General features: G+C 29.8%; 2 protein-coding genes across 3 annotated transcripts; one reads left to right on the top strand and one right to left on the bottom strand.

Annotated features, from left to right (window-relative positions):
- Positions 1-37,713: 37,713 nt before the first annotated feature.
- LOC129290563 (putative ABC transporter C family member 15) lies at positions 37,714-47,584 on the top strand. Of its 2 annotated transcripts, none has more exons than XM_054927356.1 (11): positions 37,714-38,018; positions 40,417-42,731; positions 42,804-42,890; positions 42,988-43,638; positions 43,866-44,030; positions 44,239-44,533; positions 44,730-44,944; positions 45,056-45,361; positions 46,066-46,129; positions 46,224-46,463; positions 46,971-47,584. In XM_054927356.1, exons 1-11 carry the CDS (start codon positions 37,976-37,978, stop codon positions 47,099-47,101), a joined length of 4,512 nt encoding a protein of 1,503 aa, XP_054783331.1. In that variant the 5' UTR covers positions 37,714-37,975; the 3' UTR covers positions 47,102-47,584. The 2 variants fall into 2 exon arrangements, with proteins under 2 accessions (XP_054783331.1, XP_054783333.1); XM_054927358.1 differs by lacking the exon at positions 37,714-38,018 and adding an exon at positions 40,019-40,043.
- Positions 47,585-51,105: 3,521 nt separating this feature from the next.
- LOC129291142 (RING-H2 finger protein ATL51-like) lies at positions 51,106-52,548 on the bottom strand. The gene has a single exon (XM_054928351.1). It carries the CDS (start codon positions 52,336-52,338, stop codon positions 51,385-51,387), a length of 954 nt encoding a protein of 317 aa, XP_054784326.1. The 5' UTR covers positions 52,339-52,548; the 3' UTR covers positions 51,106-51,384.
- Positions 52,549-72,089: the final 19,541 nt, after the last annotated feature.

Here is a 72,089-nt window from a genome sequence, read left to right as displayed (position 1 = left end):
TACATTAGTTATACACAAAATCATGTAAATAGTGCATAAATATATCTAATGATCCTAGTTGGCAATTACATTAACAAATACAAATGAAAGTAACAAAAAGAGGCATTAAGAGGATTACTTCAAAATCCTGGCCTCTGTGTGTTTTTCCTTAATTTGGATCCGATGAGCTAGGTCCTGAAAATATTGAGAATTGAGGGGCGAGTACAACCACTCAGTAACCAAGTTTCACCTAACCTATACAATTGCATATCAATTGTAAATAGATGTAATTAAGCAAATACACAATTATCACATATAAACACTTGGCCACGATTCACAAAACTAACAATCATGTAACTAGGCTTACCACAACAAACTTTATCATGAAATTTCACCAAGCATGACTCGGGGTCACAAAGATAACAACCATGTCCCCACAACACATGGCAGACCATAAAACTAACAACCATGTAGCTGAACTTATATGCATGATCATATGCCAACCTTATATCCTCTTGTTACCTCCGACACGAAACCGGTGACTATTATGTGGCTATGTCCTTCACGAACTAACCCAGCCTTTCATTATAAGGAGCAGCGGGCCAAAGTGAACTCACTCACTTATGTAATTCAGTTTCTTCCAATACTAATAACCATAGGGTTTCGTACCCCTACCTAGCCTCCTCATGAACCGGTGGAGACTATTAGGTTCAAGTCCCTTGTAGAACAAGTAGGACAATCCCAAATCAACCATGGGACAAGGGCTACCTCCTGATTCTAATGGTCAGTGTCCAGGCTAGTTCCCGATTCTAACAGTCATTACCAAGATCACGTGGATTTCAACTAGTCTACTCCTCTCCCTAGGCGAACTCCAACCAATAATCATGTTATGCACATTTCTCACATAATATGCATTTTAAACAATAAATTTATGGCAAACAATCTCACCTACTCATATTCAATCACTCCACATATTCAACATATCACATATAATTACTTTTTGCAACAACATGCCATAAGTAAATTTATAGATCGCAAGTAGGTGGCTAATGTTCCTTTCTAAAACCATTTCATAATCAAACTACTTGCCTATATACATCATTGATTTAAATCATCAAACACATTTCATAAACACAACTAACATTTAACTATAAAAGTTAGGTTTCCTTTGGTTACCTCAAACCTTTGAGAAGTCAAAGGTTTACCTCTCATTACACTAACTTTTAAAGCTTCAACAAGCTCGAATGGTGACAAAATGATCCACACTACAATCATACTACAAGAGTATCATCATTGTCTCAATCTTGAAAATTTATCAACACATAACTCCACACACTCTATTATATCAATCCATAGTCACTAGCCATTCATAACCAATGGCTTTATTAGATTTCATTAATGCATATTATCATTAATAACACCTCAAACCATTATTAATGCACATAAACCTACTACCTCATAAATATCAATTTTAGGTATTTCATGCTCCCATGGACTAACGACTTCTAAAATCATCAATGTTATGTTCCAATACCTTAAAAAAACTCCTATTATACTCATTTTAACAATGGAATTGGACGCATAATCCTATGAACTAAAAATCTATCTTCCAACTCAAACCCTACTATAAATCATCATAAATGAGGGAAAGAAAGAAGAAGAAGGCATGATAAATTACCTTAGGTGTTTGGAAGCTTTTATCTAGCTTCAATGTGATCCCATAATATGCCCTAGCAAAGCAAAAGTGGAGCTCTTTATTTTCTTCCTTTCCTCTCTTCTGTTTCCTTTCCACGGCACAAGCTACCTTCTACCACGACGCATGGCACAGAAGAGCCCATTACTTTTAAATTTGTCTTTATACACCGTGATGAACTGACTACGCACCGTGACATATGACATAGAGGACAATTCTTCAGTTTTTCTTCCCTTTTCCTTACTCGGGTGGCCTGCTATTAATTCGAAACCACTTTTAAGGCTGAAATCACCACAAATACGCCAAGTTAAGTCCCTCTAGCCACACACCTCATTAACTCACTAATTACCAGATTAAATTTTTTTGGATGTTACAAAAACATACATGAAATCCTTATGGCAACTTATATACACAATATTCACAATAAATCTTAGTTCATCACACAAACTCAAAGATTCCAAGCCATGGCACCTACTATGCCAATCTTGGCTCTTTTCCCTTGCCTTAATCACTACTCTGACCTATAAAAATGTAACTACAAGGTGAGATAATAATCTCAGTAACAGAATAACTCTACTATTGACTATCACAAGTAACTATAAGCAGATATAGTATAATATATAGGTAAAAATAGCATATAACATATGTTTTACTTTAAATCATACCAATAATATCATTTTCCTATTTTACAACTTTATTCACCATAATTCACTACTTTTCTAGCATATAACATGATCACTACCTACCAAACCTCTAAATCACCCTAACTTGAAACTATAGGTTCGCATTAGATCAATATACACTTCATTAGCCTTGAGCTCACCTTCAATGGTAGAATCACCCAGTCAAAAGTATTCTATCTCACTTTCAAACTATGGTTCCCTCCAATACATATAATAGGGTGTTGTTGACTCTAAAACCGCATCACATTGATATTAAAGAGTCTAACTCTCTAACACCGCACCTTAATAAGCACTAAAAGATGTAATTCTCCAACACGCACCTCGTCGAGTATTAAGAAGAATATTTCCATATGGTCTTTCTTTACTCCTCCCCACAGGTGAACTCCCACCCTTATGATCAAGCTTCAATTTTAGTCCCAGGTTACCATTCATAACCATACATATATATACATATGCATAGATAGCAAATTTATTTCAAATTGAGATTATTAGGTTTGCTAAACTTCAAAGCTCTATTTAATTTACCTTTTTATGTATATAATCATGCAAAAACACAAAATATGCTCAATTTAAAACAATTTTATGCACTAGATAGCACACTTACGCACAGTTACAATAAATAGTCAAATAGAGAAAGTTATTTAGTTACCTTAACACTTCTATCACTAGAAATATTACCCGTGATAATTTTTCAATTGCTACTGTCTCTACCAAGTTCTCTTTCCACTCTACACTTGAAATATGCCAATCTACACACAATTGGCACAATTAGTCAATCAGTTCAATTGAACAAAAATACTTAATTGTCAAATAAGGTTATAACTAGTCATTCATTCCTTTTCACTTAGCCATTTTAAGTTTATTACGACTCAATTACCACTTACCTACAACCCTAACACCATTTCTACCCCTATTTTCATTAAATTAAGGTCAAATTTGAGATTATAAGTTTAAAGCTAAACTAGTCATAAAGCTCTAATTTAATTCTCGAGAACCTTTTTATTACTATAGGATAAAAAACAAACCCCTTAAATCACTCCAATTCAATTCTCTATAACTCTTCCTAAGAGAAATTATATTTAAATTAGAGGTAAGGGCTTTATGAAGCTTACCTGATAAGTTACCAGTTGGAAGTCTCTCCTAATGCTCTGAAAATTGATGCCCTAGCAGCTAATGCCATAATCTCTTCTCCTTTTCATGCTTCACCTCCTTTCCCCTCTAAAATCACAAGCTTCACATGCATAAATCAGGTCATTTTCTATTACATACATTGTGGCACATGCAGCTTATGCCATGGCACGTGGCACAGTGAGGAGAATCCTTACCACGCACACACGCTACACTTTAGGATGAGTTCTTCCACATGTATCTGCTCATTCAACATCCCAAGGAGTCAAAATATCAAGTAGTCATCCAAATTTATAACATTTTTTAATTACTAATTTACCCCTAATTAATAGCTAATTGCAAGATTAGAAAATCAAGATGTTACATTCTGCATTCCTATTAAAGGACATTGGTATGGATTAACTAGCAGCTAATAATGCTATGCTAGATTGTGCCAGGAAAATATTTTATTTACCTGCGCTCGCTACGAGGGTAAATTCTTTTAAACAGTCTAAGTTTTTGTAGGTAGCTCAAGAAGAGAAATTAATTAAGCAGGATTGTCAAGCCTTTATGGTCTTCTTTTCAACCAGCAGTGTTTATGACAGAGGTATTGACAAGATTGGTATGGTAAATTAATTTCCTAAGGTTTTTTTTATGAAATGTTTAGATTAACTCTTGGAAGTTGAATTTTGTATAAATCTAGTGCCAAGGACAGAACCTATTTTAAAAGATCCAAACTGAATGTCACCATCAAAATTGGCAAAACTAAAGAAGCAGATTAAGGAGTTACTAGATAAAGGATCTATTAGACTAAGCGAATCACCTTAAGGATTGTTGCTATTATTTGTGAAGAAAGACAATAGCTTGTGACTACGTATTAATTATAGGTAGTTGTAATAACCCAAAAAAAAATGAGTTGTAATAACCCAACAAAAAAATTAATAAAATTATAGATAAGTACTTTGACTTGGTTTATTTTTACCTTAAAGAAAGTATTATAAGAAAAAAAAATGGTGGTCTAGTAGGATGAGTGCTATACATTCAATTGTCAGGCCCAAGGTCAAAACTTCTTGAGGCTTAGAGATAACTTGTGTTTTGTTTCAATTTTGTAAATAATACCATACTACCCCTCAGTTTTTTTAAAGAAACAAGAAACCACGCACGCACACATCACATATTTTTTTCTCCCCTTCCCCTATTTTTTTCGATGAATTCTCTAGAACTAAGCGTGAGGGAGAGGGTGAGCTCAATCCTTCATTGTTCATTCTCTGCCTTCTTTCTCATTCACTGCCAGCGACAATGAGAGCACCAGCTATCTTCTTCCATCGTTGTTCAAGTAGTTAAAGGGGGTATGTCGATCTACTCTGTTTTACTCTTCCTTGCTTTGTATATTCTCCTTCATTCTGGCTTCTTCCATTTTCTCGTCCTGTTATCAGTGAGTATGTGTGTGGAGGCAGAGAAGCCCAGCTTATTGATGTTGTAGACTTCTAATTTTTCCCCTATTTTGCAATGCTGCCCTGAGGTGTGTGAATGGAGAGACAATTAGGATCTAAGGAAGTTAAAAATAAAATTTCAAAAGCATGACTTTATTTATAATTTTAATATAATTGGTTGGTTGATCCTTAAGGAGGATAGAAGTGGATTTTGAATTTTATGTGAACTTAAATTGTTTCTTGATGGGAGATGGGTTTGAAAACTATTCTACATCTAAGTATTAATGTTGGTGATTATTGGGTATGAAATTGGAAACTTAAAAGGCTTTAGTGAATAGGTTGAAAAGTGATGCACTCAAGATGTTTGGCATAACACCTAGGAGGAAATCATATCCTAATGAAGTAATTAGCCATGGCTAAAAGTATACGAAGAAATATTAGAACTGGGGAAATTTAAACTATTTAGGTTGATTTTGATTATATGAACATTGGAAGGGAATTTATTTAAATTATAGATAGTTTATTAAAATTTTATTTGTGAAAAGTTGATGTTGAGATATTCTATTCTAATTTTCTAAATTTGTTTGGGATTGAAGATTTTGGCTTTATAAAGTGTATAATAGAATAAAAAAAGATATTCCTTTGGGCATCAGGGAATGAAGGCAACAATGTTACAAAAGTGGCTAATTAGGAGTAAGTTATATTTGAAAATATCTTAGGTAATTAGATAGCATCCCAACTAATTTTTTTAATTAAAATTTTCTTTACCAAAATATTACTTTTTTTTTGCAAATCATTTTAATAGCAATAATGCGATTATTGAATATTTGTTGATTAAAATTACTTTATTTGAGAAATTAGTTTTATCAAATTTGAAATATTATTTGATCAATCAAAACAAGTTTGGACTTTGATTGTGAGGTTTTTATTTTATCAAATATTGGATTGATGTAGATAATATTCATGCCAATTCAACTTTGAAAATGAAAAACTTCATTCATTACTGATAATTTTCTTGTGTATTTGCAATTAGATTTGAAAAGAGACTTATTACAGAATATTGGTTACTAGGGCAGTTCCGTTAGCCCTTGGCGTGCTATGGTTATGACTAGCTAGTTCGACTTTCGTGAGTATCGCACTCATGTTTGTTATTCGTGGGTCTCATACCTGCATTTATTTTTTGGCTTCAAGTCACGTTTGGTTAGTATTATTCTCATGGACTGTGTGTCCATGTTTGTTTCATAGCCTCAGCTGCATTTGGTTACTTACCCTCATGGACTGTGTGTCCACATTTGTCTTCATGGCGTAAGCCGCGTTTAGTTATTTACCCTCGTGGACTATGTGTCTACATTTATTAATTGTTCTGATAAGTCCTATAATTATAATCTAATTATTTGGTGATTTTATATTCCATTGATTCTTACTTAGTAACTTATTTATAAGGATTTATTTCATTTATATGCTTTCTTGAAATCAAGTGATAATAACATTTGCTATGATAGCTCAATGGTTTAAGATTTCATTTAAAATTTTATAGAGCCAATTTATTTTGAGGTTTATTAAACTTTTATGAAAATTAATATCTCTTTAACTCACATAATTATTTCAAATTTTTCTTTTGATTCATGTTCATTTATTTATTGTTAAGACATTATTCACTAGAAAATTATTTTTGGCCTCAAATACTTTAACTAATGCTGATCCTCCTATCAACCCTTGAGGACTTTTAGATGTGGAAGGTGAAAAATTTATTGAGATCCTTTCTTTTGATGTAAATACAACCACTTATGTATTTTATTTTGAAAAGTATGATTAGATGCTCCATGTAGCCTATAGCTAGATTTCTATTTTAATATATATTGTTTGCTGGCTAGAAGGAGCTGAACTCCTGATTGACACCATATTTTGTGTGAAATATTTTGTTATAGAATTTTTGAGAGATTCTATTTACAGGAAAGATTCAGCCAAAATTTCTAAAAAAAATATATATTGAAGCTTTTATTATAATGATTTTTATTAGGTATGTCATAATTTTTAGTATAAATTTAACTATGTAAAATAAAAATATTTCTTACTTTAAGGCTTAAGGAATATGTGATGTGGTTTACATCTTGTGTCGGTCACCCTCTATTTTTTAGGCGTGACAGTAGTTGAATAAAGTTACTACAAAGAATAAGTAGCATTTTCCTAAAATCAATGATTTACTGGATCAGTTAACTGGTGCCTCAGTCTTTTCTAAAAAAGATTTGAGGTCGGGTTATCATCAATTAAGAGTTTGTTTAGGAGATATAATGCCCTCATTGACATTATCATTTAACCTTCCACACAATCTATTAAACAATTTAAAACCATTTTGTTTGAAAGGTTGGGATTCTAATATAAAGCATTTGAAGACTAACTTTTTGAAAGACTCATGTTATAAAACATTACACAGTAAAAGCACCTCATTTTAACATGTGAAAGTCAACTAGGAAATGAATTTCAAATAACAAAACTTAGCCAAAACAAGGGCTATACGCCACATTTGTTGTGGCATATGGTATAAAGGCATTGGCATTCACTTTATGTCGTGCGCCATGGCGCACATACTAGATTCTACCGTCAAAATAGCAGTTTCTAATGCAAACTTTGGATGTGTGTCATTTTCTCATCTGATGTCCAATTAGGGTGATTTAAATGTCTATACGAAGCTTGTTTTAAAATCTAACTAACGACACTATTTTGTTAAAAATTGATACCCCAATCAAAAGTTAGACACCCAAGTATATTTTTAACCAATTTAAGTCAAAATTTATAGTATCACCATTTGAAACCACAAATCATTGACCACTTCTAGGGCCTTATATACCTGATTGACTAATCATATACACAATATCACCTATATACGCACATTTGGCCAATCAACTACCATCATACACAATTGGGTATATTTCACAATTTCTTACTCAAGTTCACATAGATGGCCAAAACTCTCATATGTATGTATGTATGTATGTATGTATGTATGTATGTATGTATGTATGTATATCATATATTCAATACATCCACACATACATATAACAAATCTCTAGCCCACACTATTATATTCACCTCAAACATGTACATATACATGCATTGGGCTAAGATACCAAAATCACATCCATATTTGCATTTCAAGCTCATGCACTATAATGTATCCCCTATGACAACTTATATACAATATATAACTTATATAATACAAGTTCATTACACCAAATCTTACAATGGGCTATAATGAGAAATCTCTAGTCTTTGCTAAATTCTTCCCTTTCGCACCACTAACGTCAAAACCTAAAAAATGTTAAATAACCATAGGTGAGATTAAAATCTCAGTAACCAAAATGGAACATTTAATATTCATTAACACAAATAACCACATAAAAGTAAACAAAACCAAAGTAATAGTTTCTATCTCAATAGTAAACATGGTTTTCCTCTTTCTAAACATTTGCATACAATCACAATTATTAGCACAATCATCTATCCACCAATTCTCCAAAGCTCCTTGACTTAAAATTGTAGGCTCAAATGGATCAATAACATAATGACCTGAGCATACCTTTAGTGGTAGAAACACCCAGTTAAAGGTAATCTATCTCACTTTAGACTATAGGTTTCCTTCACACACACACTCATGATAAGGGTGTTGTTGACTCCTAATTGCACCACAATCACTAGGAGTTGTCAAACTACCCGGATATCCCATGGTAATAGTCTTAATATAATGCTGCACCAAATGTCTCATGGTGCCAACCTGAATATAATGCTATACCGAATGTCCTATGGTTCTAACCCAACCATCTAGATTTATTCACTTATATCTCCATACACATACATCCACATATACCTTGGGTGAACTCCTACCCCTATGATCATGCTTTCACACATAATTCACCACTTTTTTCACATTCCACACTATAATATATATATATATATATATCTGATTTAAAAAAACTAGTTCATTATGTAAACATTCCAACAACCACTTTTCATGCCAAAATATTTCATATTGTAATACAATGCATAAAAAACTCACAAATATTGAAACAATAATTACATATTTACTTTTACACAGTTATAAAAGTTAATAGACATAACAAACTATATGGTTACCTCAACCCTTCTATTTGGAATAAAGGGTGACCTATGTTATACTCTCTTACTCAGTTCTTTTGATATTCAACTCGTTGCACACAAAAGTCTACACAATTAAGGGCATCCGAAGTCAATTATCTTATTGACTAAAAGTGCCAATTATAATTAATTAAGAACCTAAATGTTATTAATTAAGCACTAAATACATATTATTGTAGACTGAAGGTTTTATGCAAATTGTATGTGTTTAATTTGTCTAAGCATTACCCACTAACTCAAATAAGATCCTATTTATAATTTTTTATGGTTTAGGATCGTTGGAACCCATAAGGTACAAAACATAGCCATTGTGCATATGTGAAAGTGATCTATGATAGGCAAAGCACTTTTCCCATGAGGTACATTAAACGTTGTCAAAACTCTCATTAATGCATGGACAAGCATGATCCAAGATTGGATGAGTTATCTTCACTTTAGCTCACTTATCACTTCACATTAATTCAAGCATAAACTAATCAAGGTTCAAGCATGTAAGAAGAGGTTGAAGTACCAAGCTTCTCTAGCAGCCTAAAAACACATGGGTAATTTATGTACCAAGCGTAGATGAGTGTACAAAGGCACCTTGCCTGTATGATGTGAAACACATTTAGGAAACTTCTAAACTAAGCTTGAATAGATTATTTAGTACTAAGGTTCACTCTAAGTAATAATTGCTTTATCCATTCAAGCATAGGACTTAATAGAATTCAAGCATAGATTGCTTCTTAAGCACCCTTAAGTTGGCACTTAGGATCAATCAAGCATGGCTAAAAATATCATCCAAGTGTGAATTAGATTACAAAAGCTTAACCAAGATATTTTTCCATATTGAGCTAGTAATCAAGCATGGACATAAAGATGTCCAAGTGCAAATTAGCAAACAATGTTATATCTTTACTTCTAATTATCTAATTTAGCAAGGTTCAAATATAGTTTAGGCTTAAATGAGATCCTTTAAGTCCTTTATACACAAAAAGATGATCAAACACGTATAGGACAATTGCAATCTGTAACATCCTAGTCTTCAACCTAAGAATTTCAAGTGATTATAGGATAGAATGGTAATTTTAAGTGAATTTTAGATCAATGACATTTATGAGAGATTAATATAGTTTTTGGATCCTTGGATAGTTTTAAAAGAATGCTAGGTCAAAGTTCGAATGGGCTATAGCATGGAGGGAAGTTTAAATTTTTATAGGACTCTTTGTGCCATGCATCGCGATGGACGTTTCAATGCGCTACGACCCACATGCAAAATCTACATTTTATCAATCATAAATCAGACTCAAAAAAAAGTAGGATAAATTAAATCATGAAAAGGCGACGAGAGATGATCAGTGACTGTTAAGGCATGATCTCTGGACCATTTTGAATGCATTTAGGGCAAGATTTGTCCTTGGTAAGCTTTTCTTTCTTCTCTTTCTCCCTCTATACAAATTATGATACTTTTAGCTATGGTTAAGGCTGTGATTTTAGTCCTTCTGGGTATAGATCGAACCTATTGACTAATTTGAGGTCTAAGGAAGCTAAGTCAAGTGTCTAACATTAGGTTATGAGTTTTATGGTGATTTAAAATTTTTAACTAGGGTTTAAATGAACCTTATGTGAGAATTTAAAGTTTTTAGGTGATGTTATTAAATGGATTGTTGGATGATGATTTTGGTATATTTGGATGCTAAATTGGTTGTTATAGTGTTTTGAAAAGAGCTAATGTTGAACCACGATAATCCTTTTATGACAAATGGTTAAGGTAGTGGAGTAATTTACACTATTTAATTATATTGCTTAACTGTTTGTGAGTAGATATGTTAATTTATTACTTGAGATTTGATAACCTTGCATGTTACGAAATGTGATTTTGTGCATGTAAAATGATTTAAAAATGATGAGAGTAGTGAAAGTTTTATATGAATTGGTTGAGGAATTTAACATGTATATGTGTTATATATGAGAAGTGTGAGCATGATCATATTAGGAGGTAAGAGTCTACCCATAGGAAGGAGTAGTAGAAAGTCCATATGACATGTATCTCCTTAGTACCTAATGGAGCACGGTGTTGGAGATTATCTCTTTAATATCCAAGTAGGATACATCGTTAAAGAGTGACGCTCCTTAGCATCAGAGATGCGTGTTAGAGTAATAACACCCCAATTCATATGCAATAAGGGAAGACCATAGTTCGAAAGTGGGATAGGACACCTTTGACTTGGTGATCCTACCACGGAAGGTGAGCTCGGGTCATTATGAATATGCACTTGGCCCAAGAACCTATGATTTCAGAGGGTGATATGGAACTCAAATGGTAGAATGATCATGCTAAAGTAGAAATGAACATTAATTATGAAAAAAGTTATATTCTAATATAAAAGTATGTTTTGGTGTGTAATAGCTTTACTCCCATATAGTTGTGCATGTTAATTAATAGTAATAAATTATTTTGTTATTAGGATGTTTATCTCACCCTATGGTTATATTTTACAAGTGAGGGCTTTGTAGGGCAAGGGCAAGGAAGGAATTATTGAAGTGTAAAAAGCTTTATGTGTATAGCTCTTCTCTTTCCTATTTTGGGTTTATAACAAATATGTCATATTGTATGCAACTTATGAGCATTACATTATTTTGTTATCACTTGTATGAAGTCTTATAGAATGTGTGCGTATCTCAGCCTAAGCCTATAGTGATTGTGATTAAATGAGTACGATCAGCCAAGATACTAGCACAAGCAATATATTTGTGATGGTTTATATGTTGAATTGACCAAAACTATATTTATCTTGAATTTGATTCACCCTATTGCATTGTTAAGATTTGAGAGTTTAGTGATTAATTTGAGTATGGATGGCTATTTGTGTCATATGATTAGACATGCATGTTGTGTTTGTCCATTTAAGTTAGTCAAGGTGATTCCACAGCTAATGGCATTTGTTTGTGTGGATTGGACACCCTTGATTATGTTTTGAGGTTATGTTTTGAGGTAAAAACTAACCATTTTAGGTTGGGTATCCATTTTTAACAATTGAGAATTTAGGTGTGAGATCAATGTCATTAGTTAGAAGGCTCAAAGAGCTTCGTGCGGATACTTAAACTGATCAAATCAACATCGAATGGTGAAACGGCACATTCCAAAAGTTTGAAGTACTATCATGATAGCAGTTTGCTATCATGACAGTAGGTGCCTACGGCAGCACAATACTCGCTGAGGGACTTGTCCCTCTGTGCATTCCGCCATAGTAGGTGTAGCCTATGCCGTAGTGGACGGGCTAATTTCTAGATAAAATTATAGACTATTTCACATTGTTCCAAATGTTGATTGTTTCTCATGCTTTCATTATCTTATTTGATTTATTTTTAACATAATTTGAGTTCCAAAATTTTTCAAAAAGGGTTTTCTTGGGATCCTAATGTTTTAAATTAATTACTTTTAAGTCCTTGGGTTGTGATAACTTTACTTAAGATTTTAACTAATGTTGGTTATCATAACAGTGTGCTAGAGTATTGTCCTAATAATGTCAAGGTGAACATTATACAATCCAAGCATGAAAAACAATATAAATCATAAGTCCATGCAAACATGTGTCAAACGCATGTGGACGTTTATTTTGCTTGCATGGATATGACTTTTAAACCTTAAGGACTTATGAGTCTATGATTTCTATATGATATTAACCTTATCATTTTCAAACATATATTTAGATCTTAAATTAGTTTTCACAAACTTATATAAGAGAAGAATAAATGTTACCTATGTATCTTTTTCTTCTCTTGATTCTTCTTTCTTTTTCTTGAGTGCAGCAAGTTCATGTGGATTTCATTATTTATTTCTTCATGCTCACTTTCATGTCTTGATGTCTTATTACTTGATTTATGATACTTAATTTATACAAGTAACAAATACCTTTCTCTTCATTTTGTTATCATCAAAACACTTGGTTCAATAGTTTGAACCTTAAACTATATATATAGGACCTCATTTAAGTGAGTGGGCAATAAATGATCATGAATTAAGTGAATCAAAATGCTAAAATCTTATGATTATGTATTCATTCTATGTGAAAACAACTCTTAGCGAGTTATAGGCCATAAATTTATTGTTTACTCTTTTGAGAGTTATCTTTGTGAGTACTTAAATTATTCCTATCATCTCATTGAATGAGAATTTACTAGAAAATACTTTTCACTTATCTTTAAGTGAATTGAGGGTAGAGTTCCCTTATGCTGTAACAAAGAAGAGATTTTCTCTGTGAATGTGATTTTAGAAAGGAGAGATTTCCTTACTATAAAGAAAGATGTTCTCTTAAGGAAAAGATTTCTAAATGACTTAAAAGTTCAAGTAAACTTGTAGATTGTACTGTGATAGCAGGTACCTATTGAAGCTTATGGATACAATGAAAAATCTCAAGTGTGATCTTAAAGTCTTGATAGAAGTCAAGTGGTTGGGTTGAACCAGGATAATTTCTCTGTGTGGTATCTTTATCCCTATACTCTTCATATTCGTCCTATTTGTATTATGAACTATCTCTTGGTTCTTGTATTTATAGGTATTTATATTTTTCAAGACTTAGTTTTGGCTGAATTGATTTTGTTATCTATTTTAGAAAGAGCTCTTGCTAACTTGCTTTGCTTCTTACTTTCTAAATCTATTCTTATTCAAGCTTTTTAATTTGATTTTCTTTACACACTTGATTGTGAAATTTTGAATTAATTTATCTAGTGCTTTGAGAAATCTCCTGCAACAAAAATATTTAAGTTTTGCTTACTGGTTCTTTCCAATATTCTTGTTACATCTTCAAATTGTACCAGAGTTTGTGAGAAACTTTGTTTGATCAAAAATTTTCTAGACACCTAATTCACCCCACTCTTGGGTGTTATTTCCTGATCTAACATTAATTGCATATGAGTGAGTGAGTGAGTGAGTGTGTGTGTGTGTGTGTGTGTGTGTGTGTTGTGTAACCCAAGATTTTAATTCAATTCAACCTTCTACAAGTATTAGTCTTTCTTTAACAAGTATCCATTCGAGTTTTAACAACAACTCATTTGCAATTAACAACAATCCATTTAGGCAATAGAAAGTTAGAAAAAGTAATCGGATGGGCTTAATTGTGTAAATATTAGCCCTTTATCAACAAGTATCTATACAAATTTTGACAACAACTTATTAAACCCTGTATAAACAATAAGCTATTCAAGTTTTGACAATATGACACATTCATAATTAACAATAATACATTCAAATTTAACAAGAGACAAAAATAGACAACAAAGGTCTAATGGAAAAACCACTTGTAAATCATCAATGGGTTTGTTGTCAAAACTAAAATGATTTCTTATTATAAGGTGAATACTTATTCTATTAGACCTGTGCTATCAATTTTTTTAACTTATTAAAGCTCGAATGGATTATTGTTAAAATCTAAATGAATGTTTGTTAATGAAAGACTAACACTTTCATAATTAAGCCCATCCTATCAGTTTTTTCTAACTTGTTAAAGCTTATTGTTAATTTCAAATGGGTTGTTGTCAAAACCTAAATAAATACTTGTTGATGAGTAACTAACACTTGCACTATTAAGCCGATCCTCTTAGTTTTTTTAACTTGTTAAAGCTCAAATAAATAGTTGTTAATTTTAAATAAATTGTTGTTAAAATCCAAATGAATATTTATTGATGAAGGACTAACACATGTATAAGCTTGGATTAAAAAGCTTGGGTTGCTACATACATAGATACAATATAGTATGTATGTATGTATGTATGTATGTATGTATGTTTATTATGACTAAATGACCTTGGTGGACAAGCCATCAAGTTTTTTAGGTGGCCAAAAGGTCATGGGAGCAATCTCCCCTTGGCCACCTTTATCAATTATTGAAGAAAATTGTCATCGATGCTAGAGCTTTGGTAACTGCCTACCAATGACCTCACCAATAGTAAAGGCTCCAATGACCTCGCCACCGATAGGGTCTCTAGCAACAGTCTAATGGTTAGTACCAATAACAGTGGGGGTAACTTTGTTTTTTTAAAAGATAAAAAAAAAACCAAGGATATTATAATCATTTCACACTTAAACTTATTTTCATTCCCCCATTCTTACTGTGATAATTCAAATTTTTTTGTCCTTTTTTGCTATAAATTTGCTTCAATTGCCCTTGGTTAGTATTTTCTCAAAATAATTTGTTAAAAGTTTATTTAATAAAAATAAATTCAATGAAAGTCAATTGTTGTAACAGTTTGCAAGTAGCCTGCAATTTCACCCCTTCTTATGTTATGAATATAATCAATATGAAGTTGTAAAGCTAACGAGGGAAAGTTTATTCGATGCAAGATTTTAATCAAGTATTATTCTGAAATTTTGCAAATATTTACATGAAAAAAAACAAAAGATTTTTCCAACCTCACTTCTATAGCTTGTCTTCAGCTGTATTATAGTATGGATAAAATAATTCTTCTCCAACAATGCTCTTTTACCAAGCTCGCTAGCAGTAATTAGCTACAATCAGAAGTACTCCAATCTTTCATCTTTGGCTCTGAAATTTGACATTATCAACAATGACCTCCATGAATAGCTTTTCTTCTTTTTATTTTGGTTTTGTAGCAGTGTTAATTTTATTTTCCGATCCAGATTTTTCACCTGGAATCTGGTTAGATGTTAAACTATATTCTTGTTGGGCATGTTTTGCCCTAAATAGTAAATGCATTGGGTCTGAAGAGAGTTGTTAGTAATAATTAATTAATAATGTAGTTTTTAAAGTTTATATCAACACGCATTTATTGTTTGAAAATATATAGTTAAAGAAATATATAGAATATTATTATTAAAGAAATATATAGCTGTCAAAGTTTCAATCACTCATTAAATTAGGTATAGGAACATATATCCCAGTTGGTATTTATATTGATATTGACTTTTTTGTTTGTATTTGCAGGACTAGCGGCTATGAAGTTTAGTTGAGATTTAGTGAAAATTTGTTGAAATGACTTAATTTCTGCTTGCAATTGGATTTTTTAATTCAATTCATAAATATATTTATTTAATAATTGAAATAATGGAAAGTAATATTATAATAATAATCATTAATGAAATTTTTTAAATATTTTATATTTTGAGATATTAAATCACCTCCAAAATGTCATATAAAATGGGAGGGAGGAAGTATTATATTTTTTTTTTTACCAGCTGGGAGGGAGTATTATTAGTTTCTTTTTTGTTATTTTTAAAATGTTTATGCTAATACATAAACCTAATTGTTGAGAAATAATCAGAAAATATTTATATAAGTATCCTGATCCATAAACTTCCATGCTATCAATATGAACACATAACCCAGTTAAACTTACTATGTATTGGTTTTGGTGTCATGTACACTTCTCTTCTAATAAATTTAGATAAGATATGGATGGTTGAATCTTACCATTTCTAGTTTTATATTTTTAAGTTAAAATATTGTAAGCTCACCTCAAACTTAATTATAAAAGGGAAGTTAAATAGCTTGAGATAAAATATGGTTTTTGGTCTGAGCCCACTTCAAGTTCCTAGTAAACTGCACGAAGACTTGGCAATCAAGGTAATATGCAAAGGTGAAAGTGGAGATTTTTGGGAATCACTGAAGCTAATGATCTTAAAAAGAAAAAAGTGAAATGTAGAGCCATGTGAAAATTGTCGCCTGCATAAGGCAAGTCACTCCAATTACAAACAATTCAACACTTCAATTAGTACCTAGAAGGCTAGACGTGGACATAGACACTTCCTTTTGTAATAAATTTAGATATGGTTCCATTAGATCAGCATGCATTCATGAGAGATCAAGTTCCGTGCAACCAATAGAGTGATAGCAATCAGAGAACAGCCACAGAGCCACTCCAGGGTTCTCCCATATGTTTTCCCATATTATAATTCCTGTAGTTTATTTCAAAATGATAATTGTATTATGTCTGCTCCATTTTATAGTTCTTGTACTTTGCTCCATCCCATTTTCTTTATTTTTAAGCATTTGCATTCGGGATAATTATGATAAAGGATTTCAAGAATTCCCTAGTTGATTTAAAAGTCAAAAATATCATACCATTTGATGAGAAATTCTTTTGCCACATCTACCAAACCCCCAAAAAACAAAAACAAAAAGTGCAAACATTAACAAATGTTTATCCAAAAATTGCCAAAAATGCAAGCCACGGAGGGGTGGGTTTGAATTCTACTGCTTACATGACAGTTTTGTACTTCGCCCGATACATGATATAGGATATTAGTAGTTAATTTATAGTTTTCAAACCATACTAGTTGAAATTTAAAACTTGAAAAATTATATGTTTTTTCAATTATACTTTATTAAATTTTTATATACTCCTCTAATCCTATTTATAAATCATTTCCAACATATTTTATTAAAATTAAGAAAAATCTTAAAATTAATTAATTTTGTCTAAAAATTTAATAAAGTTTTAACTTTACCCCGTTAAATATGTATACTTTAACAAATATTTTCTCTATTTAAAATCTAATGAAGGGTGAAATAGAAACTTTGTGATGAAAATTTAATGTCATGATTTATAAATAGGACAAAAAAATTTACTCTCTCTACCTTATAAATGGGAGCAAAGGAAGTAAGTCTTATGATAATTGAAATTCCAATGAACTATTTTTCCCAAAAAAAAAGTAATGAATGAAGTGTAGTTGAAAAAACATAAAAACTATTTAATATCTTATATTTTGAACCAAGAAATTTTTTTTAAAAAATATCTTATATTATAAATAAGAAGGAAGGAGTAATCGATAATCTATATATATTTTATTAATTTTGAGACCTGCCCAACTTTAACTTAATGAGCACCAACATGCACCTCATTTAAACTTTTTGGGTCCAAAAAATTATATCTTATAAGTCAATATTTATATTATTTATAATATTTTATATTCTTCACCATTTAAAATAAAATTATTATTAAATTTGGTTAAGAATAAGAAAAAACAGGTGGTTCGAAGGAGTTATGAACAGTTAACAAAGTGATTCATTTTCTTTTTCAAATTTTGTGTAATATTCAAGCATTAGTTTATATAAAAATAATGTCATCGCCAGAAAAAAAAAATGTTTGTATGAAAATTAGAACGTTTTGGATTGCAAATATATACCTGACGAAATGTAATGCATACGTAATACACACAAATTGACGTTCAGATAATTACGTACCTCAAGTCCTAATCGACAATTAGGAATATTCTTTATAAAATCCATGTACATCATTTCAGATTAAAAAAACAAAATTTACGTCATTATTCAGCCTAATCATATGGTTTTAGGTAAAAAAAAAATAATCATATGTTTTGGTTGTAAACAGAATTTAATTGAAAATAAAATTACATGATTTATTTTTCTTGAATACCGAAATAACATTTTATGACAATAAAAGTTAATCTCCAATTCTCCATCGAATAAGAGATAAAAAGAGTAAATTTGCTTTATATAAGAACATCACATGTGTGTTTCTATCCTGGTAAATTGTCTTATTTTTATCAAATTATGTTATATTCTGGAGCTATATAAATTTTTTTCAACATTGTCATATAATTTGAGACAAAGGTAATATCATTATTTGACGTTATTGATATACATAATCTTATTTAAAATTATCTTATAATTTGAGATTGAAGAACTCTTAAATAACTTTGAATCAAAAAAAAATGTTCTAAATAATCAAATGAACAAAATACTTCCTGTCCCAAATTCTAAAACAATTTGAAATAGGATTATACGTATTAATAAAATTCAATAATAACACTTTACAAGCTTATTTTCTTAAAATAAAATTATAAACTTTTAAAAATATTTCTATAGACTTGATCATTACATTATAATCATTTTAATTTTCTTTTCACTTAAAAGGTAATATTAAAAAAATATTATTAATCAAATATTATTTTTGTCAAATTGTCTTACATTTTGAAAAAGCTGAAATATCTCCATATTTTCTTATACTCATGTTCCTATTATAAGGTATCTTCAACTATTTCACCAAAACTAAGAAGAGATATTTAAGTTATCAACTTTGTATAGAAATAGAATAAACTTATGATTTTATCCCTATTCAAATGAAAGTTTTTAAATTTATATTACATTTTCTTTCATAATTAATGAATTTAAATAGAGATAATATTTAAAAAATGTTTTTAATACACAATGACAGTTTCTATCGTACTCTAATGGCTATATTTTGGTTATATAATATATTGGTTATATAATATGTGTGTGTATAATTTTTATAAAAAATAATAAGCTATATATATTTTTACAAATAATAAATTATAGAACTTACTCTTTTTAATTCTTTTTATAAAATCACATTCTAAAAAATTTTTGTAATCATTTGTGTAAAGGTAATTTTCTTTTGATTTTTGTAATCTTTGATGTACAATTTCAAAAACTACCCTCCAACAAATTCTAAAAAACAAAAGTGTAATATTTAAATTTTAAAAAAACACATTTCACACACCAAAACACTCCTTTTTTTAAAATAGGGACAAAATTAAAAAGTAATTTATTTTGAAGACAATTTTATTATTTAAAACTGACTCATATTAGTTTTGATGAGTTAGGTAGAAGTGATTTATAAAAGAACTAGAGGGATTGCATAAAAAAAGAAGTATACAAACATTTTACTAAAATATGCTAACAAAGCCAAAGAATTACCTTAAACAAGCAATAATTAGTTAATAAAATTCAGAAAAATTATATTCATATATTAATTTGTGATGTTTATATATTGCTATACTACTAGGTATATTTTTCATTTGTTGCTCGGAATGTAAATATCAATGATTGGCAAATGGCTTGCGAGTTGTGACTAGGACAATTCCTCTATAAATTGTACTCTCTTCATTTAAAAATAGAAAAAATTTTAGTCATTGAAATTGTAATCGTTATTTTTTTTAAAGTGCCCTTATTAAATAAGTCACTTTATATTTATTTTATAGTAAAATGCCCTATTAAATAGCAGTAAATATAAAAAGATAGAATTAATTTAAAATAAATAATTACTTTATTGGGGTAAAATTTAGTTAAAAATGCCTTATATTTTTTAACAGAGGGAGTATATTTTATGCTAATATATTGATTTAAACAAAAGAATTTTTTCTGCAAATTATATGTAAAGTTCAGAATATGGATTAGGTTTGATAGATTGCCCATTAAAACCATTTTTATAATAGCCTATGTTTAAAAAAATAATTTTTTGTTAGTATAACCAAGCTTTTAATGACAATTAAAATCGTGACAAATTATTCTTTTTTGAATTACAAGAGGCAAGCTTAAACTTAAAATATACAAGCTTAAACTTAAAATATACTCAAACTAAAGATATATATGTCAAGAGCATATTGCTCAGCACAAATATTCGGGATAGATTTATGAAGGACAAAGCCAGTATTTCTATAGTGAGCATCCTTGGCTAGTCTATCAGGGCAAGTGAACATACCTCCAAGTGAAAATATTAATTCAAATCGTTACAAATAATTTACAGCTATAAATATTGATTCAAATCATTCCTAAATTCATAGGGTTTTTAATTAGAAATAAGTAACTTATGATTTATAATTAAAATTTTTATTTGTAAATATCTCAATTAATATTTATAACTTATTTTTTAAAATATTTTAAAATATATGGGCATTAGGATGAGAAAGTTAGGTGGATATCTTTATCTTAGCTTTTTAAACTAGTGGTTTTAAGTCGCCGGACGTCGAGCCAGGTCGCTTACGAGTGTCTTGTCACAGAGCTTTGGTATGATTAGTTTTTGTTTTAAACTTATACATGATAGTTTTCATACGTGTATTGAACATGTGATGTTGACTAAAACACCCCCCGTCTGTTTCAAATTATGACAAGTTGATTATGTTCAATCAACTTTGACAATAATTTATTCATTTAAAATATTATAAATTGATATATTTCCTCCATTTAAAAATATAAATATTTTTAAAAAAATTTACTGTTAAAAATATAAGAGATTTTTAATTTTTTGATGTGTAATTATTATTTAAAAAAAAAAATACTCTTATTAACAGTAACTTTATATTTATTATAGGGTATTTAATAGGGATAAATATGAAAAGATATGATTAATTTAAAAGTAAGTAACTATTTTATTGGAGGATGAGATTCAGTTAAGAATGTTTTATATTTTTAAATAGAAGGAGTAAAAGTTGTTTCCCCTTCTTAAAAAAATATGATAAATAATTTTTAAAATTTATAGTTTTATTTATAAAAAAAATAAAGAGACATGTCACAATTCTCATATATACCAAAAAAAAAATGGACGGAGTAGAAGAGAGTAATGTAAATTTCTTAAATTTTGTGCAATGAATGAGTAAAAGTGAATATTGCTGATTTAAAATTATAATACCAGTGTACAAAAAAATTATACTACCCCTCTTAAACTATATAAAAATAAGGTTTTATCAATAATATTTTTTCAGTATTATTATTTTTATTATATTCTCTCTTTTTTATATTTGTTTATGGATGGAGTATTATGTGTAAAATACATTTAGTAAATTTTATTAATATATGTAATTTTATTTAAAAATGTTTTTTAAATTAGGATGGCAATTTCCCTAACCGAAAAAAATATAAAATTATATCTCGACCTCAGGGACAACTTTTGAAAAGTTTATATCATGCCACATTGGCATTCATGAATCATGACTACCGCAAAAAAGTTCAATTATTGGCATTTAATTTCATGCTTCATTGCCAGCCAGCTTCACTAATAATTGCACCTTTTTGCCAAATTTTATATAATCTTCTTATATTTTGTCTGCCAGTATATAATATGAGCCAATCCTGTTCCTTCAATGGTTCACTAAATCTGCTTTTCTTAATGAGAGAATGACAACAAATGAATTTCAAAATATGAAATAACAAATAGGCATCATAATTTGTGATAATTATTATTTAGTCTTTAAAAACTAATCTGTTATTGTATTTTTTTAATAAAATGACATATTTGCCCTCAAAGATTCAAGAACTCGAAATTATGGTGGATATTCCGGCCAGAGAGAGATGGAAAGCTTCAAAATGAAAATGGAGTCCAGAAGAAGCTACTAATATTACTACCCACTCTACTTCATCCTATATTGTCTCTAAACAATCTTTCAAAGATTGAGTTCTTGATTCTCTTTCTGTAGTAGAAAATAGGCTGTTTAACTTTGAAGTTCCCAAACTAGTCCCTTTATTCCCATATCATTTGGGTCTTCCTCCATCGCCACCGTGCCGCTGCTGCGATTCCACTCCCAGTCTTCGGCAACCTTCTCCGTCGTCGCTACCTGTGTCTGCAAGAAACTGCAAGAAAGACAAGCACCTTACAAGATTTGCTTTGGAAAATTACTCTCGAGCATTTTATATAAAAGGAAAATATATATTTTTTCCTTGGAATTGAATTCAATTTTGGTTAAAGTATTTTGGGGGAAAAAATTATGATTCAAATTATTGGTCTAATATATCAAGAAATTATGAGATGAAGGTTAACAAATTAGATATTTTAATAATAATATATTAACTACAATAAACTCTTGCAGTTTACAATACAATTGTTTGAACTGGATTTGGCACATTAGGTCTAAATGAGAAATTGATCGAAGCCCAATTAAGTTTTACGAAATACATGCCCATTAGACAACTGACCTTATTAGAACTAAATGGAATGGTGTGTTTAGGAAGCTCGTAACCCAATTTCACTCACTCTTCCTACTAGCCGAAGTATACAACACACTCACCCTCACCGCTCCATGAGATGAAGCGTACCCTCTATAATTTGATTGCTTGGACAATTACTTGCTCCTTCAATTACTGAAGTTCAAATTTGAAGGAGCACATTGTTGCCATTTTTTATAAATAGGCAACAAACGAATAATTGAGAGTCTCTGCACAATCAACCTAACCAAACCAATTTGCTTGGTGCAATACTTAGACTTTTGACCTAGCGTTACTTCAAAATTGGCCAACACGGCTCTCTTTTATCAACACAACTTAGACTTATCTGGACTATTTTAACTTTATCCTCTCCTCTGTCTAAAAAAGCACCTATTATTTATACATTAGTAATACAAGTTGAATTCATGCGTCATTCAATGTACTCTTAATTTCTCACTTCACTTTGGTGTTTCAAGGAATGTGTGATAAATGACCTTGGGAATTCATCCAATTATTTGATATAACTATCTATCTCTAGGATTTACTCTTTTGGCATGCCTGACAAACCCTTAAAGGCATGATGCTTTGAACTTGAGTCTCGAAACCAAGCCAACAATGAGTTCACATTATAAGTCCACATCTCTTATACAAGTTTATCTAACTAATGAATTTGACTGCCTTGCTCATAACCTATAAACACCTGTGTTTCAAATCACATCGATGATATAAGAATTTTATTAGTGTTGATATGTAAGTATATTTGTAACTTTTTATTAAGTTCCAAAGCATATCTTAGTTTTGATAAGTACTTGAAATTTGACTCACATAAATTTTACTATAATTTTATAAAGAAAAACAGAAAGAGAACCCAAAATAGTAATCAAAGATAGAGACCCATAAAGAAAGGCAAAGTGGTCCATGCATGAAATTAAAGCTGAGTCACATGATACACAGCATAGGTTGTTGAAGTTAATAGAGACTATGGTTTGTAGTGTATTTCATAGAAAATTTAAGGAAAAATTATAGCCAGCCCTTTTCAAAAGAATTAATCATAAATAAGGATTAATGTGAAATAATTGTTGTTAAAATGAAAACATGATTTGTTTTAATTTTTTTTCTCGAATGAGACTTGTTGTTGATCTTTATCTGTGATAAATTTTTTTGAGAAGGAGCTGAATGTGATTCTCTCAAACATTAATGTTCTTACCATGAAACAAGTACATGTCAAAGTGAAATAATATATAAATAAAATAATTAATTATTTAATATCTGTAGTTTTAACCTAATTGTAATATAATTCAATCACTAAACTTCAACTTGTTAAAATTCAATTTTTGTAGTTTTAACATGGTTGTAATGTAGTTTTTAAAATTTTTCTCTTATAATTCAATCCCTATAGTTTCAATCATTTAAATATTATTTCCTATATTTTAAAAAAAAATTATAAAAATTAAAAATATTAATATTTATAATATTTAAATATTAAATTATTAAAATTATGATATTTTAAAACTTTTAATATTTATAATATTTATAATATTAGTAATAAAATTATAAAGATTAAAATGATGTTAAAAACTATTACTAATATTTTAAATTATTAAACCCTTTCAATATTTATAAATATTATAAACACTAAAGGTTGAAAATATTTTTAATTTTTATAATTTATTTTTTAAAATATAACGGATTAATATTTAAATGGTTGAAACTATAGGGACTAACTTGTAAGAGGAATATTTCGAGACTAGGTTATAAGAGTTAAAACTATAACGATTAAATTATATAAATTAAAAATTAAAAAAAAATATAATTAAGTTAAATCTATAAAAATTGAATGATTAATTTTTCTAAATAAATTGAATCAATGCAGCTTCTCCTGGTTTTGAAGAATCAGATTGGTAATAAAAAAAGGTAAAGAAGGAGGAGGACGGGTAAACAAGAAATCCAAGGTTTTGAATTTTTATAAAATAAAATTTGTGGCTGATTAATTAATTAATTAATTAATATAGGCAGATGTCTTTCAGTGGTTGGAGATGTCCAATCACATACGTTTTGAAAGTCACATCAATCAGTACAAAATGCATAGGTATTTAATGTACATTGTACTACTCCTTCCCATTTTTTTAACTTTCACTCTCACATATTTTCCATCTCACTGTAAATTTATTATATTTAATTTAATAATTTTAAATATATTATTTAAATATATTATACAATATTATTTAAAAAATTTAAAAGTGGAAATGAGGAAAGACTGAAAGAGTAGACTACGAGGGGTAAGTTAGTAATTTTAAAATTGCAAAGAAACATAATTAAAAAAAAATTTAGAATCTTTAGTAAATTATTTTAACGTATAAAAATTAAATTAAAATATAAATTTTAAAAATAAAAGATAAATATCTACTATTTAAGCAAAAATATATGATATCAACGGATTTTACTCTTTACTTTAACATGAAAAATATTTTCATTATTTTGAATACATAAATACATACTTTTATATCACTATTTATTGTCTAATATTACTATTCAATTAATTACATATTATAGGTATGATAATGGTATAAAAAAAAGTATTTTCTCAATTTAAAAATATAAAATATGTTTTAACCGAATCTCATCCTTCAATAAAGTAATTATCTATTTTAAATTAATAATATTTTTTTATATTTATCCTTATTAAATACCTTATAATAAATATAAAGTCATCATTAATAGAGACACTTTAAAAAAAAAACAACACTAAATTTTAAAAAATTAAAACTTACTTTATATTTTTTAATATTTAAATTTTAAAAAAATATTTTTTTTTTTTTAAATGGAAGGAGAGTATGATATATATATATATATCTATATTATTAAATACGTGGTGATGATGCGTCAAAATATGTGAACTGATGTGTTAGTTGACAAATCTTCCTCGTTCCAAATTGCCGTCAGTTTTCACGGTTGGTCTGCAATGATTGTATTGGCCCACAGGGAATCCTTATATTGTTTCCTCTTCTTCTTCTCTTTTTTTTTTTGAACAGAAATCTTATATTGTTTTCGTTTTTTATTTTCCCTAGCCTTTTTCTCTGGATCTAGAAAATAATATAGATATTAAAGAGTTGTTATGCAGATTTTAGTTTGTCCATTATAAAAGATTTTAAAATAAAATCAATTATTATTGTTTCTCATAAAAAAATTTCTGTCTTTAAAACTAGTATCAGCACGGGATTGAATATCATAATTATTTAGGGTTGGGAAATAAAAAATATAGCTATTTATATATTTAATATTAAAATTATATGTTATTTGCGTAAATTAATTCTTATCCCTCTTGGTTGAGAGATAGGGAGAAGAGAAGGGAGATTTTAAAAGTTTGATTTAAAAAAAAAAATAGAGAAGTGGATTGAAAATTTTAATAAAAAAAATAAAAGAGAATTAATTAAAAAAAATTTGAACCCCTTTACCATTTTTTTTAAATCAAATCCATTAAAATCTCCCATCCTTCTATTCCAGTTCAATGTCCTTATGCATGGTGCAGGCATAAAATCTAGTTTAATATAGAATAATGATAGAAATTTTGTCATATTTATTTAACACTTTAAAAATAGTAATAAATTTTAAAAAGAAACATTATGGAAAAAATCAGATATGATAAATGAGAAAAATGTCGTACAAATTTGGAATACCAAAAATATCATAAAATTTTAAAATAATTAAATAATATAATGTGTTTATGAATAAAGATCAACTAAGGTATCCAAAATATAAATTATAATAAATAAATAAATTTTAATAGTTGCAAGTTGTGATCAACGACAAAATATTTTTTAATAAATGGCCCATTTATTGGAGATTAAAAATAATGATTCATCGGATCAAACAAAATAATTTTTATATAATTTAAATATTTTATAAAAAAAATTTTATAGGAGTGTTAAAAAAAAATATTTTTATATTTGATTAAAATAATTATTATTTAATAATTTTTTAATGTTATGATATATTTGTGTCTCCCTCTATATAAAAAAATAATTAATTGTTTAATTATTATAAATTGTATATCTTTGCATATCTCTGTATTCATGACATTCTATCCCATCTTTCATATTAAATTGTTTTATAAATTATTCAAATTGGCTTCTCAAAATAATTAAAAATAATTTTTTTCAGATTCTAATTATTTTTTAAAGCCTAAGCAACCATCACATCATAAAAGAATTAAAAAATAATTGACTTTTCATGAAAAAATTTCTATACATTAATCACTTTTTTTTCATAAAATCTCAAGATTATCTAGAAATCATTTATAGTTATATGGACTCTTAAACACCATTCCACATGTCACTTATTCTTAATTTCTTATCATACCTTTTTCCATCCATTATTGTCCACAACTTTGATAAATATAAAATATCACAGAGACTTATTATTACTTGGAAGTTATATTAGTAGTAGAGATTTTTCTTTTAGATCCGTATTTTTCACTTTAAAATTTTCTTCATCTAGTGTTTCGATATTAAAATAATACATAAAAGCTCTTAAAAATTTAAGGAATAATGAATACACACACAATTTAAGAAAATCAACATAACTACGAATTGTGACTTATAAGCTTTGAGATCCAAACTCCAAATATCAAAAACTCAAAAAATTTAATTGATATTTGACAATCATTTCATCTTTTTTTTATTTGGATTTTTCATATTAAATTTAAAAAATTAATATTTATTTATTTATTTTAAATATTTTAATAATATTTTTAAATATCAAGTTTTAAAACATTAATGAAAAAATAGAGGAAGTGGAGAGATAGAATTGAAGAAATTGCATACCATGTAGACCAATAGTTGATAACCACCGTATCGTTGCAACAAGAAGTCCTGGTTTGATGTTGACATTCACGTTTTACATACATACATACATATTCTTGTTTCAAAAAAAAAGAAGACAAAAGAAAGTACAATATTCAAATTTTAAGTTTTCAAGGAATAAGGATAAGAAAAGCAACAAAAATAATAAAAAAAGTAAAAAAATAAAATAAAATCTTTTCAATTTATGTAAATAACAATCTGATCCTTTGAAATGTCACAATTCTAATAAAATCTCTAGAGATCTTTTTATTAATAATTGTTTAATAAAAAAATAATTTTATCTTTATTGACAAGTTATGATTTCTTATTTAATTTTTGTGATTCTTAAAAAAAATTGTGAATATGTAAACAAAAACTGTGAATGAGATTTGTTATTTTGATAACTTGTTTTTCACTAATAGAAATTATATTTGAAAAATTATGATTCTGGTTCAACTCTTACGATTCACAGAACAAAAAATTATTATTCCTTAAAAAATTGTGATTGAAATTTTTTTAATAATAAATATTACATTTGGCAAGTTATAATTTCTTGTTCAACTTTTATTATATGCAAAATAAAAAGTTATAATTCCTTAAATAAAAGTTGTGATTGAAATTTGTTATTTTTCGTAAGGGTAAAATGGTCTCACTAAAAAAAGTCATTGCAAAAGAGGTTTCTAGAAATTTATTAAAATTATAATATTTTTAGGAACTAAATATGTATTAGTTATACTTCAAAAAATTTATTATTATTTTTCCAAAAGAAAATGTAATCTTTGAGTTAATCAGATTCAAAATTAAACTATTTTTTATTGAAGCAATATTCAAAGCTTGAACCAATCCTCGCAAAGATGCTAATTACTAATTCTCTTACGTGTCATTAACATCTCTACTCTGTACTTCAGAGCCAGATTAAGATTAATATCTGTTAAATCAATACATCAGCAATAGTATCGAATTAACCTTATTTTATTTACTATTACCTACATTCTAATTATAAAATACTTTTAAATAAGATTTAACATTTTAAATATAAAATATTTTAATAAAAATAAATTTTATTGATAATAATTTTTTTAATATTATCCTTCCACATTATATTATCTTCCCTTTAATATTCTTTTATAAATAAAATAGTAAATGAAGGATATTTTTAAAAGTTTATATTTATTTTAAAAAAAATTAAAAGGTATATTTAATAAATTTTATTAATATACATGATTTGTTTAAATTATCTAAGGACTATAATAGTTATTTATTTACAAACTAGACCCCAAAAAAATCTGAAATTACATTGCATGATGTAGAATATCTCACTACTAAATGCAATTAACTAATAATATTCATGGTATCAAAGATTAATCTACTTAGGAGATCACCAAGTTTTGTTTCAAAATAAAGAGATCCCAAGTTTTTATAATCCAAAATATAATCATAATCTCTTATATTATAATAAAATAAGTTATGGAAGTATATTATACCTTAGAGGAGTAAAAGAAATTGCAAACAGTTAAAAAATAGCATGTTTGTTGTAAGATAGGGCAATGCACCACAGCTTGTGTATGCTGTGTCGTAGCATGTGTTCTTTGTGCCACGTGCCGTGACTCAAGCGCCCATGCGCTGTAGTGTGTTGCATGTAAATGACAGTAGAGACAGCGAAATTAGGGAACTTCTGGCGCATCCTGATTCTCCATCTGATGTCCGAATGACATGATCTAGGTGTCTACAAAAGCTCTTTTTATAAACTACCTACTGGCATGGGTTTCATTTCCAAAATAAATCACACCAAAAAGTTAGATACCTAAATATATTTTTACCACTTTTTATAACTTTCACATAAAAAGGGTCTTCCAAACCATAACAAGTGCCAAAAGCTATTCCTAACACCCAGACCATATCTATTGAACCTAAGACATCACACAACACGTTACATGTACTTAAATATCAGTATAACTCAAAATCACTTCTCAACTTCTTTTTCTCTAAAAACAGAAGGGGAAGGTAATTTCATTGTATTGACTCATAAACCCTTTATGATATGTTTATGCTAGTATTTTGGCCCTATCAATATACATATCTCATCAATAAATACTTAGGAACTAAAATACAATTCAAATATTTACAACAATAAAATAGTACAAGTGCAATAATATGCAACCTAGAATTGACAAAATACTCTATTACACAAAATAAATAAATACAAGAGGCATACAAAAGGAATGCATAGATTCCTAAGTCTCAATAACTTTGTCCCTCTCAATACTAAAACTAGAGCTTGTAAAATGTTAAATAAAATGGGTGAGTCTAGCCACTCAATAAGTAAGGTAAAACCTATCTTATGCAAGTACATATCAATTGTAAATAAAAAAACATGCATATGAAATCAAGTTCCCAAAACATACTTTAGCACATATCATATTACTAATCCAATTAACACCTTTTCATCTCACACAGGCTGGGTATATAATCACAAGACACTCAAACATGTGACTATGACCCGATATATCACACAAATTGCCAGAAATCAAAAACATATGACACGTTGTATAGTTACATAGACAATGATTGTGAACACCGTATTTTGTCCAGACATTTTTTAAATTTAATAATAAATAATCAAAAAAAATAAAATATAAAAAAAAAAATTTAATCCTTTTTTAGGATTTATATTTTTAAAAAATTTTTTTAAATCTTTTAAAATCTTTCTCTAAATTATCCCAATCATTCAAAAATATGGGAGTTAACTTTTAAGAGTTAAATTTCTCTCTTTAAATCTTATTTTTCATTTAAAAAAATACATACATATGTGTATGTGTGTGTGTGTGTGTTATAATTTAATTTTAAAAAAATTAAAAGCAAAAAAGGCAAGGTGAAACACAAGCCTTATGCGGTTCACGTACACATACTTTAAAAAAAAAAAGGATAACCATATAGAACAGCCACAGCCCAAAAGAGATGAAGAAACACATGCACGAAAGAAAAAGAAAGCCAAAAACACACGAAAAACATAGAAATGTAGAAGGAGAACTGGACTGCCACCAGCTGAAACAAGCATGCATGCAACAGACAGAGAACGAACCTTAGCTCTGAAAAAGAGAGCAGAGAGCAGGCAAAAAAAAGTGGACATGCACACAAGAAGCACACACGAAACACATAAGCAAAAATGCAACACCCACACGCTAGCTGAAAACGAGCATGAAAAAGTAGAAAAGCCGAGAAAGAGGGAAGAGAGACCGAGAGTACAAAACACAAATCACAACTAGACGAAAAGGGGGAGCACAAATGAAAGACACAAGAGAGAGACCGAGAGTGAGGGAGGACTGGAGACAAGAATAAAAATCAAAGGAAAGAAAGGAAGAAGGAGGATGAGACTAGGAAAAGAAAAACGTGAAGAGAGAGAGACGGAGAGTGGGAGATGAGAAGGAGTCTGAGAGAGACCAAAAAATTGAGAAAAAACAAAGCAAAAGAAGAAGAGAAGAGAACGAATGAGGCAAGTCCAAGAGGAGATAGAAAAGGAAGCAAAAACAGAGCATCGGGATGAGGAAAAATGGAAGAAGGAGAGACTGCGGATGGACGAGAAAAATGAAGAAAAACAGAGCATATAAGGAGAGAAATGAAAATGGAAAGAAAAAAAACAAAAAAATAGAGACGAATGAATGAGAGCGAGGTGGAGAAAAGACTGGACGAAAAGGAGTGAGCAAGGCACATTGCAGAAAAAGAACAAAAAGAGCGAGCATCGCGATGGATAAAAAAAGAAGAAATAGAGCACCGAGAAGTAGAGAGAAAAGAAGAAATGAAAGTCTAAACGGAGGCTTTTGATTGAGAGATTTCTGAGAAAAGCACGATGAATTCATTTAGTAAGGGAAGCATCGAAGAGCTCGACTGAATTCACCATTTTTTTCATTTCTCGGGTCTTCTTTTTACTCACGCTTCCCTTGCATGGCGGGCTTTGAGTTCTGAGAGAAGTCATGAAGGAAGAGGGTCCCGTGATCGAAAAATCTGAGTGGAGAAGACTCACATGCACCGAATATGGAGGAGAAGAGTCTACCATTGACGTCAAAGATGGATACAGGCCACCCTTCTATTTTCAGTTCTTACACTGGAACCCAATTCTCTCTTCCTTCCTGTTCTTCTTCATACAGACACGATCTTCTATGTTCAGACAGGGAATGGAAAGTTGACCTGAGCATATGATGGTGATACTGGAATGGTAAATCTATGTCGAGGTGACATCTACATGATTGGCCACAAGCTTCATTTTTACTTATAATGTTTTGGAGGCATAGTGAGACACAAACCTTGGGTTTTTGCAAGGTGGAGCCTTAAGGCTGCTACAACTTAAGGACGTGATCATGGCAGTTAAATCAGGAATATTTAAATCATGTCATCTCCCTTAATTTGGATTCATTGATGAATAATATACATATAGATATTATGTAGATATTGAGTAGGGACTGATCCAGATGTATGTTTAGGCATTAAATATTTAGGAATTAATGTTTTTATGTAGATTTATAAACATATTTGAGAGGTGTTTTGATAAAATTAAAAAAGAGAGAGAGAGAAGCTTTTGTGAGAATGTTGTTGATTAATTTGTGAGGTGATCGTGGTTTGAAGCCATGTCTATTATGGCTATCATCGTGCTAAAAGTTTATGCCAAATCTAAATTTTTTTTTTAGAATATATACTCAAGTCAAAGGAATAGTGAATGTCAAAATAGTTTTATTTTTATTCTTTCCATGGCCTTTATTGCATGAATTGTTAGCTAACTAAAATATTATACATCGACTGCAAATACAAATATTTTGGCTATCTATTTGTCATGTGAGATTTTAAGAATCTTCATAGCCACTTAGAATGATTTCATACCGTGTAAATCAATAAGATTTGACAAGTATGAGGATCAATCTTGTAGATATTTATATGAGTTTTGAAGGTCCATTATTAAAATTAATTTTTTATAATAAATATTTAAGTCTCACATGAGATTTCAAGAATCTTTGTAAAGAATTAAATAAATTACCTTATCATGTAAGATAATAAATCATCGCAGATATTATGATTCACAATTTCTATGGTAAATAAATAAATGAATTTTGTAAATACAATATAATATGGTTTTTATAATTTTAATTAATTAAATTAATGAATTCAGATTATAATTATATTTACCAATTGTATCTTTTAGTCATATGAGATTTTTGAATGTCTATAGACCTCTAGAATAATCATCATACCGTGAAAGTCAATAAAACTTCGCAGGTATAGCGATTAAGATTTCTATGTTTAAAAATACGAATTGTATAATTATGTATTAAAATATATAATATTTAATCCTTTATGGTGTGAGGATTTTGAATCTCCATAGATATTTAGGATAATATTATTACCATAAAAATCAATAAGGCTTTGCAGGTATAATGATTAAGAGTCTTTTAAAAAAAAGTATATATGTATGAATGCACTAAAAAAATAATGATATTATTAATATTTAAAAATTTAAGTAAATAAACTAAGTTGTTAAACTCTTTTATCGTGTGAGAGTTTAGATTCTCCACAGATATAAAGAATAATTGTATTACCATATGAGCCATTAAGGCTCTGCAGGTATAGCAGTTAAATTCTCAATATAAAATATAAAAAAATAAAAATAAAAATAATTCTTAAACTCTTTTCTTTTCTTTATTCCAAAAATTTAAAAATAGAGAAAATAATTAATTAAAACACACATATCAAAATTTTAGAAAATTATTTATTTGCAAAATGGTGAATTATTTCTGATTAATTTCTCTTCAAAAAAATATTTTCACTAACAAACTTATTAGCCCGAACTACGTGGACTTTGATCCCTACTACAGGGTACGTAGGCTTCAGAGTTGAATTTTGAGTCAAGTCTTCCCTTGTAAATAAATAAATATCTCTCACTTAATTCTTATCATTTTATATCAAACACAAGAATATAAAAGAGATAATTAAAATAATTTTAAAACTATATTTATATAGCACAAACAAGTAATCGTTCTTACGAACGGGTGTTATGGGGTGCCTAATACCTTTTCCACACTCAATCAACTCCCGAACCTATTTTCTGTTTTCGCAGACCACCCTTATCTTTCTTTAATCGGTTTCCCGAGATTTTTCTTAAATCTTGGTGGCGACTCCTATTTCTTTGGTCTTCTTTTCGAAGGCCAGGACCTTCGCTCTCACGCTGTTCAGGTCGCATTTTCTGGTGCGACAATGATCAACCAACTTTATACCCTTCTTATTTCCTCCGACTGAAACCGTAAGCTATAACATTGAATAGGGCTTCGTTCGTGTGATCGAACTATTCAGGCTTACCAATCGTGAGGTGTGACCCTGCTAAAGATCATATGACTCACTCTCAAATCATGGCTTCCCCCACTCTTAAATCCCTAGGGTGTCGTATTCCTAAACTATTCTTCTTAATAAACTAGTAGAGAAGGTTAGGTTTTAGTCCCTCAACAAACTGTGGGACAAGGCTATACCTCTGTGCACTGGAGGGCAGCTTAAATATTATATGAATTTTTCTCTACTTCCAATCTCTAAGCAAACTCCCACCCAGTGATCATACCATAGACGATGCTTACTCAATGGTTCACAATATCAATTTTTCAATATCAAAATCATCATGTTGGGCTCACGACCATGTGCTACCCAAATGAGTATTAATTAGTATTTTCACTTACATCACATGAAACCCATTATTTTCAATCTCATATATTCATCTTATCAATCTCATTATCAATTACTCATCCAAACCATATTATAAAAATACAAATTACTTCACAATCATTTTTCACATGTTTAATACACATCAAAGCAATTATGTAAACACCAAATTTCATTGCATGTTACGCCATTCACAAGTTACAATTTGCATGTTAAACACATAATTCACCTCATATTTCAATTAATAAACAACTACTCAAGGTAGGGTTTCCTAGTTACCTCAAACATTTGAGAGGTCAAGGGTTTACCCTTCAATATTAAGCTTCCAACTTGATTTTCAAGTCAATTTAGTGTCCAAGAGCTTAATCGACAGTTAACTAAGTTAATCTCCATTAACATTGCTAAACACAAGTATTCAACTCTCATTTCTCCACTTCTAACTTGCCCTATGCCCACTTTATATGAGTTTGAGCCTATCCATTGAGTTTATTAACTCTCTTAAGTCCCCATTAACATTAATGAGTCACTAAACTCTCATTAATGGCATTTTACCTCTTCCAACAACCCTCATAAATACCAAAATTCATTAGCTCTATCTTCAGACGCTCAAATCTATTTCCGTTAGCTCCATTTGAGTCAATAAATTTAGACCTATAAACTCATAAATGTGGAAGAGATAGGAAGATTAATGAGTGTCATACTTACCTTTGGTGATTGTAGCTTCTAAAATACACCCAATGTTGTCTAAGAATGAAGCCTAGTAGAGCGTGGCACGCCTTCCTCGTTTTCTTCTTTCTCTCCTTTCTATTTCCATCTTAATTTGCAACTAATATGTTATAGAAAATGGCTGTGCGCTACAGCAAACGCTGCACACGCCTCGACACATGGCATAAAGAGGCTCCTTTCTCGCATCAGTTATGTTTGTGCACCGCAATGTACGTGATTCACATCATGGGTTGTGGCACAGCAACAATAGCCCTTTATTTCCTTTTCCTTCCAATGCCTGTGTGACCCGACTTGATATCGGACTCACGATTTAGGTTGAAACACAAACAATATGATCATCAGACTCTTGGCCACACACCACTACAATTTACTTAATTATCCTAATTAGGTTTAGTAAAATAGGGAATTAAAAACCAGGATGTTACACATGATCGGAAGACCTAATTGAAATAAATTTTTGGTGGGGAATGACAAATTGCCCTAATGTTTTCAAAAGATATTGCGGACTTAACAAGTAACATAAATAAATTAACAAGTAATTTCAGCGATTTTATAAGTAAGGTTAATAATTTAAATCATTCAAGAAGGATGTTTTAATCATTTTATTTTATCATTTCATTTCATTTCATTTTAGTTCCAAAATCTTATAATGTAATTTCAAAATTTTCTAGCCTAATTTATAAATCACTAATATGTTGTAGAAAATTTTCTAGCCACCTTCCTTTGTCTCAACTGGCAATGGACCTACATATTATTGAGGGTGGGAAAATACCTGCTTTATTTGAAAAAAATTACATACACATTTGTAAATTTTTGAAAATTTGTATTTATTATTCCAAAATTTTAGAACCTAGTAGACTTAAAATAGAATATATTTGAATTCTAAAAAATTTTAAGCCTTGATATTTCAGTTAAGCTTGATGGACTTTAAGTTCTGAACATATTAAATTTAAAATAATTATTATAATAATTATTATTATTATTATTATTATTATTATTTGTATAAATTTATATTATTTTTCAATAGAAAAATGATAGTATTTATTATTTTTTATTTTTACATTTCACACCTCACTGGTCCTTCCATTGGCCGCCGCTCAAGATAAAACAAATAATCGTAGTGTGCCAAAAATAGAAGAAAACAAATAATTATAAAAATGCACGTCCACATCCAATCACGTGGAGCTGTGTATGGCTGGAGATTTCTCCACCTCTCTCACAAGTCGCATATGTCAATCTCTGTGCATATGTACGTAGCTCTTTCTCTCTGGCTAGATATTATATACATATATACATAGATACATATATATATATATATATATATAAGTATAACTATTTCAAATTAAAAGTCATTTTCTGCATTTATACGCTTTTTTTTTGCCCAAGTATTGATTCAAAATATGACACGTTAGACGGGCAGGGAACACGTTAGTCCAAGAGTTGTTCCCTTCTTCCCTATTGCAAAGAGGCAAACTTTATATTCCGGGCGTTAGAGTATATTTCTGGCATTAGAGCCATTAATTCAGGTAAGTGAGGTTTAATTGAATTTATTTAAAGTAGGTTTAAAATATGTTGCATTATTAAAAATGCTCATACAACCAAACTTAACTTTAATTTTTTTTTTGGCAAGGTTTGTTTGACCTGTTAGATTTGGCCCAACCTGTTAGTATATAATTTGTCATTTATAAATTATGAGGCTTCAATCTCTCTTTCTTATTTTTCTCCATGAGCAAAGCACTGTATAAACTTTTAAATATTAATAAAGTATTATTAAATATTGATAAATTAAATTTAATTTTTTTAATTACCATAATTAGTAATAGTATAAAAAAGTCATCTTTTAAGGCTAACAATATTAGGATTAGGAGACTGAAAATATATTTTATAAAATTAATGAACCAAACTAAAATTTCATAAAAAGTTGAAGAATGAAATATATATTTTTGCCTAATTATTTATATATAAAAGGAAATTAAACCAACAAAAATGGGTTCGATTAATAAAGATTTAGCTCGTATTCCTCTAGTTTATAGAGTATATATAAAAAATTAATTAATTTAAGTATTATTTTTAGTGAGGCTTAATTCACCAAAAATTTTCATTAAAAAAAATTTAGCCTTTTCACAAAAAAAAAGATACGTCTCGTGTCCCGTGTCGCCAACAAAATAAGAAAAATAATCCGATTATTCACGTAATAAGGTCTTCTCCTGATTTTCTTTTTCCAAATACTCTTTTATCTCCTAAATTTCCTCACCCACTAATAAATTTCTATGTATTCATCGTTCATCAAAATTCATCTTCTCTGTAATTCGTGCAATTCAAAAGCTGACGTCCCTGAGTTCATAGAAAGTTCGATCAGGCAATCCTAAAACTAGATTCCGATCATTTAACTGCAAACAAATATTGTGTTTATATATTGGATTATCTTATAATAAATTGTGCTTTAATTTTCATGCTGGAAAAAAAACCTAGCTAGCAGCAGTTTCAGAAAACAAAGAAAAAAATTGTTTCTGGGTTATTATATATTAACGTGATTACGTAAATACATAATTTTAGGTTTTCATCGATGCGATGTAATCTTGATCACTTTGGCGGATTATTCTCTCATCATCAGTTTCTCACGTGACATCCCGATCATCTATCCTCTCTCTCTCTCTCTCTCTCTCTCTCTCTCACATGTTGAAAGCAAGTTACCCCATATAAATACTAAACATCCTCGGGACACAGACACACTGTATTTCTCTTTCACTTCTTCCTCCTCCTCCTCCTCCTTTGTCTCTGAAACTCCGCATTTTCTTCAACATATATACTTAATATAGTTTCTTCCTCTGTGCTCTCAAAAGCCATCTGAACCAGACACACACATCTATAGTCATATTTCTATCTTCACATATATGTACGTGTGCAGTGTAAGAATATATACTTGTGCTCTGTGAGTAGAGAAGAGCACGTGGAAATTAAAGAGACCAATTTGATTTCAGCTTCAATCATGCTTTGGGGGAACATTTCCAACAAGGTTTTAAGTGCTTCAAGTAAGTTCAGATATGATTATTACGATGGATCAGTTCATTATCACAAACATGTTTCATATTCTTCTGATTATAATATATATAGTATCAGTTTCAGACATCTGGTGCGTGAGTGCCATAATATTCATTTGTTTTATTTGAGCAAATGTATTGTGTTTAATTTTTGTTTATTTTCTTTCTTTCTTTCCACTTTCTTGTTGAAGTTCAATGAGTGTTTGATTTGTGTCTTCTTTTGTATATGTGGTTGAGTTTGGTTAATTTTTCTGCTTGGCTCTGGGCTTTTCATTGAACTACTTATTCTGCTTATAGTCTCTTGAGTAATAATATTATTAATACAACAATTCTTTTTTATTTTTTAATTTCTAGTAGGTCTTGTCTTCATCAATGGTTGGAATAAAATTAGTGGCTAGTCATTTTCCAATGGGAGCAGTACTGTGAATGTTTCTATTAAAGCATTCTAATCATTTGATTGCTAAAGTGACCTTTCAGTTTCATGTACAGAACTTAATCCTGATAAAAACTATTGCAAGTTGAATAACTTCACTAAAACAATTGTAAAGCTTCGTCAGCCTTTCAATAAATTAATTATAAAATATTGCTGCTAAACATCAGTCTTATGGGCAAAGAAACTGTCCAATATTACCATAGCACTGAATACCAAACAATGTGACCGATTGAATTAGTAAATTATTAAACTAGTGACTCTGTCGGTTTAATATAATGTTTTTATTTATAACAAGTCTAATCACGATTGAATCATAATTTTGACCATTAATCTTTGAATCAGCATCTTAAATGAGTTAATAACTGGTTTATTTTTTATGTATGTTCAATACCTCAAGTTTATTGTCAATATCAAAGACATATTAGTCTATAAATTATAAAACTTCAGTAAATATTCTTTGAGCTAAAAATCCTTCTCTGGTACTTGAATTCCATTTAATTTATTAAAACTTCCTTTCATAAAAAGAATGCAAAATACTACATACATACATGCATATATCCACACGCATAAAAAATACCACATGATCCTACTTTTGCTTTAAACTCCTCTTTCGATGCCAACCGAACATTCCACTCACACCATGACCATACTAATAATTAATGACCCATTCAATGATTTCTATATATATATTATCAAAGCATTAATTTCACTTTCTACAGGTCATGATCAAGTTTTAATATATATGTTCCATTAATTGTCCTAGCAAGAACTCTGCACAGTGGGCTCTACGTGTCCTGCCCCACCTGTCACCGTTGGTGTTGTTTTGCGAGGGATTCATGTGGCTGCCTCTTGTGGAATAGTTTATTCATTGTGATAAAAAAAAAAAAAAAAGAAAAAGAAAAAGAAAAAGAAAAATTGTACTCCTACCTCTGCCGCGTATCCTTCATTTGGATGGAAAGGCAAAGCAAAAGCAAAATAGAATTCTCTAAAAATGAAATGATATAACCTGTTGTGCTTTCATATGTTTTGTCTTTTTGCTTGGTATTTGAATCTGGACAAATGTATATATCTGCAATATGATAAACATTAAATGTGTGGTTTAGAAGCCAAACTTAGTGCGTATGAGCTGTGCAGTCATCATGTGATATAGATTCAGGATGGGGCATAATCTTTTATATTATTTTTTTAATTAAAAATGTAATAATAAAAATAATAGAAGTTTAAAATACAAACTTTACATTTTTCAAAGGTGAAAATAATGGTTTTTGTGTCCACAGGACAAAGCAGTAATCATCATGCCTCCTTGAGCTTACTTTGATGACCGCATGTCTGTTTTGGAGTGGTGGATTTCTTGGAAGCTGTTTATATGTTTGAGATTTTTGTTCCTGAAATTAAAAAAAAAAAAAAGAACAGTTTGATTTATTAACGTAGGGTGATCATTATTACATAACGTAACTTGCCACAGTGGGAAATGAAACGTTATTCAAGATTTGCTGCAGAGACGGACTTTTGAAAAGATTTTCTGATATCTTGAGCTTATCACTGTTCAAGCGTTTTGAAAATTTTTGTTACTATGAGAAGAGGTAGAAAAAGATCAAAGAGAACATTTAAAAACTGTTGACTGAAACATTTTGATTAATAATATATCTAAAGGCTTGTTATTAATGGAGTATAATAGCATTATGTAATTCATGCAATCAATCCTATCTAGTGGGATAACGCTGCTTGTTGTTTTTGCAAAGGAGTTGTGACTATCTGTCTTTATTTTGCTGAATTTATCTTAATAGTTAAACTCCTTTTTATAGAATCATGCTAATCATAGCTTTAATCTTATTTTTCAGTTTCAATACTGTAACACCTATCTCTTCAATGCTGTACTTCAGGTCTAACATTAGCTTTAGTCCTATGTTTCAATTTCCATACTGTAACACCTATCTCTTTAATGTTGTATTTCAGGTCTAACATTATACTCACCATGCATGTTGGAGCATGTAATGCTGCCAGTGGGAATTGGGTTTTTATCAATATGGTTGATCCAAGTGCTAAAGGAAGGTCTGGAACTAATCAGGAAGAAGAGAAACAAGGTCTCAGAGCAGGACAAAGAGATTCATCCCAATGTACTGAAGTATGGTTTGGCTTACAAAACCTGTATATTGTGCTGTGCTTTAATGCCTGCAGTTCATGTCTCGTTGCTTCTGGTGATGGTCAAAGGTGAGACTCAGTGCAACTCAAAACCTGTGGCTTTTACGTCAGAGACATTTCTGGTATTAGCATGGGCAATCACATTGATATCAGTGTTTAAGATGCCAAAATTCAATGTTAAGTTCCCTTGGATGCTAAGATCATGGTGGGTTTGCAGCTTCTTTTTGTGTATCATCAACTTAGTCTTTCATAGCCATTTTATCAGCAAACAGAAACAGATTGGGTTGAGGGAATATGCAGATTTGGTTGGTCTGCTTGCTTCAACAGTTCTACTAGGGATTGCAATAAGGGGAAGAACGGGGATTGTGTTGATTGCTACAGACGGCATCTCTGAGCCACTTTTGAGTGAGAAAAGTGGCAAGGATTCAGAATCATCCAAAAGGGAATCTTTATATGGGAAATCCACTTTCATTCAACTTATTACCTTCTCATGGCTTAATCCCTTGTTTGCAGTAGGGTATAAGAAAGCCCTTGAACAAAGTGACATTCCTGAGGTTGCTATTGAGGATTCTGCAGAATTTCTGTCTTCATCCTTTGATGAGAGCCTTAGAAAAGTCAAGGAGGCTGATGGGACCACAAATCCATCTGTCTACAAGGCAATTTATCTATTTGCTAGTAAGAAGACTCTGATCAATGCATGCTTTGCAGTAGCAAGTGCTGCAGCATCATATGTTGGCCCATACCTGATCACTGACTTCGTGAGTTTCCTAGCAGAGAAGGGAAGCCGTGGGTTGAATGAAGGATTCTTGTTGTCATTTGGATTCTTATGCGCCAAGATGATTGAGACAATAACTCAGAGGCAATGGATTTTCGGTGCTCGCCAAGCAGGTCTTCGCCTTAGAGTGGCATTGATATCACACATATACAAGAAGGGCTTAAATCTGTCCAGCAGATCGCGCCAGAGTCACAGCGGTGGTGAGATTATGAACTATATGAGTGTAGATGTGCAGAGAATAACAGATTTCATGTATTACATCAATGTCATATGGATGCTTCCCGTGCAAATTACCTTGGCAGTCTATATTTTGCACATGAATCTTGGTTTGGGTTCATTGGCTGCACTAGCTGCTACTCTGACGGTTATGGGCTTCAACATACCTCTTACAAGAATACAGAAAAGATACCAAGCTAAGATCATGGAGGCTAAGGATAGTAGGATGAAAGCCACATCAGAAGTCCTTAGAAACATAAAGACTTTGAAACTTCAAGCTTGGGATACTGAATTTCAGCACAGGTTAGAAGAACTGAGGGAAACAGAATCCATCTGGTTATGGAAGTCATTAAGACAAGGAGCATACTCTGCTTTTATCTTCTGGGGATCACCCACATTTATTTCTTTGGTAACCTTCTGGGTTTGTATCTTGATGGGGATTGAACTAACAGCTGGGAGAGTTTTATCTGCATTCGCCACATTTCGGATGTTACAGGATCCTATATTTAACTTACCAGATTTACTCAATGTCATTGCTCAAGGGAAAGTTTCAGTGGATAGAATTGCTTCTTATCTTAGGGAAGAAGAAGTTCAACATGACGCCATTGAGTATGTGCCAGGGGACCAAACAGAGTTTGATATAGTTATTGAAAATGGAAGATTCAGCTGGGATTCTGAGACAAGCAATCCAACCCTTGATGGAATAGATTTAAGAGTCAAAAGAGGAATGAAGGTGGCAATTTGTGGGACTGTAGGTTCTGGAAAGTCTAGTCTGCTTTCTGGCATTTTGGGTGAATTGTATAAGCAGTCTGGGACTGTGAAGATCAGTGGAACAAAAGCTTATGTTCCACAATCACCATGGATATTGACTGGAAATTTTAGGGACAATATTACCTTCGGAAAGGAATTCAATAGTGTCAAGTATGAGAAGACTATTGAAGCATGTGCATTGATAAAGGACTATGAGCTATTCTCCTGCGGAGACCTCACACAGATTGGAGAAAGAGGGATCAATATGAGCGGAGGACAGAAGCAAAGGATTCAAATTGCTCGTTCAGTTTATCAAGATGCTGATATATATCTTTTTGATGACCCTTTTAGTGCTGTTGATGCTCATACTGGAAGCCACCTCTTTAAAGTCAGAATTATTCTTTACATTTATATATCAAATTAGCACAGTCCAGTAAGTAATATTTCATATTTTCTGCAGGAGTGCCTTATGGGGGTTCTCAGAGAAAAAACTATACTTTATGTTACCCACCAAGTTGAATTTCTTCCAGCAGCAGACCTTATTCTGGTATGTGCAGAGTGATAGGAATATAGAAATTTATTTATTGAACTGTTCCTCAGAAATCAATTCAACTTCATATAACATATAATACAACTTGAAACAGGTGATGCAGAATGGAAGGATTGCACAATCTGGAACCTTTGAAGAACTTCTAAAGCAAAATATTGGATTTGAAGTTTTAGTTGGAGCTCATAGCCAAGCTCTAGAGTCAATTCTCACGGTTGAGAATTCAAGCAGAGCATCCCAAAACCCCACACCTGAAGTTGAACCTAACATCAATTCTCAGTCAAATGCAGAACTTGCTCAAATTCAACATAACACAGAGCAAGGAAGTCCCCCAGAGATCAAAGAAAAGGAAGGACAACTTATTCAAGATGAAGAAAGAGAAAGAGGAAGCATTTCAAGAGAAGTTTACTGGACCTACTTGACCACTGTCAAAGGAGGTGCCCTTGTTCCATTCATTCTTTTGGCTCAATCTTCATTCCAAGTACTTCAGGTTGCCAGTAACTATTGGATGGCTTGGGTTTGCCCTACATCAAGTGATGCTAAGCCTACATTTGACATGGATTTCATACTACTTGTTTATATGGCACTTTCAGTTGGTAGTTCATTTTGTGTGCTCATAAGAGCCATACTAGTGGCAAAAGCTGGACTTTGGACTGCACAGAAACTATTCATCAACATGTTGCATAGTGTAGTTCGAGCACCAATGTCATTTTTTGATTCAACTCCAAATGGCAGAATTTTGAACAGGGTAATATGAGCAGTTTCTTATTTTTATTTCTTATTTTATCATCTATTTTTTTGTTTAAATGTATTATGATATAGAGCAAATATATTTTTGTGAGGGAATGCAAGTCACTTTCAAACGCAGTTTCTGAAAAGGAATGCATGCAAATAATATCTCAAAAGTTTCCAAATAATATCTAGAAGTTCTTTTCTCCAGGATGATTCATAGCCTCAGAACTTTTTTAATTTCAGACTTCCACAGATCAAAGTGTGCTAGACTTGGAAATGGCGACCAAATTGGGATGGTGTGCTTTCTCAATAATACAGATTCTGGGTACAATTGCAGTAATGTCACAGGTGGCATGGCAAGTGTTTGTCATCTTTATTCCAGTAACCGCAGTCTGCATATGGTATCAAGTATGAGATCCTTCTTTACGGTTTCGGTTCCTATAAAAATGTTCAAATTCATGACACAAATAAGAACAGTCTGAGATAATTTAAGTAATTAAGTTGATGTTACAATGATTGTAACTAACTAGTTGAATGATGCTTCATTCTGCAATTATACACAGCATTAGTTGCATGATATTGTAACTAATGTTCAATTCAATGATTCTAATTTCAGAGATACTATACACCAACAGCAAGAGAGCTGGCTCGCTTATCACAAATACAAATAGCTCCAATTCTGCATCATTTTGCAGAATCCTTAGCAGGAGCGGCATCAATTCGAGCTTTCGATCAGGAAGGCCGTTTTGTATATTCAAATCTTGAGCTCGTTGACAACTATTCAAAACCGTGGTTCCATAACGTTTCTGCAATGGAATGGCTTTCTTACAGATTGAATTTACTATCCAATTTTGTCTTTGCCTTCTCACTGGTTTTGCTCGTAGTCCTCCCAGAAGGAATCATCAATCCAAGTAAGTATAAATCATTGTTTTACAATTGAACTATTATATGAACAAGTTTGTAATCAGAACTGCAAGATAAGTATGTCATGTCATCATCATTTTAAAGCTTATGCAAACAATCGAGACGATGATCATTCTCAACAAGGCACTTATTTCTCTGAGGCAATAAAGGATTAACTAATGAAATGAGAAACTTCTTCTACAGGCATTGCAGGGTTGGCAGTAACTTATGGGATCAACTTGAATGTCCTACAGGCTTCAGTCATATGGAACATATGTAATGCAGAAAATAAGATGATATCTGTTGAAAGAATCATTCAATACTCAAATATCAACAGTGAAGCAGCTCTTGTGATTGAAGATTCTAGGCCATCAAACAACTGGCCTGAAACTGGAACAATATGTTTCAAAAACTTGCAGGTTAGAGATAACAAGAAGTTAGCCTAAAGATGAACATAAATACATACAAGTTCAATGTGCTCAAGTGTTGTTTTCTGATATTTCTTCTACTTATACAATCTTGTCTGACAGATACGTTATGCTGAACATCTACCATCTGTTTTGAAAAACATCGATTGCACATTCCCTGGAAGGAAGAAGATTGGTGTTGTGGGACGAACTGGGAGTGGAAAATCAACCTTAATACAAGCCATTTTCAGGATTGTTGAACCTTGGGAAGGAAGCATTATAATTGATGATTTGGATATATGCAAGATTGGTCTACATGACTTAAGGTTGAGGCTTAGCATCATTCCACAGGATCCCACAATGTTTGAAGGCACAGTTAGAGGAAACTTGGACCCACTTGAGCAATACTCTGACAAAGAAGTGTGGGAGGTGAACAGCTAAACCGAATAGTTAAACCAAGAATAGTTAGGATGCTTTTACATGCATGCATATATGCATAAATACATACATGCTACCTTTTTCTACGGGTTAACTCATTAACAAATATATTCACAATCATGAACTGCTATTCAGATTAAGCAACATGATGTTGCAAGAAGATTTTTGTTGGGTGAATTATTCAAACCACTCTTATTCCTTAAGGCTTGAATTAAATTTTGGTCAAATTACACAGATTTATTCTTTAATTTTAAACTTGCATGTATCACACTCCCTTGAGTTTTGCTTGAATTACATAGGACTCCAGCCTAGTATTTTGGAAAGTTTTTTGTATACTTTGAAAAAAGAAGGGGGATTTGTATAAATTCAAATAAACTAATCCAAGGTCAATATATTGTACTCTTTATTTCAAGGGATGATGTAGATTTAAATTCAAAAAAGAGGTCTGTGTTTTGGTTTTGAAAATAAATGAGAAGTCTACAATTTCAACCAAATTCAAGGAAAACATGCGTAATTTATTCTGTACGCGTACTGCATACTTATTCTAGAAGATAACTTAACAATCAAGAGATTCAAAATATTACTATCTTTTTTTTTTTTTAAATGTCAAGGTGATTTCTGGCATAGAAGCTTTTCCTTCCTCTAAGATTGAAACTTTTTTTTCTCTAACGTGCAAACAAATCCTTCACCTACAGGCTTTGGATAAATGTCAGCTTGGTCAGCTGGTGAGATCAAAGCAAGAGAAATTGCAGGCGTCAGGTTTGATTCATCAACTTTAAATTTTGCAATTTTTTTCAACCAATCATCTGGTACCAATCATTTCTAAAATGACTGACTGTATTATTATTACCAGTGGTTGAAAATGGAGAGAACTGGAGCGCAGGCCAAAGGCAACTATTTTGCCTTGGAAGAGCCTTACTGAAGAAGAGTAGTGTACTTGTGCTTGATGAAGCAACTGCATCAGTTGATTCTGCAACTGATGGAGTGATACAGAAGATCATCAGTCAAGAATTCAAAGACAGAACTGTTGTCACAATAGCCCATAGAATTCATACTGTTATTGACAGTGATTTGGTTTTGGTCCTGAGTGATGGTAAGTCAAACACATCATAGAGAAGTGAACACACACACATATCCATAGATACTGACCCAGTAAAATTGTGAGTAGGTTACACATATTTCTTGAGTTTTGCTCAAACCACATGGATTTCTCTTTTATTGTCAGAACCTACACTAGCTTCTTTTGAATCATAGAGTAAATTATGCAGACTCACCCCTTAGTTCTGTTACAATCACACAAAATTCTCTTCTATTTTTCGAATGTTCCCAAAGGGGTCTGTATATTTTGAGCAAAAACTAGAGGAGGTGTTTACAATTTACTCTTATCAAGGAGGGATTGTGTATGATTTGAAAATAGAAACATAACTTGTGTGACTTTAACTAAACTTGAGAGAAATCTGCGTAATTTACCTTTTGATTGTAGACCAAGTGTTTGTATATTTTGAAGATATGAGATATTTATATAGTTTATCAAAACTTAACAGAAATCCTGTATTATTTACTCTGAAATCTTTGACCAATTTTTCTGATATGCTGACAGGGAAAATTGCAGAGTTCGATGCACCGTCGAAGTTACTTGAAAGAGAAGATTCCTTCTTCTCTAAACTCATAAGGGAGTACTCAAGAAGATCTCAGAGTTTCAACAGCTTGGCCACTCAAAATGGCCAATAAATAAAATAAGTTGAAGAGTTCAAGGAATCAATCTATTGGGGTTTCAGCTTACTAGTACTTCTGTGATCATAAAGGCCACAAATAGTCACATAAAATAAAGCCAGTAATTAGTAGAGCTTTGATAATGGTCCAAAGTGAAAAAGGAAATTCTGAAGCAGCAACATATAGCTTCATTCTCTATCTGCTATAGTTATTGGGGGCTAATGTATTGGGGAATATCACAGAAGTGCTAAACCTTCACATATTCTTGTGTTGTACTTTTGATATCTATGCAGTTTAGGTTAGATGACTTGAGGTTGGTGGGTGTTATGTAGAAGCAATTCAGTTATGAAGCTTATTGGAGAAGCTATTGGGAATCTGTAAGTCATTAATAAGTTGGAGCTTTTGCATCAATGGCAATCGCAAATATTGTGAGTTCCATAGAGATAAATCTCATGTTGATTTATCTCTGTAAGCAATTCAGTTATCTCTCATTACACATAATTATTCTAAGAGCCATCCATTATCTGACATCATTAGAAGCATAAGACATTTCTCTCTTAAGGACTAGGTGATCACTTTTGATCACATGCACAGAGAAGCGAATAGAAGCACAGACCACTTAGTGCACCGGACTCCAGATGACAATTTTATTACTATGATCCATGATGTTCCTCCACAAGATTGTATAAGCCTTTTGGCTATAGACATGACTAAACCTTATTCTTTCTGCGTGGTTTATCCATAACCTTGTATTAAAAAAAAAAATTCTTTTTTGATATTGTAGAAGTATGAATTCAGGTATAAAACACCTCTTCATCTCTCTTTCTTCCTGTTTTTTTTTAAAGTTATGTTCGGTAAAAGAGAAATATTTTTGAGGGAAAGAAAAATAAAATAAAATTTGTGACATAAACTCGATTTAATATAAAATGTAAAATTTATAACAAGATATGTTATACATAAGTTATGTTTACTGTGGTTTGCCATTGACTTGTAGCAAATACACAAAAAAAAAAAAAAAGAATAGTTTAATCATGATTGTCATGATCACTTTATCCAAAGATTAAACCATAACGAGAGATGCCACATTTTCGGTACTTCTTTAAAACCACTCTCCATCTCTCTATTTCTTTATTTTTCAAAAATTGTAAGAAATAAAATAATGAGGGGTAATTTTAAAATAAGGGAAAGGGATACCAAAAAAAAAATATTTAAGGAATGAAATAATGAGAAGTTACTCTTTCTATCCCACATTATAAGATATATTTGAAAGTCATCTAATGTACCAAAATATAAAACACTTTAATAAAAATAACATTTTATTAATTATACTTGCTTCAATATTATTCTTTCTTCTGTATTATATTTTATCTCTCTGTTTAACATTTTATAAATAAGATTATATTAAATAAAAATTTATATTTTTGATTTTTTAAAAAAAGATTATAAAATTTATTAATGAGTTTTATTGATATGTATAATTCTATCTAAAATTGTCTTATAATTAAACTGCTACATAAGAGTATCTTAAAATAAAGAAAAAACTAATCTTTTAATCCTTAACTTTTAACTCACTTGTAACTCAGTTCCTCAATTATGACTCGCTGTGACTCAGTCTTTCAACTATAACTCGCTGCGACTCAGTCTCTCAACTTTTGATTTACCTATAATTCAATCCTTATTTTTAAATTTTTTTAAAAAATTTCTTATCAAATAAGAGGGACACAAAAATACTCATATTTTATTCTAAAATACCTTATCTTACTCATTGATGTAAGATATAAGCTAATATGAAAAAAAAAATTAACAAAAGTTTAGGGACTAATTTGTAAGTGATTCAAAAGTTGAGGGACTGAATCATAGATGAGTCATAGTTAAAAAACTGAGTATGATGAGTCATAGTTGAGGGATTGAGTTATAGTGAATTAAAAGTTGGAAAACTAAAAGATTAATTTTCTCTAAAATAAACTTAGTCAATGAATCATTATTTTTCTTACAATATTTTTATATTACGAGACGTTAAATTACTCTAAAACAAATATATTAAAAAATGAGGCGGAGGAAGCACAAGCATCTTCAAGTCTAGGATGAGGGAGGCCACATTTGTCCGTTCTTGATTGTGATGATGATGATTTACCATTTTTTTTATTTACAGGAACAATTGCAAATAAAAGTCGTACAGGAAAATAAAAATCTGCAGATAAAGGGTTACAATTATCTAAACTTTTTCATCATTGCTTTTAATTATTTGTAAAGTCTTCTAGCCAATAACTTTTGAAGAGATTTAGTAGATGATTCAAATCAGTCTTGAGCATCAAAATCTCTGGATCTAAATTTCTTCCATCAAAGATACTTTTAATAATCTTCGAATTGTTAAAACCAAGTGAACCAAAATCATTCAAATCACTAACCCATTTAATAGCAGATAAGTGCTCCTTTGAAGTAGATACCATGTGATAATTAACAATTAGCCACCAAGAAGTCATTATTTAAAATTTGATGTTTGTTTGGGGTTGTTAAGAGGCCAACTAATCACACACACACATATTTGCATAAACCAACTAATCATATTTAAAACTCTTCTTGTTGGTATGTCCTTTGCAATAGCAACAACACTATTGCTGATCACACCAATAATTACCCTCTAATCATTCACCATCAACCCAAAATATATACTCCCTCTAGGAGGACAAAATTGTAAAGCCCTGTTTGGTCCTAAACATACGAAAAAATACGATATTTATTTTTTTTAATATTATACCTTCTTAATTGCGCCAAGTTGAAATTACTAGAAGTCATATTGTTCAATATCTCCCAATTACAATTAGCGCATGGGGTTTAAGATTTAGATTCAGTTGATGCCTGTAATATATTGGTTTATGTTACTCCCTTCATCTATAAATACAATAGTTATTAATATGAAATATGAACCATGACTTAAGATATTATTTAAATTAAATTCTGACAAACAGAAATTGGCTGTAGTTATTACTCTGATCTAGAAAAGTTCACCTGAGATGAGACTTATAGACTTATTAGAGTGGGGGCATATTTTTGAATTCAAAAATATTTATAAAAATTCTTATATATTATCTAATCACAAAATTTTCATGAGTAATGAGATTTGATTTCATAACATGATAAATTACCCTTTCGTATGTTCATAAATGTCATGTGATTGGCATCATGAAACACATATGCATACATAAGTTTGCAAAATTATCCAGCCAATAAGTTATGTAACTTACATATAATCTCTTAAATTCTTATGGTGTTTGATAAATGAAGATTTAAATTTGAATCAAATGTTTTATTTGAATCCACAAAATTTATGAATTTAAATTTGATTTAAATTCAAATTTATTTTAAATTATAATTTCTTTATAATTTCAAATTTTTTCTATATAAAATTTTAATAACTTCAAAAATTTTTTTGTTTTCATTATTAATATCTCCACCACTTTTGTAACTTTTCTTGTCTTTTCTCAATTAAGAAAATATAAATAATTTTTTTATTTTTTCAATTTCAGTTCATCTTTCTTTTTCACTTAAATTAAACTATTTAAATAAAAAATTTTAAATACATAAATTTAAAATGTTAAATTTAAAATTCAAATTCAAATTTAAATTTAAAGCTACCTAATTTTTAAGTGCATATGATATGCCAATGAGAATATCTAAGTTTATATCATCATTTATGCGGAATTCAAAATTTAAATGAGATTATACTTACAAAATAAAATAAAATTATAAAAATATCTAACATATATTTTTTTTACACATTAGTGAAAAATTAAAAATATATAACATATATTCATTTCTTGAAATTTGAAAGTTCTAAGAAAGCAAGCTCAAAAAAGGAAAAAGAAGAAAAAGAAATAAAACTTGCTTGCATCAAAATAATTTCTATCAAACTATGTCATTAAACCCTCGAATCTAATGCAATTAAATGAGTCATACAATAATAATAATAAAAAGAAATTCTTGCGCACGCGTATATATACCTGCGAAATTTCAAAGCTATCAAAAGAGAATTCAAGCGTTTTATTGGGGTAAAACAGAGAACGAAAATGAGAATTTCTGGCAATAAAATGTTTCTGTTAAATATGTTTTCAATAGCAACACTCCTCAAGATTAGCCCATGATAAGAATTATGATGGTGCTGTGTTGTTATGTAAGAACTGAATTTTGATGCAGAATCGAAGAGAGATTACCATGCATTCTCGAATGAACCATTGATTTTGGAATGAACAACTCTGCACCTTCGAATCCCTCACGTATACAAATTTTCCAGGAAAATCAATTCATTCCGATCTCACTTTTCCCTTATCTTCTCTCCCATTTTCCTTTGACGATCCAATCTCGACTTCCTCATCATCATCTTCACAGTTCCTCAGTATATCGGCAACCAACAACAATCTTGCTTGATTCGATTCACTCCGATTTCTCTCCTCCAAATTCCCTGAAAAAGCGACTTGAATTTCCTCTTCTGAACCCTGAATCACTATCACCGTATCGTTCCTGTACTGGTGCTCCAACGCAGACACGTGCACGCTTAGTGTTCGCGAAGCTTCCTGGAACTGAGAATTCTCTCTTTGATTTGGCAAATTACCAGAAGAAGACGACGGAGAAGTGTTGGATATGACGATGTTGGATCTGCATAGAGGACAACTCGAATGCGATCTCAACCATGTATCGATACAAGGAAGATGAAACGCGTGGTTGCATTTAGGTAACAATCTCAAGCTCTCGCAATCTTGGAATTCACTGAGACACACAGAGCAATCCGTACCTTCGACTAATCCATCTCCTTTCTTGTACTTCCGGACTGTGATTGATCTGATCAGGGATTCGTCTAAGCCACCGGTGTTGGAGGAAGAAGACGAGGCTTGAATCGCCGACTCGTCATTGTCGTTCATCCATTGGTTGGCGTCGTTTTGGTGGATCCGGGTTCGTCTCGTACAGAAACGAGAGATGATGGTGTAGTAAGTGATTAAGACGAAAGCACTTGCCAAGATGCCGATAAGAGCAACTATGAGGGGAGAGAGCCGGAATGAAGAAGAGTCGTCAGCGTCATCGTCACCGGCGGTGGCGGCTACTCCGATGGCTGTGAGAGAAGGCACAGGAGGAGGTGGGTAGATGACGGAGCACCATTGAGGGCAATAAAAGCTGCAGATTCCTTGAGAGCAGTCTCGAAGTACAGCATCTGCAGGCGTCCATGGATTATTATATGGGGTGTTCAGAGAAGAAGAACCCATGATTCGAAATCAATCATCAGCTCTTAAATTGTGTGGTTCTGGATTGATCAGAAGGAGCGAGAAGAAGGGAAAGTAGGTGATGGGTGAGAGAAGAAGAGTAAAGGAAGAAGAGATTTGTTCGTCATTGAAGGAATCATTAGACGCAAAGGCATTAGTGTGGTGAGAAATCGGTGAGCTACATTACATCAATAGACTCTTCGAATCACTATTGTGTGTTGATTTGTTTATTATAAAGTTAATAAACTAATAATTATTCTCGATGACAAAGTTAATCTTTAATTTGTTGGATGTGATTTTAAGTTTTGTTGATGGAGGCAGTTTAATAGGCTCAATAATGAACTAGGCACTGTCTGTTGCTTCAGAGATAATGGCCGGTGCATTGTAGGTGAAGGTCGGTACGTTATTATTATTTTTTTTTAATAAAAAGTATTTCATCCACTTCCTATTGTAAAACTACCTTCTAATTTTTTTTATTTTTAATATAAAATATTTAGTAGGTTATTAATTATATTTTTAAATATTATTCTTGTTTAAATTTATTAATTATGATAAAGAATGTAATGAAAAATATTTCATTTAAATATAAATAAAATTAAAATTTATTATCTTTTAAAAAAATTATTAACTTAATCACATCTCTTTAATTCCGTTAGGATAGTTAGATGCGTCTTATAATAAAGATAAAAGAGGTACATTATATGGTTGACATGGGAAAATAGAAAATTGGGAGAATTTTAATTAAAGACAATTGTAGAGATTTAATTTCATATAAGTCTAAAAAATTTTAAAATTTCAATTCAATTCAATTTAGAAGAGAAAAATCGAATGAATTTCGATGATGAAAGAACCAAAATATCCTTAATTTGTTATGTAAAATTATTAATTGTTAATTTTCTTACTTCATTTATTAATTTGCGAATATAAGTTGTAAATTACATGAATTAACATTTCAATAATTATATAAGACTCTAACAAAAAAAATTATATAAAACTTCATTTCAGTTTTTCAATCATAAGTAGCAATATCAATTGTTAAATTACTAACTTTATTTGTTAATTTATTAACATTAATTGTAAATTACTGATAGGTCTTGTAATTTACTAACATTAGTTATAAATTATTGATAAGTCTTGTAATTTACAATTAATGTTTGTAAATGAACAAGTAAAGTTAGCAAATGAACAACTAATATTACTAACTATCTAATAAATAAATAAAATTTATAAATGATATTGATAAATTAATAAGTGTAGTAAAAAATTAGCAACTAATGATTTTGTGTAAGAAATAAAGGGTATTTTGCCCTTGTTATTGTCAAAATTCTTTTGACCTTTCTTTCTTGGATTGAACTAAAATTAAAAAAAAAAAAATTAGATTCACATGAAATTAAGTCTTTTTGGTGGTCCTTGACTGAAATTTTTCCTATAAATTTCACTTAAAAATCATTTTTCCTTGAAGAGAAAAGTTAATGATAGTTCTTAAAGTTATTATTTATATTTTTAAAATAAATTTTTAATGTTATGATGCTAAGGCCAGAAAAATCAAGTTATAATTTTAAAATAACAAAAAAGTTTTAATGATTCAGAATTTAGACCCAAAAAGAGAGATTGTTGGTAATGATTTTATTTTCTTAAAAAATAAGGTATTTTAACATTATATAAGTTCTTAAATCAAAAGGCTAAAAAAAAATAGTTTTCCCTACGTGAATTGGATATTTGTTTGAATCAGTAGATGGAATTGACATAAAAAAGAAGTAATTTTCACAACAAAAAGATATGTTTCCTTGTGCTAGCTAATAGACATATCATGTGTATAGGAAAAGTGTGGTTAATTATACATATTTGCTCATACTTTGTGTAAAGCATTAAAGAAATAAATAGAATTGTTAATCACTCCTAAATATTTTTATATTGATATAATTTTAATGACTCATTCCTATTATTTTAATTTTCAACTACTACTAAAGACTAATCACAATCAATGCATTGGATGATAAGTATATAAAAGTAAGCAATAATTTTACTTATAGCTAAATAAAATATCTTTCAGGATGAGAGACATGAGTAAATAAAAAATATATACCTTTCAGTTTTTAAAGTAAGAGTGACATTGGGGAGTGCAATGAGCTTAATAACACGTTGGGGAAGGGCTTCATTCACATGCTGGGTCACCTCTTCCATGTGCATCCTATTTCTAGGAGTGGGGAGCAATTGGTTTTGTAGGCTTTCAAAGGAAACCGGCTTTCCTTCAGCAAATACTCATGGAGAATCAGAGAAGTGGAATGCTGATACAAGATATCTCAACTTTACTCTTTAGATTTTCTAACATTTACTTTTTTGCATGTGACTTGAAAGTCTTGTTTACTTTTTCTTTTTCACCTGGTTCTTTGATTTTGTTTGATTTCTTTTTTTTTTTTTCTTTTTACTAGTTTCATTTTTGCTTATCCTTCAAAAAAAATATATGAATAACTATCTAATAAAAAAACATAATTATTAGTTTCTAATATCATATTTTGCTTTTGATCCTACACTTTTTTTAATAAATATTTTAGTTTTCTCTAGGTTTTTTGTATGTAATATTAATTTCTTTATTTTAAATACTTTTATAGGGACAATGATGTAATACTAAGTGTCATAGTTTGAAAACCCGGACTGGACCAGCCAGGTCAACCTGGAACCTGGTCTCTTCTCCGATCTGAGTTTATGACTAAACTAGTGTGAGACTGATCTGGTTTAACCCGATCAACCAGGTTCAACCCAGTATGACCCGGCCAACCCGATGGATTGACTGAGTTAACCAGATTGATTTTTTTTTAGGCTAAACCCCCAAAATGACTTCGTTTTGGGGGCTTTTTTTTTCAAGCCCTGCCTTGAAGAAATGAAATGACCATGATGAATATTAGTTTTAGACTTTTAGACTTTTTAATGATTAAAGGTTGTAATTGTAAGGAATTAAGGATTGATATTTGAAGTATTGTATTTTATTATTGTTAGACTTTTGAGTGGTTGGATTTGATTGACTTTTTTATAATTAATATCTTTTTATTTAAATTATATTATTTTAATCATGACCGATTTGTCACCGGTTCAACCTCCAATTGAACCACTAACTCGTGATTCAGTGTTATGACCGGTTCAATAACCGATCCTATTTTACGTACCTTGCTAACTGTAATGAATATCTAATGTGTAATTAATGATGCTAAAGGAGATGTTGATATGTTTAAATCAAAATGAATTGATGATCACTTTCCAATAAATCTGGCATTGACGTTTGTCACCCTCAAAAAGTGATATTCTAGTTATTGCAAGTTAAGCCCTTTACTTTTATGTGTCAAATGCCCTAATCAATTTTTTAGCCAAGTTAAATGACATGAAGGTTTTGTGTTGTTGCTTTTTATTATTTGTTTCTCCTATTTGCTGGTTAGATGGTTTTGAAAATTTTTCCAAGAGGAAGATGAATTAAGCTTTATAAAAAGTTGACTAATAATAATAAAATTATGGAAATGAGTTTAGAAGGATATTACTAAACACAATGAAGAGAAAGAAAGAAAAGCTTGCACTGATATTTATCCTGATTTAGTTTCATATACTTGAGCTTACATCCAATCCTAAAGCACCATTTCAGATTTTCTTCACCAATTCCACTAAGATCATCCAAACTATTGGTAGCCTCAATATAATCTCAGACTTATACTAAAGTCTAAATCACTTTTCCTTATAAAGGTAATGATATATTCTCTTAAGCTTTTCGAGGTTAAAATCCTCTATTTCAAGTTAGAGAAATAAAGATAAAAAGAATAAGTTTAAGAATAAACTACTATTGTCTAAAACTCTCTAAGAGTTGATATATAATCAATGAAGCTCTTGCATAATGAATATAAAATCAAAAAGTTAGTAAATAATAAATAAGTATAACTCGAGTTCATTCGTGTGCTTTATCTTTCTACCCTCTTCATAAATGCTTGTATTTATAGTTAAGTTTCATAAATGATCCGTTACACTTAAGAATATAGCCATTAGAGTCATTGTCTTTTTTACTCTGAGTTCTTTGAGCATTCTTCAAAACAAGGCAATGTGACATGCTTTATGATGGAGCTTTCTCTCACATGACAAGTAAGGAAAGTGATGGCTCTTTACATCAAATGTTTTGACAAGATAAGTGAAAAGCCTTTTTGAAATATCAATACTATTTGGGAATAAGAATTTTATGAATAACATCAAAATAAGGTCAATTTATCCAAAAAAATGTATTTAGAATGATTCTAGAGAGATTATATAACACATGTTACTTTTAGAAGATAAGATAAAAAGGATTGAGAGAGTTTCTAATAATCCTTGTTTTGAACGAGAGAAACAGACCATTGCATATTAGGCTTATTTTGAAACAAGAGAAGCTATTTCAAAATAGTGAAGAACATGATGCCGAGAAGTAACCAGACTTATTTTGAAGTATAACATTTATATCGGAAGAGAATTATGTAAGCATTAGTCTAAAATTCTTTATTTGGGAAAAGAAAAGCTATTCCCAAATAAGTTATTCCTAATTAGAAAAATTTGAAATGTCGCATCGTGAAATAGTTTTGAAGAAATGAACACTATTCTTGAAGAAACACAACTATTCTCAAATAAACTATTGAATAAGATATTTTGGAATGATATAACGAGAATGGCTTTGGAAGAAGATAGATACTATTTTGAAACTAGGATGACTATTCTCAAATAAGTTATTTCTGAATAGGAAAGAGAATTGATACTTGGAATAAGGAATTCACACAAGAATAAGCTATTTTAGAATAAATAAGCTATTCTGAAATAAGGACCTCAGCATAGAAAAGTTACAAAGGTTTTTATATTTTGAACTTTTGATTTTAAAATCACTTGAGATTGAGATATCTTTCAAGTAATATAAAATGTCCTTGAGGAATTAAGATCAAGTCAATTACTTAATCTTTAGAAAGAAACACAATATGAATAGAAATGAGAATTGATTGAGTGTTTCTTGGCTATTTGGGAATAAAACACATATTTGGAAATAAGAATATTTATATGGGAATAAGACTCGATAATTAAAATTTTAAAGTAAAAATAACTAATTCCTTTACAAGTCATTAATTCTTAAATTTTAAACATATAAAAAATAAACTTGTTTTATTTTGTAATCATCAAAATCAAGATTCAATAGATTTATCTTATCCTTTTCTTAATATTCAGCATAAGATTTAATATCATTAGTTACATATGAAATAATTTAACACTGTTGGCATTACGTCATTGTCCTTGTAAGAATATTTGAAAGTAGATGGACTAATGTCACATATGGAAAAAAAAAATAGAGGAACTAGAAACATTGAAAAAAAGTTAAAGATTGATAACACAATATGATAAAATTACATTTTTTTCCCTTGTTTTATTCATATATCACAAGTGTCACGTGTGGTTTTGCATTGAAATTTGACATATTTTGATACATGATATTGAGTTTTTATTGATTGCTAGAAAAATGTGAATTAGTAAGGAAATTTAATGAGAAATTACCTATTCTTTTCCAAAATGTCAAATTAGTAAGGTAGTTAGTGAGATATGTTGATTTTGTAGTTAAAATTAGCAAGAAAAATAGTGAGGAAATGTCAATCTCCCTCTAAAATAAAAATTAGTGAGAAAACTATTGAGTGACTGTTATTCTCTTTGAAAAATGAGATAATTAATGAGGGACTATCATTTCTCTTTAACATTAGATAATTAATAAGGGATTCTGTCCCTAATTAATTACTATAATAAAAAAAATTGACTTTTTGTAATAAAAAATTGACTTTTAAAAATGACTTTTAATTAATTATATATTTAATTATTTTTATTTAAAAAATAAAAATTAATTTTTAAAATTAACTTAAATATTCATAATAAAATAATTTAATACTTAACATTTGCTTTATTTTAAGTTTATTTTCCTTAAAAAATGATATTTTTATTAAAATATAATATAATATAAATATTTATATAAATATAAATATTTTTAAAATATTAATATTTAAAAATAAAATATAATATAAATGTATATTTTTATTATATATTATTTAATATATCTGTGTAGTTAAATAATGTATATTTAATTTTTTAAATAATAATTATAGGTGCATTTTAATTTAATTGATAAAAAAAAGATTTAAAGAAGGTAAAAAATCAAGGGTCTAAATTTTAATTTTAATATAAATATAATAAATTCATGATATAAAAATAAGTGATATGATACGGGGTGGGATTTATTGGTTGGACAACTTAACCCTTAGCCTTGTAGGCTCAACTATACCCATTTGTTTTTTAGGTAACTTCTTTTGGGCTTGGGTCGGACATAGCTTCGAGCTGTGCTGTTGTCACTTTTCACTTTTCTTTTAGGGAGATGCATGTCAAAGAAAAACAAAATGAGAAATAAAGAAATCTCGCTTTCGTGTGAAACTATTTTGCAATTTTTCAGCTGCATTTATGTATATTCACCATGATTTTGATTTTGGTGAACCAAATTTTGAATACTTGCTGAAAAATATACTCACATTTATCTAAATTATATTTTAAATAAGATTATTTTTAATAAAAAAAATATTTATAAATAATAAAAGAAAAAATAAATGTCACGAGTCGCATGACAATTTACATCAAAAGAGTAGAAAAAAAAAACAATGTAATATAGGGACAGCTATTTTTTTTTTGAAAAAATAGCAATTAAGGACCGTTGAGAGTAAACAAGCTCGAATAAATTATTATTAATTTAAAATAAATTATTGTTAAAATTTGAATGGATACTTTTTAAGAAAAGGCTAATCTAAATTGACAAATATACATTTAGATTTTGATAAATAATCCTTAATTAATATATATTTGCTCAAGCATTTCTTGATTGATGTCTTTCCCCTTTTTATTTTTTTTCACTTGATCATATTTTTCTGCATTTGTATTTTCCAATTCTCTTTCTCTCTCCCTAGATTATGCAATTGAATCTCATTCAAATCAAAATTCAAAACCATCCGTTCTTCTCTTTCTAGAGTTAGAATTGTATGAATTGATTGAAAATACTTTTGCTTGACACTAAAAACTGAGGTTGATCCACGACAATAAATAAATTATATTGTGTACAAGGAAATATTTCGTATTAGAATAAATTAATGAGAAGAATGTGTAACTTAAATCGAAGGTAATATCTCCATACTTTCTACATTAAGAAGCATGTATATTACATTAATACTGAACATGCAATTGAAGCTCATTAAAAGTATTAGTGATAATATGGAATTTGCTCATTACATTTTTGCAGAGTTTGACGCCGATCGATTAAAATAAGTTTGACATTATTAGAGCTTCATGTGCATCGCACGGGAGAGGTGGTTTTGTACCACTGGTATAGTTCAACCCCTTGGAGTGTTCACACACACACACATAAACACGCATGTTTGGAGCTTCTAGGGACTATTTTGTTTACCTTTATCAGAAATTTTTTTGGATAGGTATTCCTATCAACCTAAATTCATATTTGCTTGCATCCTTATTTTCAATTATTTTTTTAGGGATAATGAGCATCCTGAATCCAAAACTATTATTTAGATCCAAAATTATTATTATAATAACATTTTGGATCATAAATTTTTAAAATGAGCAAAACCTCCCAATTTGTAAATTTCGAGCAAATTAGTCCTGCTATTTATCCGTACAACATTGATCGTTATATAATTCAACTGACATGCCACATGTTAAGAGGGGATTTGTGCCATATCAGCTTTTGACTGAGCCCCATAAAGTTAAAAGTAATGGCACAGTTGTATGTAACTTAATGATAGAGGGTAACTTGCTTGAAATTTACAAGTTGATTAGAGTTTTTGCTTAGTTTAAGAATTCAAAGTCTAGAATATTATTCAAATAATAGTTTAGGATTTAAGATGCTCATTAATCCTTTTTTTATATTCACCTCTTTGGATTGTTAATTTAGATATGTATATTGTAACCTTTGTTTATAATGTGTATTTTTCTATTATAGGATTATTTTTGGGAGACTGACAAATACATCCCTCTAAAATATAAAAATAACAATTTAGTCTCGTAAAATGGGATAATGACAATAAGGTTCCATGGGATTTCTTTTATGCTAAATTTTTGTATCAAATTACATTAGCACTTTTTTGTGATTTAGAAAATTGTGTTTTTCTAAATTATTTTAGTCATTCGTATAACCCAATTTATCAATGATATAAAATTAATTGGGCTTCGTTGATAGGAAGTTGTAATTTTTTAAATCATTTGAGTCATTGATGGAATCAAACTTACAAATACTTATATCAAATTTATGAACAATATAAAATTAGTTAGACTTTGCTGATTAAAGAAAATTGTTGATAGAAAGTTGTAATTTTCTAAATCGTTTCAGTTATTGGTGAAATTAAATTTGCGAATACTTATATCAAACTTGTGTGAACTATATAAAATCAATTGTAGAGAGGTACTAAAGTAATTTCACATGAAAATTTAATCCTAAAGAAGACCCTTGGAATCTTACCATGTTTATAACTTTTTGTGGGACTAACTTATCATTTTTTTATTTTAGAGAGATTTATTTGTCAGTTTTTCATTTTTTTTGGCCCATATGTCTTAAAATGTTTGAATTATTTGATCCTCATTGTACTCATTAAATGCATGATAAATTCATTATGATATTATTCGTCATTGATAAATTCTTTCATTGATTATTAGCAATAATAATGCAAGTTATGTACTATGAGAAGTAAAATATCAATTATTGCAATTGTACAATTGATAATCTCCCCATGCATCACCCGAAATAGTAAAATCTAGTTATACCACCATTTTTTTTTTTAAAGTGTCTGCTAGATATAAGGTTGTGGATTCATAGGTTTCTGCGTGAAGGAGTTTTGAGGCTTAAGGTAAAATTATTTGAGAGACTTAATACATTATTATTAATATGTTGTCATATTATTTTTTTAATTTATTAAATCAAATTCAAATTTTCTATTTAATATTTTTGCCCCTCCAAATCCTATAAAAACATTAAAACAATTACAATTTAAAATAAAAAGTAAAAGAATAACAAACACAAATAATATGGTTAATATACTTGAGATCATAATTGGTGTTTTTTTAAAAAGCAAAACTCTCATTTTCAAATAAAAATATGTAATTAACATTAATACTTAATAGGAAAATAAAGACCGATTATACAGAATATAAGTAAATGTTTTTGGAGGCTTAAGGTGATTGCCTCATTGGCCTAACAGTTCACACGGCCTTGCTACCTTATACGTGTGAATTTCTTCCAATAAACGAATGAATAGTAAAAAATTGTGTATTTTTTGTTTCTTATGTCAATAGTTTTTAAATTATACAAGCTAATGTAGGCATAAATTAATTTAAGGTTCACGCGTAAGAAAAACTGCATATTTTCTCATAAGGCATTTTTCTCTTTGGTATAGTACGAGACCTTCATTATACACGTGTTCCAAATAATCAGACTTTCTTTTGATAGAACAAGAATCACACATTTATTGTCATGCAAAATTCATTATTTTTAATTTCAACTTGTATGTTTTTTTTCCTGGAATTTCAACTTGTAAGTTACTCAATGGACATATGTATTTCTTACGACATTTTTTTTTGGTAAATCGGGTGATGATTCAACAAAAAACTTAGTTTTATTAACTAATTCCTATTCACTTGTGTAGAAAAAAAAAAGAGAAGATATGGTTAAATTGTCCATAAACACTATTACATAAAAGGAAATAATGGACGGTTATAAACGGTCTAATATGAGACCATCATATATTGATAAAACAAATATTGAATGGTTATTAGAATTGTCCAATATTATAATATTAGACGTTTATTATAATATTAAATGGTTCAAAGACCTATCCAATATAGTGTCAGAATAAGTGGTATGGGTAAAGAATATTATAATTATTTTTAAGAATCGTCCAATATATGGACATATTGAATGGTTTTGGTCATAACCGTCCAATATACCGATATATATTGGATGGTTCTGATCATAACTGTTCAATATATTCATTATATTAGATGGTTATAATAAATAACTGTATAATATATTACAATTTTTTTAAATACGCTGGCTGCATTTCTTGCAGTCCCCTGCAATAGTATAATACAAATACAAATCAGTCCAATTCAATTCATAATTATATTAAACTAAATTGAATTATAGTAAACCAATAATTTTATTAAAATAAAGAAATTTGTTACCTATACAATTGCTCAATATAGTACTAAGTAAAATAAAGATGTTTGCTAGACCAAACCAAATTTATTCTAAATTATAAAAACTAAAATAAAAAAATGCAATTTAGTTATTTTTGGCCCACAGTTGGAAAATGTACTCACACCATTCCTCAATAATTTCGTTGATGTGGTCATCCTTGAATTTTTCACAATATGAATCGGGATAATATTGCAATAATATAAAATGACAACAAAATTAATTATTTCAACAAATTAAAATTCATAATCACATATAATTTAATGTAAATAACATATATACCGCAGGGGGATTAGAGTTATCCCATGAGTGATGATGTCTTTAAGAAATCTCATGACGCAATATCTACAATCCTTGCTATATGCTATTTATCGTGGGCACTATATAAAAAAATCAATAAACATGTTATTGAATTAATTGAAAAATTAAAATTGATTGTTAAAATTAGTAGTGAGAAGTACCTTTATTATTTTTCAATTAGGATATCAACAGAATATAGCACCAACATTTTAGAATATATATATATATATATACACACAAATAAACATTGACAATGTTCTAAAGATGAAGACAAAAACACCATCCTTTTAAAAAATATAAATAAAATTCAAAGCAAGAGATGGATTTAGTAGCATAAATTTTATATTGTTAATGATGGAAGATAAAAACAAAACTATAAATAAAAGACCAAGAACAAATTGTGGGGGTGCGGAGAGACAAAGTATTTATTCTAATTAACTAACCAACGAATGTGGTTTCACTTTCCATGAACTTGCAGCGACAACCAGAAATTTCAAGCACATGAATTTGATTGGCAAAGGAGATGAACTACTAGCAGATAAAGAAAGAAATGATTAGCACACATGCAAGGGAGAATAGTGATATCAAGGGTCGCAGAATGGCGTCAAGAGAAAAATATAGGAAATTCACCATTGCAGACATGAGTGAGGACGGAAAATTAGATTTACTTTGTTTTCCCTGAGTTTTTGATAGCTAACGGAGAAAAACTCTGTCAATGGAGTTAATTGATGAGCTGCACAGAAATCCAGGTGGCAATAATGTATTGGAAAAAAGTATATTAAGGACATAGCATAAGTATATAAAGTTCTGTTATCTTGTGAAAAGATACAATTATGTTTTGTTATTTCATATCACTTGAGGGAGAAGACTGGATGAAAAATTCTAATGAGTTTAATCTTTTTTAAAAGAAGAGTTAAAGGGCACTTTGATACTTCAACTATTAATGTAGGAGTGTCTGGTATTATAAATTTTTTTTGTAGTGCAATATTTATCTTCAACATTTGAACGGTACAAGTTTGCTCTTACAATTAAAAAGGTTAATTTTGATTGTTATTACATTATAGGACTCTCTAAGAAAATTTATATTGATTAAATTCATTCAATTACAAATAAATTTTAAGAGATTAATGTTATTTCTTACTCATATAAAAGATGAACCATTCAACATGTAATTTTTTTGGTCAAATCATTAGATTTAACGGTCAATATGTAGATGGGTTAACGGTGACATAGTTGTAATTTTATGAAACACTTTCCAAGTTGGTTTTTTACCTAACCGAAGTGAATGAAAGTTACCATGTCAGTTATCTCAAACATTGATGTGGTAAATTTTTTAAAATAAAAAAATTTCTCAACTTTTCCATGTTGGTTTTTAACGCAACCGACGTAGAAAGTTGAAAAGTTATTTAAAAAAATAAAAATAAAAACCATCCAATGATTTTTCATGTTGGTTTCTCTAAGAGCAGACGTGGTGTGCTAGAAAACTGACATGGATTTGTAAATTTTTTTTTTTTTAAAAAAAAAACTAGCAACTATTTTTCACGTCAGTTTCTATGAAAAATGATGTGAAAAACTCAATCCACATTAGTTTTCTATTGTTGTTTAAAATTGATGTGGATTGTTGTTTAAAGTCTGAAACAGATTCAGATTTTCATTTCATCAGTTCACATCGCAGATCTATTTCCCCTCTTCTCTTCTTTCTCTCTCACTCTCCTACCGTCCAATCGTCCATTGAGCCCCCAACTGTTGTTACTGCACCACTCTTTGCCACCGTCATCAAGCCCGTGTTGGATCATGTGTTTTGAAGATTATAAAATCAAGAGAAGAGGTATTTGTTATATGTGCAGATATAAAAAATTATGGATGAAGACAAAACTTCAAAAGCATAAAGAATCAAGAGAAGATGAAAAAGTTTAGGATAAGTAATTTAAATTCTCTTAAATTCAATGTGAAAACTTAGAGAGCTTAATCACTTTTCTTAATCATAAACTGAATGCATCATATGTCTCATTTATTTGCGTTAAGACTCATTTAAGAATGTTAAAGCTTGCAAATAATGTCCTTCTTGCGTGTTGATTTCCATAGAAGATGTTTGCATGGTGAGAGGCAGAATCATGTGTAATTTTGTAGGTTACTCATGAGGTTTTGCATGTTAGGCACATTGATAGCTAAATCACGTGAGTGTGAAGAAGTGCTTCACGCGTGATTAAGCACTTGTATTGTGCAATGCCTTAAGTTTTGTTTTTGCATGCAAAACCACACGTGAAAAGCTTTATTGTTTACATAAGTTTTAGTATTTGTGCTTCATTGCATTATGTCAAGGTGTAAAACCATGCATGAAACTGATGGTAGCCACACGTGATTTGTCACTTGTTACACAATTTCATTATGCCTTGTTGAGTCTTAAGTCTTCTCAAGTGAAGCTAAAATTATTGACTTGTATGATTATTAATTCACAAATTTATATCTCTTGATCATGCAAAATCTTGTTTGAGCTATGTGAAGTTCCACGCATGAAAATGCACCAGAAAAGCTTCTGTTTTATTGCTTGCAATTTCATGTGTGATAGCCTTTTGGTTCCACATGAGTTTTGATCACATTGAATGTCTTTGGCTTTCTGCTAGCTATTTCATGCCTGAGAGAGTAGACGTTCCATACATGATTTGTCACATAAAACTGATGATAGTTTCTTATGTACAAAATCACACATGAGAGCTAATGGTGCACTCATAAGTTTTAGCACGAATTGAATGTATTTTCATAAGTGCAAAACCACACGAGAAAGCAATGAGGTACCACACAAGTTTTAGCACATAGAATTGGATGGTTATTTAGAAGTGCAAAACCACACGTGAGAGGACAAGATGTTTACATGTGATTTATCATATTCAATTTTTTAGAACAACTCCAGTGCAAATTCATGCATGATTATACTAGTACTCACAAGAAAATACACCAATAGATAGAATCAGTGTTCCAACTTTCTGTCAACTTCTTTGAACCAAAACAAAAAAGAACTAATAATCCTTGAGTAAACAAATTATCATTTATGCATTTAAAGAGCTTTTAAATTGTTTTTTTATATCTACCATTCATTCATTATTTTTAAAAGGAATTATGAAAAGCTTTCATAAGTTTATAAGTTTTATTTGTATTCTCATATACTTTTTAAGAGATTTTTTTCTAAAAAGCTTATCTTATTTTCTAAAAAATTTTGTAAAGGGATTTTTCAAGTTTTTGTAATAACTTACTGGATTGTAGTAAGGTTTGTTAAGTGATTAAGATAAGTTTAATCTTAAGAGTTGTACTGTGGTGGCAAGCACCCATTGAAGCTTGTAATCTTAGTTGAAAATCTCAAGTGTGATCTTGAGGACTGGACGTAGGCCAAATTTGTAGTTGAACAAGTATAAATCTCGAGTGTGTTATCTTCTTCCTTCACTCCAGTGTAAAACTTGAACTCTTATCAAGTTTTTAAAAGTTTTTAAGTGTCATCCAATTCACCCTCTCTTGAGTGCTAGGCTATCCTAACAACCCCTTGCCACCATCTATCATTATGTGTTGCCTCAAATCAGTCGCAAGTCATCACATTCCTCTTCTTTCTTCTTCAGTTTTTTAGGTTTTGGGTTCCAATTTTTTTGGTAAATGTTCTTCTTCCTTCTTCTTTTCTTCCTTCCTCTTCCATTTTGGTAACATCTTGCTTCAAGATTTTGAAATTTTGTGTTCCATTTCCTTCTCCATTGTAGTAGCATTTGAAGTTTTTTTTGGGTCTTTCTTCCTCTATATTGTTGGAGTTTTGGGGTTTTTTTTTTGAAGTTCCATTTCTTTCCCCATTTAATTCCAAGTAAGTTTTATTTATTTTTTTTGCCAATATTTCATTGATTTTTGAAATTTATAGTAAATGTGTAGTTGTAGCTATGAAGATTTGCATTTGAAATTTTATTTCTTTATTAAATTTTTAAGAGTACAAAAATTATTATATCTCTAATGCATTTAATTTTATTATGGTTTCATTTTGTGATTGTTGAAATTTTGGGATGTCATAATTTATGGGGAAATTCTATCTAATGTTACAAATTGAAAAGTAAATATGATTGTTGTTAAGTGAATTTCCTCATAGTTTCCATATTGTGATTATTGAAATTTTGAGATCTACTTTACCAATTGAGAAATAATATACTTCAACTAAGGAGACTGTTTTATTCTATAATTTAACTATTCACAATTCTTAAATTTATAGTGTTTCTTTCTTTTGAATTGTTGTGTGTTTAAATTGCTAAAGATTACTTAAATTTTGAAATTGCTTGAAATTTGAGAATTGTTATTTGTTTAGAAATTGCTTAGGATTATATCACAGAAATTTTTATAAAGTTAGGGAATTTGATTTGAGTTTTTTTGTTACTAAGGTTTGATGAATTGAACTTGATTGATGTTGAAATTTTAGGAGGTCCTATTTTAAGAGAAAATTTTGCCAAAATTTTTCTAATCTTTGCAAAGTTTATGTTTTGGTATTTTGACTGCTTTATTTATATATTTCTAATTGTTGTTGGATATTTCTATTTGTTGTTGAGTTTATATTGTTCCATTTTATGATTGTTGAAATTTTGGGAGGTCTAATTTTAAAGGAAAGCTCTGCCGAAATGTTTTAAATTAAGTTGGAAAAATTTTAAATATAATAATTTTTATGTTGATTAATTAGGCAGTTAAACAATGAATCATAGTTGGATTAATGTTAGGAGAACAAGTGAAGAATATAAAAATGGGTGGAATATTTTCTTGAATTTACTAAAAAGAATATTTTTAGTAAAAATGGACTGTATTTTTGTCCATATGTGAAATGTTAAAATGAGAGTCAACTAGGTATTAATGAACTAAGAGAGCATTTACTTTATGATGGGATAAATTTGAGATATAAAAAATAGATATGACATGGTAAAACTGAAGGATTGAGTTTTATGTCCCAAGATAAAGAAGTTGGTGAGAATGTCTAGTGATAAAGCACATTTATTACACACTTTTCTATGTCAATTATGACCATTTATAAGGTTTTATTATCTCAAAGTGCACATACATTACATTAGAATTGAAAATTTGCGTGAGTGTTTAGATTTTGTGCAACAAGGGTATTTTGGTCCACAAATAAAATTTTGAGAAAATGTAGGGGAAAAATTAAAAAATTTATTTTTAGTATAGAAGGAGAGTGATCAAATTAGATTTTACAAATTTATTTAGTTTGGGAGTAATTAAATAAAAGTCCACACTTTTCATTGACCTGCTCAAGTGTGCTTGTTTGACCTAGTTTTAGGTTTGTATTTGTATGAAAATTTTTATATGATCTTGTGTACCCAAGAACTTGGATATTTTAATAAATTTTTCCTTCTGAATATGAATACAAAGTTGCACTTTAAATAAATTTTATGATATCACATGTTATTCAAATTGAATTGTACGTATTTTGTGACATAGTTGACATGTGAATTATGCATTAATTAGGCAAATGAAGTCAAAGCTTCATGAGGTCAAGAGTTGATGATTGGGGCATGTTTCTCTCTTAATTGGGTGGAATAGATTAGCTTAAAATGTGGATGATGCATGTGATTAACTTGACACACATTAAAATTATCTACAAGCTAATAAGAAAGTGCCACTGATTAGTCACATATTTTATAAATCAAAACACTTGAATTTGGCATCAAATTTTCCATATTAGGATTTCTTTCTCGTTTTGAGCTATCTTTTCTATATTGATTATGTGAACCCTAACCTTGCTATTTGGTGTTGATTTGTCACTTTTAAACCCTAATTTGATTTCCTGGGAATTATTTCTCTTATCTTACTTTTTAATTCTCCTTTTTAGAATTTATTTAATCTTTGTGTTTTTTTTAATATTTTGTGAGGGCAATTTTGAAATCAATGATTAAAGATTAGTCAACTTGCTTAGAGAAATTAAAGAGGTGGAAATTAAATAAAGGATGAGAGCTAAGGGCTAATGTGGCACCATTTCCACAAATTATTTGAGAAGAATTAATTAAATGAATACAAAGGAGCATAGGAAGCATTGAAGGACATATCATCAAGGCAAAGAGAGAGCATTTTGTGCGTGACCTTAGATCAGACTTTAGGAGCTTATGTAGCAGCTGAATATAAGCCAAGGAAGAGTGGCATTTCCCATACATGCTCACATGTCCTTTGCCATATTTTTTGGCTCATATTTCAACATTTTAGGCACCACATTCAGCTTGAATTTCTATCCAAATTAATCTAATTTCCAGCTCATCTCTAGCTAACATTCAGATCTAAACTTGCCTTGTTATTATCACTATTCACCTTCTTTTTATCACCATTCACATTTTTCACATTTACAAAAACACTTCATTAGCATTTAGGTTTAAATGATTCATTCCTCTTCAACCATAAAATTTTGAATTTATCTCTTCTCCTCTCATTCTCTCATCTCATTCATCAAAGTCCAGATTCATCTTCTTCTTTCAGCTTTCATAGTTTGTCCACTTCTTTCCTTCACTTTCCTAGATTATTTTTCTCATCTCCTCTCCACAAAATTTCGTCCAGCACATACATTCTTCATTTTCAGATTTGTTATTCATCATCTTGCATTACCCATGGAAGCTATTCAAGGTCAAGAACTCAACAAAGTCTTAGAGAGGAGCATGAGTGGCTAAATCTTTATTGAGCTTTAAGGAAGATGAACGCATTATTTGATATTTCCAAATTTGTTTCCCTTACTTGTAGTTTCAATTGTATAATTTCTTCTTCATTCTATACCTAGTTAGGTTTGTGATTTTAATTCCATTTCCTTGTAAAGTTCAAATTGTAGATGTTAAATTAAGGTTTATAATCGTGTTTCAGTTCTGGAATTTATGAATTTATTTGAATGTTCTTGAATGTGTTCATATGTTCTTGGTGTTCTTGTTTAGATTTCTCTATGTCTTAAGCTAGATCTACATAGGTTTATATGAATTCAGTTTGAGAAGTTTTTCCACCACTTAATTTGGTTTGAATTTTATGTGAATGAACAAGGCTGAATCACATTATTAATCTCGATTCACTCGACTTAAATACTTAAGTGATAACTAGGATAAATGATGTTGGACATAATGGCTTGACATTATATTTAGTTTAAGTTTTGATAATAACAAATATAGATAAGTTAACTATACTGCCTAATTGTTTTCATATATATAATAGTTGACTATGACTATAGAACAAGTGCTTTAAAATGTTTTTTACTTATATTGGTCCATATTGCATTGAGATTTGGAAAAATAATTTGTGTGCATCAAAATTATTTTATACCATTATATTTTTTTATCTTGATTCTATATCTAAGAGTGTTTATAGTATTATCTTTCATAACTTGGATATATGCATATTGATACTTAGACCAACCATTTTGTTCATGGTATATCATTTAAGGTTGTTCAAAGTAAAGATAAGAGTAAATATGAAGAGGAAAAAAAGTTGAAGTCATCATTTCCATGCTACACTCATTATTAAAGAACATAATAATAAAGAGAATGATGATTTAAGAAGAGTTTAAAAAGAATGAAGACATTCATACAAGTTGAATGCACCTTAGAAGCGTTGGACTTGATAGGTATAATATCATTAGGCTAGAAGTCTTTATGTTAAACTTATTGATTTAGATTGAAGTATTGGCTCAAGATATCTTAAATCAAAACATGCATTTTAGCTATTAAGAGAAAGAGTGAGATATAATTTTTTATAATCATAATTTTCATCTTTGATCACATATGTTTCACAAAGTTTGAAATGTTTTGATTACTAATTTCATAAAGTTTTCAAAGTTGTTCTATTTACTTAAAATGGAGTTAAGTTGAAAAAATCATGAATACTTGAAATCTAAGCTTTGAAAAGGCAATTGTGCAAAAAATCTATTTTGATCTTTGGTCATGTTGTGTATCATATCTCTTACTAGAAAGATCATTTAATGTGAAATATCTCATTTGATAATCGACTCCAATAGATTTTCAATGATAATTTATTTATTTATAATGAAGTTCTATTGAGAAAGATATGAACTTTAGAAGTTGAGTGTTGAGATAGTGATTTTGCATTGCTTTTAGTTTTGACCTTTGTTTATTAGTTTAATCATATCTCAAAATATATGTTGAATTTGAATATAAACTTCTTTCATTGAAAACTATACTACAAGAGCTTTCCAATGATATATAATTTGTTAAGTTTGTAGTTATATTGAGTGAGTTAGGACATTATGAAATTATATGTAGTGAACTAGTAAAATCACGTGTGAAAGCAGCCGACATGCACACGTGATTTAGTATCAGTGTTCAAATCACACGTGAAACCACTTTGTACGCACGTGTGAAAATGCACCCCAGAAGCCTATTTTCACACTAAATAGCCTTTATAAGCAAAATCACGTGTGAAGCACCTTGTACACACGTGTAAAATGACCTTTAAAGCCTTGTTTTTCATTCTATAGCCACTATGGTCCAAATCACGCATGAAGGCACCTTGGTCCCTTATGTGATTTGTCTTTTAGGCACTACCACATGCATTTTCTTACGTGAATTAGCACTGGTTGCTTACAAGATTTTGCATTAACGACTATAATCATTGTGCAATATCTCTAAAGAGTCATTTGATGTCTCTAACACTTATTTCACTCTATGATCTATAAATTTAACACTCAAAATTGATCTTAATAAGAGATTAATCTTAGAAATTATTGAGATATGAAATTCATGATCATCTTACTCTTATTATACAAAAATCATTGTTCTTGAGCCAATATCATTTATATATTCGTCATTTGAGTATTAGAGTTTTATTGTACTCATTATTACTCTTAGAGAGAGTTTCAATTTAGTGATTCACATACTCAAAACCTTTATAAAGTTAAGGGAAAGATTTCCTTTTGAATCAAGAGAGGCTGATTTCTTGGAAAAAGAAGCTCACTAGTTAAGTAAGTTGCTGTAAAGGCTCATAAGTACTTAAATTGAACTTGTGGATGTATTGAGGTGGTAAGCACATATCAAGCTTGTGTTATAGTGAAAAAATCTTAAGTACTTGCTTGGGAATTGGATGTAGGCTTAAGATGAAGAGTTGAACCAGGATAAATCAGTGTTTGCAATCTCTTTTTTCTTATCTCTTTATATTTCCAACAACATTAGCTTAT

Source organism: Prosopis cineraria, unplaced genomic scaffold (genome assembly GCF_029017545.1).
Source record: "Prosopis cineraria cultivar Desert tree isolate PC_DT_omini unplaced genomic scaffold, ASM2901754v1 PC13, whole genome shotgun sequence".
Classification (NCBI taxonomy): Eukaryota; Viridiplantae; Streptophyta; class Magnoliopsida; order Fabales; family Fabaceae; genus Prosopis; species Prosopis cineraria.
Note: the sequence above shows the minus strand (reverse complement) of the source record. Positions and strands in the feature narration are given on the sequence as shown.

What these genes read in the sequence shown, in the direction of transcription:
- LOC129290563 (XM_054927356.1), top strand. Translation starts at nt 37,976, where the DNA reads ATGCTTTGGGGGAACATTTCCAACAAGGTTTTAAGTGCTTCAA. An exon ending in CTGGAAGCCACCTCTTTAAA is followed by an intron (nt 42,732 to 42,803) that starts GTCAGAATTATT and finishes TATTTTCTGCAG; the next exon opens with GAGTGCCTTATGGGGGTTCT. An exon ending in AGAGAAATTGCAGGCGTCAG is followed by an intron (nt 46,130 to 46,223) that starts GTTTGATTCATC and finishes TATTATTACCAG; the next exon opens with TGGTTGAAAATGGAGAGAAC.
- LOC129291142 (XM_054928351.1), bottom strand. Translation starts at nt 52,338, where the DNA reads ATGGGTTCTTCTTCTCTGAACACCCCATATAATAATCCATGGACGCCT.